This window comes from Physcomitrium patens, chromosome 12, assembly GCF_059467195.1.
Source record: "Physcomitrium patens ecotype Gransden chromosome 12, ASM5946719v1, whole genome shotgun sequence".
NCBI classification, from domain to species: Eukaryota; Viridiplantae; Streptophyta; class Bryopsida; order Funariales; family Funariaceae; genus Physcomitrium; species Physcomitrium patens.
The window spans coordinates 6,965,933-7,026,880 of NC_143421.1; the positions used below are offsets into that span (position 1 = coordinate 6,965,933).

The 60,948-nt window shown below is 32.0% G+C and overlaps 1 protein-coding gene and 3 long non-coding RNA genes across 4 annotated transcripts; 2 read left to right on the forward strand and 2 right to left on the reverse strand.

Annotated features, from left to right (window-relative positions):
- The first annotated feature begins 37,940 nt into the window (after positions 1-37,940).
- Positions 37,941-39,814, forward strand: LOC112289403 (uncharacterized). The gene is made up of 2 exons (XR_002971859.3): positions 37,941-38,534; positions 39,036-39,814. It is a non-coding gene; the product is annotated as an uncharacterized LOC112289403 (long non-coding RNA).
- A 107-nt stretch (positions 39,815-39,921) lies between these two features.
- LOC149988024 (uncharacterized) lies at positions 39,922-44,752 on the reverse strand. Its single transcript, XR_016505756.1, has 5 exons — positions 42,716-44,752; positions 42,127-42,362; positions 41,592-41,650; positions 40,819-41,325; positions 39,922-40,330 (listed from the first exon to the last, which is right to left on the reverse strand). It is a non-coding gene; the product is annotated as an uncharacterized LOC149988024 (long non-coding RNA).
- A 1,007-nt stretch (positions 44,753-45,759) lies between these two features.
- Positions 45,760-55,051, forward strand: LOC112289711 (structural maintenance of chromosomes protein 1). Its single transcript, XM_024535185.2, has 20 exons — positions 45,760-46,052; positions 47,028-47,602; positions 47,854-48,090; positions 48,284-48,517; positions 48,667-48,908; positions 49,058-49,205; positions 49,440-49,558; positions 49,768-50,038; positions 50,308-50,432; positions 50,606-50,715; positions 51,005-51,112; positions 51,418-51,557; positions 51,727-51,816; positions 52,136-52,344; positions 52,507-52,786; positions 52,945-53,112; positions 53,215-53,432; positions 53,789-54,040; positions 54,327-54,545; positions 54,686-55,051. Exons 2-20 carry the CDS (start codon positions 47,165-47,167, stop codon positions 54,732-54,734), a joined length of 3,657 nt encoding a protein of 1,218 aa, XP_024390953.1. The 5' UTR covers positions 45,760-46,052; positions 47,028-47,164; the 3' UTR covers positions 54,735-55,051.
- A 3,227-nt stretch (positions 55,052-58,278) lies between these two features.
- LOC112289283 (uncharacterized) lies at positions 58,279-60,418 on the reverse strand. The gene is made up of 2 exons (XR_002971823.2): positions 59,912-60,418; positions 58,279-59,054 (listed from the first exon to the last, which is right to left on the reverse strand). It is a non-coding gene; the product is annotated as an uncharacterized LOC112289283 (long non-coding RNA).
- Positions 60,419-60,948: the final 530 nt, after the last annotated feature.

Sequence of the window (60,948 nt, forward strand, 5' to 3'; positions counted from 1 at the left end):
GAATTTTTATAATTTTGTAGGATTAATATTATAAATATATACATCAATAAAAAAATTATATAACATTCATAAATATTATAAAATAATTACATTAACTATTGTAGGAATAATGAATTTTTTCATTGATATACAAATGCATGTTATTTTGATCAAATAATAGGTTTTTATAAATTAAAATACTAATTGTAATCATTTGATATTATATATATATATATATATATATATATTTAGATTTCTAATATAACATATCAATATCATGTATAACTATATATATATATATTTATATTATACCTTAATGAAACTTTTATTGTAATATAATAACTTAAATAAATTTATTTTAGAACTTTTATTATCTTAGATTAACTTTTATAAGTATATATATATATATATATATATATATATATATATATATATATTCATAAGTTTAAAAAATACATATAATCTCATGTTTGATTATATTTTTTATTAATATAATAAAAAATATTTTTATCGTAATAAAAAAAACTTGTGAAAAAGTTTTTGAACAACAAAGAATCTATTTAAATAGGTTTTCTTCTATAGTATTAAGTAGCTAGTGTTTAAGTATAGCTCTTTTATAGTCTTAGATGCTTAAGGCAAAAACAAAACAATAATGATTTGCAAAGCTTGGATCAGTTTTAATATGTGTCAAATGTATTTTTATTGTATTCTTTTAAATGATATATATCTAATGGCAATATATACTACTTGAGTAACTAGAAGTACATAAAGATATACTAGGTGAATAATATTATATATAAATAAAATCAAGAAGCTTCCTAAAATCCAATTAGATAATTAGGTGTCTTTAAATGCATCAAATGACTACAAAAAAAATCTCCAACAGGTTTTTTTACATGTAAAATATTACTATAAAAACAAATGAAAATGTCGATACTTGGTCCATAAGCTTTGTGATCCTTTGGAAGCTTCTAGACAGTCTTCTTATTGATTAATATATATATATATATGTATATAGAAGTAACATTGAAGTCATCCATACTCTTTATATTGTTTTGTTTTATTGTAGAAGTGTAATATAATTTCTATTTATAAAATAATGACGAATTATTGGTTACAGTATAGATATATGTCTATATACATAATTATAAATTTTTGATTAGTAGTCCAATTTTTTTTTATTTGAGTTGATATTTTAATATTTCATAAATTTTAAAAGATCAATATTATTTTACTAAAAAATTTGGTAAGAAGTTAACATCAAGATGATTATGTAAATGTTTTTAAAATAAGTTCAAGGATTGATGATAAATTGAGACAAGTAAATATTTCTTTATCACGTATTAAAAATATTAAGTAAGAAGAGGGAACAAACAAACCAAATTATGATGTAATTAATATTCTAAATATCATAACTTATATCTTAATATTTTTTTTCTTCTGTTTTGATAAACATAAAAATCTATAAATTCGTATTATATTTCTTTGATTTTTATTAACATACTATAGAGCATTTTAAATTTTGGTTAAAGAAAACTTTTGAAGAAAACCGGAGAAAAGTTTTTGGGAACCACACTCATCATGCCATGAGAAAAAGTAAATTTACATTCTCATTTCTTCTTGCAACTTTTTGGCTGATTTTCTTAAGTAAGAAACCAGATAGGAAACACTTCTCCATTTGAGTCAATGCCAGACTTTAAGAGTAGAGTATTTCTTTTAGTTTCTTATGCACAAGGACTCCTTCAGGTGCAACTCATAAACTTTTGGGCCACTCTTGATACCCTCAATTGGTACTCTCAAAAAATTGTACTCTATCTATCTGCTATCTCTGGAACAAATGATATTCTCCAACAGACTTTCCATTTTGACACTATCTCATTGGAATTTAAACTCTTTTTCAAACTCATTTCTTTATTTCTTTTTTTTTTTGACACAAGTTAAGAGAGTTTTTACTGCAGATAAAATAAGAATGCAGCCGAACTCGCCAGGTTCGGCCAGCCCCATTCACTCACAAAACTATGCTAAGACATATTAGATTATTTTCTTATTCAAACTTTCACTCTCCTTGCCACCTTCTAAACTTGTATGTACACAAAAGCATGCATGAATATATATATATATATATATATATATGTATATACACACTTTTTATCTTCATCTGCAGCAGCAAGGGTGATGTTCCAACACTGCGCTTTCAAGGAAAAGTGCTGCAACAGCAGTTCAGCTTTAAACCCAAGCAGTCCCGAAAGGCCGTAACAGTGACTACCTTAATGCCAGGGAGACAGTCCTGGAATATCTCAAGTTTTATGCTTCAGGACACTCAGTTTAGGACACTCGCTTTTGCCAGCTTTGGAGGTACCATGGAGTTGAAGACCTGTAGTTAGCAACACTGCAGGATTTGCGCTGAGAGAGGGAGTGGTGCTTATCAATCCCTGAGATAGGGGGATGCCCTGCCACATTACAAACGCATAATCACTCTCACTCTCGTCCTTTTGCAGTGCGGTTGGATTCGATGAGCAGAGAAGTGATGTCAGTGTGCACTTCTTCAGAAGTCACACAGTACCCACATCTATAGCCTTTCCAGGTAAGCAAAAAATCATCGGCGAAGCAAAGGAAGGGAATGTGCACATCCTCGTGTGTCGTTTATCCAACCTGGATATCTATTAGTAGCAAATAAACGCAGTCTTCCCTGGTCCTCCTGTGGCTCTAGATGACGGACAGACTGATCTGGTTTCTGCACCCGTGCTCACCCAGTCTCATATCATCGTTGCAACCTCATGCGCGCAAACACAATTTGGCTGTAGACGAGAATACTATCGGGATTGGTCCTACACTTGTTGTGACTGACTGATGGGCACTCCTGCGGTAAGCTCGCCAGGAGCTGGACTGCTTGTTTGTTTTTACATTGATGGCACGTTTCGAGATAACTGCAGCGACGATGGTTAGCAGGCGTCTTACAGTGCTACTAGAGGAGAATGTGATGTTGGGACAGTAGTGCAGGCTGTTCCTGCTCATCAAGGATTCCCTCACCTGGGAACTTGCTTAATGAGAGAAGCTGCACATCCCATTCCATGATAACTGCTATCGTAGATTTGCGTACGAAAAAAAGTTTCGGTAAAGTTGAGAAAAACAATGTAGATGTAGTGCTGCCAGATTCGACATGGACCTAATGGTGAAGTCGTAATGCATCCTCGTGTAATAAAGTTCGCGGAACAGGAACAAATCATGAGGCGACTGTATAGGCTCTGAGTGTGTCTTCATGTTTTTAATAATTAGGATGGAGCTGCACAGAAAAGTTTTATGTAACAAACGAGGGTAAAGAAATGTGGAATGACAAGAAAGTAAAACGTAGCTCACGTGTGCAAACTAATGTACGGTGAACTACATTTTTCCTCGCAAAGTATATTGTAAACTCATAATTGTCTCATCAATGGTCCGCCTGCCGGTAGCATTTAGCACCTGAGACCCCAGATGTAGGCCTCGTGCCACATTGTCGACTTCACACACTCAGCAGCTTGCAATGGAAAAGGGAATTATCAGAGGACGGTGGGAATGTAATAGAAAGTAAGGGTCTGCTGTTCCTGACCCCCAATAGCTCCTTCCCTCCCAGGCTGCAGCTCAAGCTGAGAGGGATGAAGCTAGTGAGAGGCAGGAAGAGGTTCACTTTTCTAGCACACTTCCACTTCGTTTCTTTCACCCTAATCAATCGCATACCCTAACAAAACAACACACGCACGCCTTATATATGTATATATATATATATACATATACATATATATGTGCGTGTGTGTGTGTACACATATGACATGCGTGCGTGTATGTGAGTGGAAATCAACATTGAGGAGGAAACATACAGCGCGATGTTTCACATCACTCAGAGGCGTATCACGCCACATTACACAATCAACGAAACCTGGATCAGCCAAAATCCCTCGCATATCAGGAAATCAGGCTACTCCTACACATCTCATTTTCAGCAGCTCAGAGTAATGCATCAACTCATCCCTGCAGAAAGCGAGAGAACATTTGGCACATTCCCAATACACTCTACAAAATCTCGCAAAAAAGCCTGCAACTGTCTCGACACAAGCTTCTCAAAGGGAAAAAATAAAAAATAAAAATAAAAAGCTCCATATGTATCCACGACGAAACTCAACCTACACTGACTGAGAGTCGGACAGCCCGGCCTCCAGTGAGCAAGTGGTGGCTCCGTGCGGGAGAACCCACAAAGGGACCGAGTCTCAAATGGAAGGCAAAGAGAGAGAGAGACACACACACAAATACACACCAAGTGTGGTGGGTGGAGTGGAGGGAGGAAGTGAAGCTGTGCGGCGACAAGGTGTCTTTTATAGCTATTTGCACTCTGCAGGCTTGTCACTCAGTCTAGTCTTCCTCCTTTTGTTTCTGCTTTTTCTTCACCAAATCACAGCTCACAGATCAGAGGGCTCGTGCTCGTGCTATGGCTCCCCCAAATTCCTGCGTGCCCTGCCCTGCCTTTGCCTTTGCCTGCACTACACTGCCATTGCTGCCACTACATCGTCGGCATTCCTACTCCAGAAACTGTGAGATTTCGGATGCAGCTTTTTCTTATTCTCCCTCATGTCAACCCCCTGAAGCATGAGATTTTTGGTAACTCAGATTAATGCAAAGTAAAAGTACAATTCCAACGTGCAATTGAGTTTTGTATTGAAGGGGTGTTATCCATAAGGTTTGACTGTTTGTGTGTTGCAGAGATCCGAACGACTGCTTGTTAGATTCTCCAATAGCTGACTGTTGTACTCTTATTCTATCAATCTGATTGTAACCCTCTCCCCCCTTCTATTTTTATTTATATTTTGTTTTTTGTTTTTTTTGAAACATACTAGCATGCCCCCTTCTGCACGGCTGAAAATTATTCTTTATTCAAAAGGTTTCAGTTTTTGAATAAAGAATAGTTGTATTGGTCGTTAACGCCTCTTTGCTTTGTGTTGTGAGAAGCTGTGTTGTCGTTTACGTGCCGATGTTGTTTGAATGTTGAGTAAATATCTAAATTCATTAATGAAATTTTGAAATCTAAAAGGTTTTGTAGTAGAAATAGCAGTGGATATATATTGATTTTTATTTTTTTTGAAGTAGAATAATAGTTTTTTGTGAATTTTCTAAAAATAAATGAAAGAAGAGAAAACTTTGAACATGTAACTTAGAGTAGAAAATTTTGTGTTGATATAACTGTACCAATCAACTATCAAAGATTGCAAAATTTTAAAAATGTTTTTTCAATGCATAAAATCTTTACTTGGAATTTTGTATAGGTATTATGATACATATTTGACTTCAATAAATTAAAATAACATTAGACCAATTGACTTATAATGTATTCATTCATCTTGTGCATTTTAATAATTATTATAAATTATTAATTTAATAGGTATATTGTACAAAGTTATGAGATCAAATGTTTTTGGTAATATTTTTTGTTATTTTCACATAAGCATTGTATATCTACTTCAAATAAAAAATAATTAAATTGTGATGAAATTTACTGAATTTTTGTAAAATGATATAGGTGCATTAATTTCAATTAAAAACTACCTTTTATGCATTTACAAATATGCCAAATTTATATGCCTGACATAATTTAGATTTTCTTATTTTTTTAATCAAAGATAAAAACAATTATAACTATATTAGTATTATAGATTATTAAAAATATAAATAAGATTGTTAAAGTATAAACCAAATAGAGTTTGAAGTAGATTTTATTTTTTTGATATACAAAATAATTTTTTATGATAATTTTGATAAAAAATTAGCTTAATATAAAGTTTAAAAAGATTTTACATCATGTATATATATTTTTCTAAAGTCTAAACAAGAATATAAATTTTATATATGCTTGGGATTTATTACTAGATACAATATATTATTTATGTTATTGCATACTTATTATTTTAAAAAATTTATTAAGAAGATATTTGTGAGAATTATTTGATATATACATTAATCATAATTTATAAGAAAAAGGTTTGAAGCCATGCAAAAAAAAAACCAAAAAAACCAAAAAATAAATAAAAAAATAAAAAAATAATATATATTTTTAAAAATATATTTTATACTTATAACATTAATTTTTTTAAATCAGAAACTTAAAGAAAATTAATAAAATCTTAGGTTTTTTTGTAAATAAAGAATAATCTTATTTTTTCTATGGCAACTTTATAAGAATTATTGAGTTGAATTATAACTACTAAATGAAAGAGTAAATGAAGACCAAAAAATATAAGACTTATTTGAGAGATTTTTACAAATTTCTTAAAAAATCATAGCTGATAGATAAGAAATTGTAATTTTTAAAAATTTATATGCATATAAATATATATATATATATATATATATATATATATATATAATCTTCTATTTACTTTATAAAGACATAAATAAGTGAAGATATAGTAGGACAAATATATAACGGTAAAAAAAAATTATTTAGGTGAAAATTAAAAGTAATTTGAGGTTACTAAAGATATTATTGTTTTTCAAAATTTACAAATTAGATTTAGCTAAATTAGTGGGTCAATTTTTGGCTCAATGTATAATGCTCACACCAAGTTTGAGCACACACCTTTGGTAAAAGAAAAGAAGATCTTGCTATTGGGATTTTGAAATCAAAGTTGAAAAAAGAAATTGCTTGATACTTGAAAAATATTTTGGTCTTTTTTTAATTTGAAATTTTAATTCTTTTAAAATTTTATAAACTTATTTCTGACTAGAAAATTAAAAGATATGCAAGTTTGTAGATTTAATTAAATCTTAGTAATATTTTATTTAAATTAAAATATTTTATATCAATTTTTATTAAATTAATTCAAAAATTAGAAATATATACACTTTTTTAGAAGCTAGTAATTTAATTAAGTTAATATAAGGTTTATTTTTTAAAAATATAAATTTTATTACTAGCCATAGTAGTTATAGATTTAAATTTTGATTTACTTTTTAAATGAAAAGTTAAAATGCAAATTTTTAACAAGAAGGTTTTGTTGCATTGTAAAACATAAATTATTTAATTAATTCTATTTAGATTGGATAGACATGTTAGGAGCATTGATTTTTTTTAAAGATGGTCTATTGCTTTTTAGTTAAAGCTGCCAATTAAAGATAAGATTTTGGAAGGCAAAATCAAGAAGACTAAAGCAACCTAAAAGCCTATCTTTTAGAATAAAGTTTCATCTAAAATTAGATTTTTAACAAGCTTGAGCTCACTAAATGACACTGAAGGATAAGACTATGGTGCTCAAATTATAAAAGGAGGTTTTTACCTTGTAAAATTAAAGCATTATCTTTGAAGAGATATTCAATCAAATTTTGAATGTAAAATTTAGAAAATAGATGTGACTTCAAATTGTGTTTTTAATGAAACTTATTTTATTTTATTAAAAAATTGTTACCTAAGTCAAAATATAACTTTGTAAAGAATAATGTAGCATTAGATTCAAGAATGCATAGCTCTTTTAATTCTTCATTTGGGTAATTTTGTAGATTCATTAGTTAGTATTTATAGATAAATTATAAATAAAATATTTCAAAGAATATAGTATTTTAATTTGGATAATAAATTAAATTATTAGATGAAAGTTATAAATGAATGTAATAATTGGATTGTCATGACATACAATAGAAGCATTTTTAATTTGGTCCTAAATATTCTTGATAGTTCTAAGAAAGTCTTTGTAGGTTTCAAGAGATTCTAGAAGATTCTTTGAAATCTTAGATTATCATAGAAGATTCTTAGAGGCTTGAATATTTAAAAAAATTGCTAAAGAAGAATCTTATGCTTGCTTCACCTCCAAGAATTAAGAAAAACCTCAAAGAGCTTTCTTGCACCTAGTATACATATAAATTAAAGCTTAAGAGTTCTCTAGTCTATAATCCTTATGGCTCAACTTGTGCATTTAAGTCTTCTTTTTGTATATTGTTGTAGCTCCTTCTTTTTTTATATAAAATTAATATCTTTTATTCTAACTCTTTGAACTTTTAAAATTTTATTCTACTTGATTGGTATATTTGTGATAACATGTCAAGAATAACATAGGACAATTTTGGAGCTTGAATTTTTACATAGAAAGTAAATTACTTATCTTTTTAGAACTACTATAGCACTTTAGATGTTGTGTATTATCTTCTTCTAGATCAATATTGTTCTTAATTTTTTTGTATATTTTACTTCTTATTTTATTTTTAAAATAAAAAGTAAAGAATTTAATATAGAAGATTCTATAGAAGATAAATTATATTTAATTATTATTATTCTTAAAGTATTTAGAGTAAAGATAAAAATCTTGTATAAAAAATAAAAAAAATTATGACCATATATAATAGTCAAAAATCAAAACCACCTTAACTACTATCATAAGTCATCTTAGGAAGTCTATGACTAAACTTTACTTCAAAAAAATATACATGTTTTCAAGGTAGTAATTCAATGTCAACAACACAAGAATCAAGAATTAATCTTTTAAAGAAGATTGATAAAATTTATTCAAAGTTTTGTGACTTTATATATCTAGTATAATTTATTAATTAAATCCAATATCATTGGTATTACATGGAATCATCTTGTCTTGGTTTATTATTATTTATATCAGATCTTTAAATTTTTAACAAAGCCATTAATGAAGCTATGAAGTGCAATAATATGTTATTTTAATGTTGGCAAGATATATATATTTATTTCTTGTACCACAACTTTATATAAATTATGCAACGTCTTCTACATCTCTCAACTTTAGCAAACATTTAGAATGAAAAGATATACATATTAATATGGTTTATTTCAAATCTCTTTTTGAGCAAAAAAAGAAGCATTAAAAAAAATATGACAAGTATTTTTATTATAAATAAATTAGATACAAGCCTAATAATAACCACAAAAAGTATCAATATACATATTGAATGAAGAATATGGTCAAATTACTAGATGCTTTATAAAAAAATGAGGGTGTTTAGCTACAATATGGACCATGTGGCTAAATTCTTTTAATCAATAAATCAAAAAGGTCATGTATTACTATTTAATTCTCACTTTTAATTTATTTTATTAGTATTTTTAGATGCTCAAAAATTCAATATTCTAACTTTGGTAGATTCAAAAGCCTTTATTTATTTTACTGACTTTGATTCTTTTTAAATCTATAAAATTCTTATAACCAAGAAGTCTAAGATTTTTCATATAGTAGTTATAAATAATCAATCCTTATCCTTTAGAGATATTAATTATATAACCAATCTATTAGAAATAATATTAAAAAATCATATTAGTAATATAATATTTATTATTATACATCTTTATAATTCCATAATTTTAGAAATTTCTTATTCTAAAAGATATAACTCTTGTATAAATTGGTTATCTTATAAAATAAAATTTCTTGAACTACAACAATATATTATCACTAAACTTGATAGAAAATACCATACACCTTATAGATCTACTATCATTAAGTCTTAATTTATTGGAATTAGAGCTTTTGTAAAAGCAACCATAGAAGGAGTTTTTTTCTTACTTATGGAGCTCTAATATCTATAACAACAAGTTTTTTAACAACTCTTTAAAAATGATACAAAGATTTTTAAGATGCTTTTGTAAAAGAAAATGCAAATACCTCACAAAAACATCATCTAAATGATTATATTTTTTTATCTTCAAGATGGCATACAACCACCTTTTAGTCTAATTTATAACTTATTATAAAATAATTTTATAACATTGGGAGAATATATTAATAAGAATTTAGCAAAGAACTATTTCTAGCATTCAAAATTTCTTGATAGTAGTTGAAAATATCTATAAGGTTGATAATAAAGCGTTTTTGATCTTGAAAAAATACCATATGACTATACAAAGTTTTTAATTACTTTCTACATTTGAAGCCACAAAAAAACTTTTAATATCAAGTCCAAATTCTTTTTATATTTAAAATATCATATAACTGAAAAATTATGATAAGCTTAAAGAGAACCTAATTGTATTTCATATTTTAGACCATAAGAGTCCTTCAAAATAAAGAATATTGTAATTGAATTTAAATTTTAATATATTATGAGATTTAGAAGAATTACTCTTATTATCATATAAAAGAGGAACTAAAGACATACTTGACTAAATTTGATTGCTTAAAGATGGAGTTTCTTAGGCTTCAAAAAAATTAATTGCTATTAATCAAATATTATGGATGATATAATTGGTAGAAGTAAGAATAAATTTATAATTATTATAAATTTTTACAAGCTTGTTGACAATTTTAGGGTGGAAATTTTACATATTATCAATTTCAACCTTAGAGGTACTATTCATATGCCTATGAAAGAAGGCAACAATAAGATCCAATCATTATGCCAAAAAATTATGCAATAAAAAGAAGTAGGTAGATCAACTTTACAATTGAATTTAAAAAATCTTGTTACCACAAGTATAAGAGATGTAAGGATTAGTATTTCAAAGAATTTTGATAGAATATAATCAAAATTTTAAGGATTTCTTTAATAAGTCAAAATCTATCTAAAGTTAGATTTTTATTAATATTTTTATAAAATTATTTAAATTAAATTTGTATAGATTTAGAAGTTTTTTTTATATTTTTAATTGAAAAATACTGAAAACTCATATATAATCAAAATTTATTCTTAGAAGTGTTTATAATTATATTTAAAGAAACTGATTAAAAAAGGATAGTAGAGACAAAATTCTTATCTTTATGTCAAGAATAAAAATTAGCTATTATGTGTGTTATTGAAAATGACGTGGATTAGAATGATGAAGCCTTTATAAATCAATTTTAATATGAATTAGAAATAATATTAAAGATTTATTATTAACAATGCTAAAAGAAAATTTATTGAAATAATTTATTGCTGAAGCTATTGCATATAATAATTAATTTTTTAAAACATTCTTAGAATAAAAATTTAAATAAAGAAGAAAAAATTAAGTCATGATAACAATTTCTAAGTTTTCAAAAACTTATTTATTCTTGATGAAATTCATGAAAATTAATATGATTAATTTTGAATTTCTCATTGAGCAAGAAAAGACTTGATGTTGTTAAAAAGGATTATGTTTATATTTTAAAAAACCTAAGCACATAACTTAATATTATTTTAAGAAGCAACATAATTACAAAATAAAAAAATATAATTACTTAAGAGAATGATGTATTGGAGAACAAAAATCTTCAGTTGCAATAGAAATGATGTAACTAGAATCTTATGCAATATCTAATAAGTTCTAACAAAAGGGATCTAGTAAGATTGCAAGTTAAGAGTAGAAATTTTGAAGGATCATAACTTGAAGTTTATAAGAGCTATAGTAATGAAACTTAGAACATAGTTGTATCGTTAAGTCAAAAATCTATTCACCAAATTTGAAGAAATTTTAACATTTGATTTAAGAGATATTCATAAAAGAATAACTACGAATAAGATTATAAGAAAAAAGGTAGTAATCAAAAAATTAGCTTAGATGATTTATTTATTATAGAGGATTTAATTCATCAATCACTTCAAAAATTAGAATTTAAAGATAGGATAAAATATATAATCTATTGATTTCAAAAAATTCCATTAATTTTATATTGAATTATACAAGTCCAAAATAAGGTAGGTCTAGTAATATTAAATATTATTAGATATTACATAAGATATCTAAATATCTAATAAGATATTTTCTTTAGCACTTTTTTTTCTTTGATCTAGTTATTTTTTTTTTCAAACTTTTCACAAAAGTAGAAACACGTATCTTAAAAAAAATCCAAAAGCTTACTCTAATAAAAGACTCCAATCAATTACAATAGAATTTTTTTCAAGTCTCAAAATCTACTTTCTTTATTAATCGAAATCAAAGATACAATAATCCTCAAAAAAATATTACATTGTGCTTCTCTTCCTTCTTTTAAGTCAACTTGATCTTCCAAAATATCTCAAGATGTCTTGAAGTACAATGTAATATTTTTTAGTCTACAAGTAGCAAATCACTAAGAAGTCTTTATGATGACAGTCTACCATTTGTGATTTATCTTCTTTTTTATCCTTATCTTTCAATCATTCCAATTACCAATCATATGTCTGATCCTCTACTAACAAATAAATAAGTACATGAATTAACATAAATATATAAATTAAAACAAAAAACCACTAATGACAATCTAATTGTATATTTAAAATAGATACAATGTACATGAATGCCTGTTAATTAATTATTAAATGATCCATATTATAATAACACTTGTCTTCTTCTTAATTTTATTTCAAGAATTTTTATTTTTTTTCTATTGAAATATTATATTATCTTCAAATGATTATTTTTTTTAAAATACAAGAGTATGTTAATTTTGTGATTATTTATAATTTATGTCTTAAAAGAAATAAATATTATATAAATAACAAAAGATGTTTCTTCTTTTGTAACATACATAAAATCTTTTGCACCTTTAAATAAGAATTTGATTATATTAAATGTATAGATATTTACTTAGTGACCAAAAATCTTAGTTATGCTATAGAAAATTTTAAGATTATAAGAAAATTAATCTATGTAACAATTATATTTTTTTAACTACAAAAAACCTAAAATGATTAAATTAGAAAGAGACCTAATTATATAAAAAACCACTAAGCTATTCTAATAATTTTTTATTACATCTAAAAGAATAATTTCATACATAAAATCTCTGAAAGATAAAAGATGACTATCTATGACTTCTACATGTATGAGCTTAGTTTTCTTTTAGTAAGAATATTTTATATCTTTTAATAAAGTCTTTATTTTAAAAAAAAGTTGAACCTCTTGAATTTAAGAAAGTAAAGGTTTGTAATTTTTAGATCTTAAAAAAATATCTATTGTAAAAAAAGATAAAGGTTTTTAAAAAAAAATAAGACCTTCCTTAGGTATTGTATAAGATTTTAAGTCCATTGTCTTTATTGTATCTAAATAAATTCATTTTTTGAAAAATTTAATTTTTAATAATCACATTTTTTATTTTATTATTGAATTTCTTTTTTAGATAATATTAAGTAGTGAACTTAAGTTCTCCATAATATAAGTATAATATTTTTTGATAATGTCTCATCTATTCTTACTTATTGAAATATTTGAAATTTATTGCATTGATTTTCATGTCTTCTATATTCAAATATATGTATTCAAAAGACATTAGTATTGCCATTAAATTGTAAAGTTGTTGAGGCACATTTGAATGATGTTGTATGGTAGTACAACTATATGATAAAAGATAAAAGTATGGATTTTATTATAGAAGAGTCTAATAAAAAGAAAAGGTAGCAAAACATGGATAAATAATAAAAAGGTAGTAAAATTTTTTAGTATTAATATTGCCTTTTATTAAAAAAAAAAAAAAAAAAAAACTTCTACTAATTTTGTAAGTCCATAAATAAATCAAAATTAAATAGATTAAGAAATTAAATCATATATGTACCATTAAAAGAAAATTGTGAATATATTTTAGCAAAATTTATCTTAAAATATCAAGAATTAATACTTAAAGAAGGCTGATTGTGAATCATGGTTAAAATCAAACTCTGAGGCACAAAACCATGCACCTATGGCAATTTTAGAGTTTTTTGATTGATTAAAGAATAAGATTTGACAATAGGAAGTAAGAAATTTTTTAAAGATTGATTTCATATGATTTGGAGGCATATTAAGTTTTTAAGGGCTTTTCAAAGTGAGAAATGTACTTAGTACTTATAAATAAAAAGAAATTTAAAGTTTTGAGGATTTTTTAAGTATTATAGCACATTTATAAATGAAATTTTATAAGTTTGTCATGGTATATGTCTTAAATATATTTTAAAAAAATATGTTGATTAGAAAATTATATTAGAAAATATGAGAGTTTTATTGGATTAAGATCTCAGATATTTGAAATTTAGGATTAGTGAGGATTTTTGCAATCTTACAAAATCTGCTAGTTCAATTGAAGCAAAAATAAGAAAAAAATTTGGACTTAAAAATCAATATACCAACTAATTTTTGAAGCAATTGTATAATTCAACAAGAGAGAATCTTTGCTGAAAGATCAATATCTAGGTTAGAGAAGAATTTTAAAGAAATCCTAAAAGAATCATTAGATATATCATAAAAATCATCAAAGAATCATAAAGAATATTTATAAAAAATCTCAAAAAAAATTAAAAAAATAAATAAATCATAAAGCAATCATAAAAAAACTTGAAAAAAAAACATAATAAAATCATTAAAAAAATATTTTTAAATTCTAAAAAAATCCAAAAGAAATTATAAAGAAATCAGAAATAAATCTTAAATAAATTATAAAAATACTATGATCAAACCTTAAAAATCCTTAAAAAAATTTAATTAGATCTTAATAATTTTAAAAAAATCTTAAAAAAATTCTAAAATTTTTTAAGTAAATCCTAATTGAATCTTAATAAATTCTAATAAAAGCCTTATAAAATCCTAATAAATCCTAAGATAGTCTTAAAATCTTAATATTTATTGAATAAATTGATGATATTACTTAAAATTTTGCAGAAATTGCAATCTAATGGTCAACAACAACCTTAATAATTTCCAAGAGAATCCGATTTTACTTATTGCAAGAAAAATTTCCTTAATTTCTTGGATGTTGGCCATCTTCTTTTTTAATCTTAATATTCATCTTTAAATAGTAATAACTCTTTTTTTTATTATTTACTTGCACTTAAAATTTAAAAAATTATCAAAAACTAAGTTTATAAATTACTCATAGATTTGTTTCAATCAAATTAATAACTTATTCAAGATATAAGAAATCCTTATTAATCCATAAAATCTAAATTTTGAGGTTTTAATTTGGTCAAAATTTAATAATATTTTATTTAATTTTTATATTAAATTAAAATTTATAGAAATAATTAAAATAATTTGATGAACAATTCTAAAAAAATTTATTTATTAATACGCTATAATGCTCAAGAAATTTTCAAATATTTAAATTCATCTTTATTTTTTAAAAATCCATACCACTTAAAACACCTCTTATTTTGAAAAGCTCTTAGAAATTCAAAATTAATTCAAATCACTTAAAATCAATACTCAAATTAATTCTAATAAGTTTTTTTATTAATCCTTCTCTTTGATTAACAAAAGAATCTCAAATTTATTATAGGAGTATAATTTTGTATCTCAAGGTTTGATTTTGATGCAAGTTCATAATTGATCCTCTTTTAATAGAAATATTTAATTTTTTAAAGTAAATTTAAATAAAAAATATTATTTATTTCTATCTTTTGATGCCTATAATACTAATTTTGTTAATACATCTTATTTTGTCTTGTTTGTAGCTCTATATGGTAACTAAATGTTTATTTTATGAAAAATAATATTATCACTTATTAATCTTTTTACCTCTTTGACTATCATCTTGTAGAATATGTAAATAAATTTTGTGGTAAGTTATTAGTTGGTTATTGATAACCTTGAGAATTAGACTTATGGTTAGGTAGTTTAGTTGGTAATAGTAGGTTGTTAGTGAAACAAATGGTTAAGAACTCAAAGGTTCATAACCTTTGGAATCTGCTGGCCGACGGTCCATCTTTTGGTAAGATAAAGAGGTTGAAAAAAGGGAGATTGGGGCCAGACTGTGAGAGTCGCAAGCCGGGGTAAGCTTGGTGCCACCTCTTTGTTTTCTTTGCTTTTATTATTTGCTTATGAAGAATTGTGATTGAGAGAAGTATTGTTAAAACTGTGATTAGAATATTGTGAAATGACTTTGGACTTACCGTTTTGGAGAAAATCTGTAACCTTGAGAATTGAGATTATCGAATTGTGTTGTGTTAAGTGAAGATATTGAATTTTGTGTGATAAATTAAAAAACTGAATATAATAAGTAAGTTGAAGATCAGTAATTGAATATATATACAAACCGCAAAGATAGTAAGTGGAAAATGAACTGATAAGAATATGGAAGTATTATTGAATTGATATTTGTAGAATGGATTATGTGTTGTATTAAGATGAAAGTAATAAGCCTTGGTATTTTGTAGTTTGATAATTGATTTCAGATAGCTAGAGTACAGTCAATTCTGACACTAACAGACTCAATTTATATAACCAGTCTTTCTCCATGTTCGAACCCACCTCTATTAGTTCAAATGCTTTGGTATATTGAAGCTTGAACACAATGAGAACAACACATCTATATTTTTTAAATTATTTTCAGTTAGATTTTGAATTAACATCTTCTATAATATAATATTTTCTTTGTTCTTTTATTTATTAATTATGTTACAATACTAGAATCCATATAGAAAGTTGAAGTTGAAACAAAATAAAGACATGCTCTAATGATCTTCATAATAATTTAAAATATAAATCAATATAAAATACTCAAGATTTTTGTAATATATATATATATAGTGATTGGATGTGAAAAGCCTTCAAATAAATGACACTTTTTGTAAACAAAATCTACAATGGCAAGAAGTTTCTTATTTAAGAATTTTTTGGAATAAAATGTAATTAGAAGAAATTTTTTTTTATCCAAATTATAATAAAATTATTTTTAATAAAAAATCCAAGGCATGAATTTCCATAAAAATTAACTTAGAATAGTTTAGGTGAATTAAAACAATGATTTTGATAAATATTATCTTTAAACATTCAAAGGCTTTTTTAGATTTTATTCTCTATTTGAACTTATCTTTAAATATTAATGGTTTAAGTTGACAAGCTATTGTCACAGAAATATATATTTACTTAAATAAGAAGTGTTAGATAGAAGATAAATGTAGATAGATTTAATACTATCTTAAGGCAAAGCTTCTTAGAAGCTTTATAGAAGCATATTTGAATTTATGAATGTTTGTAGTTCATATCACGGATATAATCTAGTAATTACATATACAAATAGGTAAAAGTAAGTTAATTCTATAGTATTTAATATGGAAGCTTTCTAGAAGCTTCATAGACACTGCTTTGACTTCATAGGTATCTTTAATTGACTTTTTGGATTAGAAACGTGGTCAATAAGTTGGCTATGTGCCACACATGTTATTAGCTTGAAGATCAAGCTAACTATGTGGCCCACACGTAGAAGAACTTGTCTTGTAAGTCAAGGCATGTGTCCTATAAAGTCAACACATATTGCAAGTCTTACAGAACGTCGCCACGTAGCCCCTAGTTAGAAAGTATATATAGAGACAAGAATGAAAGCTTCTTCACTCTTGTCAACTCCTTTCTTGCTTCCAGTCTAGTTTCAAGGGTCTTTAGTTTTCTTGTCTTTTGGCAATAGCCATTCCAGTTTTTCTTTCAATATACATACTTGTTTATTTATATTTTGTTAGCTTTCTTTGAGTGAAGGCTCACTTGTCTGAATTATTTTTTCATTGAGTTCTTATCCTTGATAGATTGACAAGAGTACACCTACAATATCAGAGCTTTGTCTAATCTTGATTAAGAGTGGATTACCCCTTTTTCTTGATAAGATATAAGCATATTAGAAGTTGTAGATTAACGTCTCCTAAACTGATATTGTCCTTAGTATTTTCTTTGTTCTCAAGTCCTCTCTTCTATTTGTCTTGAGCGATATTAGACATCTTCTCTCTTCTAAGTATTATTATGGCAGAACTTCTTGAAATGAAGAGTGCAATGGCACAAATGCAAGAGTAATTGAGGGAGTTAATGCTTGTGATGCATCAACTCAATTTACCACCACAAGGAGCAACAAGATTGGTAAGAAGTGAAGACATAGAAATGGTTGGAGCTGCTTCAACATCTGTACCAAACCATGTCCTTTCTCCTATGGTGGAACGTCCTACAAATGTTAGAGAACCAAGAATTGTCCTACCCAAGAAGTTTGATGGCACCAGATCCAAGTTTCGAGGATTTATCAATCAAGTGTAGCTTGTGATTGAACTTCAACCCCAAAGCTATCCAACTCTAGGATCGCAAGTTAGATTCATTGGTATGCTTCTTTCAGGTTCAGCACTATCGTAGTTTTCATCTTTTCTTGAACGACGAGATCCAATATTGGATAATCTAGAGGCTTTTTTGACGGAGTTTCGATCCATGTATGGAGAACATGATGCAATTCGTGTTGCAACCAATAAGATCCGTATTTTACGACAAGGCAATCGATCAATAACGTTATATGCTTCACAATTTTGACAACTTACAATTAATATCAAGTGGGATGAGGCTACACTTATTAGCCAATTTCTCTACGGATTACAATATGAGGTAAAAAAATTAATGCTCAACTTACCTTATCCTCAAACATTGAGTCAAGCAATTGACTTTGCTGTGAAGTGCGACAATCGCCTTTTTGAATTTCGATCTGAGAACCGTACAAGTGGACCTCAATGTTACTATAATTCAATGGCAACACCAACACCTCTTCAACACATACATTTGGAAGTAGAGGATATGCAAATTGATGTAGTATGTTTCAAACCTCTTACTAAGCAAGAAAAGACTTGTCGTCGTCAAGAATGATTATATTTATATTGTGGAGAACCAAAGCTTACTGCTCAACATTCTCCAAAGAAATGATGCAATCACAAAATGAGGAGTATGGCTATGAAAGAAGACAATATGTTGGAAAATGAGTTTGTCCAGCTATAATAGGAACCACGCGGCTGGAACCTTGCACAACATCTAGTAAAGGTCCTATTCTCTCCTTAGAGCCCTCTTCTTGTTTTACATTAAATGTTATTTTAGGACCTAAACATTACAAAGTCTCTGCCTTGTTAGATTCAAGAGCCTTAGTGTGTTTTTTAGATGAAGAATTTACTAAAAGACATAGCATATCTTTAGTAAAGAAAACTAAACCTGTTCATGTAGAAGTCATAGATGGTCGTCCATTGTCTTCTGGAGATATTACTCATGAAACCCTTCCTATAGAAGTAATAATCAATGGTCATAATAGTTTTGTAGTATTTAATATCATTAGATCTCTCTCTAATCCAGTCATTTTAGGTTTATCGTGGATAGAAAAATACAACCCTCAAATAGATTGGATTTCCCGAACTCTTACTTTCTCTAAAAGTATAACTAATAGTGTTGTTAATCAAGTAGAGAGTCATAAGTCCAGTGCAATTAAATCCGTATTTATAGGTGCAAAAGCTTTCTTGCATGCTGCGATGAAAGAATCACCATATATTATTTATGCCACACCCGTTTCTACTGGTGAAAAGACTTCAAGTGGCATTCCAAGCCAATATCAAGAATTTCAAGATGTATTTGAAAAAAAGAATGTGGATACACTCCCGGAACATCGTCCCTATGATTGCTCAATTGACCTTTAAGAAGGAGCACAACCGCCATTCGGACCAATCTACAGTTTATCACAAAATGAGTTGGCTAAATTCAAGGAGTATATTGAAGAAAATCTAGCCAAGAATTTCATACGCCATTCTAAATCTCCGGCAGGAGCTCCAATTCTATTTGTGAAGGAAAAAAATGGATCATTGCGGATGTGTGTTGATTATCGAGGACTCAACAAGATTACCATCAAGAACAGGTATCCACTACCTTTAATATCTGGACTTCTTGATCAGCTGAATCAAGCTAAGATCTATACAAAAATAGATCTTCGAGGAGCATACAATCTAGTACGCATCAAAGAAGGAGATGAATAGAAGACTGCATTTCGAACTAGGTATGGATATTTTGAATACAATGTCATGCCTTTTGGACTTATAAATGCACCAGCAGCTTTTCAACATCTAATGAATGATATTTTTGAGAGTTTTTGGACGATTTTGTGGTGTGTTATCTAGACGACATCTTGATCTATTCTAAGAATCCAGAAGAACATGAACTTCATGTTCGTCGTGTCTTACAAAAATTAAGAGATGCAGGACTCTATGCCAAGATAGAAAAGTGTGTGTTCCACACTACTCAAGTCGATTTCTTAGGTTACATTATTTCAAATGATGGACTTATGATAGATCCTAAGAAAGTTCAAACTATTATAGACTGGAAGATCCCAAAAACGGTAAGAGATGTCCAATGTTTTTTGGGATTTGCCAACTACTATCGGATCTTCATCAAAGACTTCTCTCGAGTTGCAGCTCCACTAACACGTTTGGCTTGTAAAGACAAACTCCAATGGAATCAAGAAGCGGAAGTTGCTTTTGAATCTTTAAAGACAGCGTTTGTTTTCGCACCAATCTTGTATCGTGTTGATTTTTCCAAAGCATTCTTTATGGAAATAGATACATCGAACTTTGCTCTGGATGCGGTTTAATCACAAATGGGAACAAATGACAAACTTCATCCTATAGCCTTTCATTCAAGAAAATTCTCAGCAGCACAAATCAATTATGAGATCCATGATAAAGAACTTCTTGCAATTATGGATTCTTTTCAAGAATGGCATCATTATCTAGAAGGTGCTTCTAGTCCAATCATCATGTATATGGATCACAAGAACCTCGAATATTTTATGTCAGTATGCATATTAAATTGTCACCAAGCTCGTTGGAGCATGTCTTTATCAAGATTCGAGTTCATCATCACTTATCCGCCAGGAAAACAACAAGGTTTGTCTGATGCCTTGTCTAGACGTTCTTATCTTACACCAAAAGAAGGAAATGCAATTTTTGAGCAACAAAGAACGGTTCTCTTGAAGCCGGAGCAATTTCATCTTCGAGCAATAAAATCAACATTGACTGTTGATTTAACTTTTCTTAAGCAAGTCCAGTTAAGTATGTCTTCAGACCCTCTTGTTCATGATATCAAGAATAATTCTTCTAAATCTCATGATCCCTCTAAATTTGAATTCAAGAACAACCTACTCTATTTCGAAAGACGCCTATATGTTCCAGAAGGAGAAGCACGTTTACGTGTTCTTCAAGCTCGTCACGACTTTCTAGCAGAAGGACATTTTGGATATAATAAGACTTTAGAGCTGATATCTAGGGATTTTTAGTGGCCTGAAATGTGGAAGGCAGTTAAAGATTTTGTAAAATCATGTGATGTTTGCTCAAGATCATAAATTCCTGGTCATCGATCTTTTGGACTTCTTCAGCCATTACCCATTCTAGAACAACCATGGTCTTTTGTTTCTATGGACTTCATCGTGGATCTTCCAATCTCAGGTTTTTATGACTCCATATTCGTGATAGTAGATCGTTTTACCAAGATGGCACATTTTGTACCATGTACAAAATCTATCACAGGTGAAGTAACAGCTAAGCTCTTTCTTGATAATATCTATCGCTATCATGGATTACTCAAGGATATTATATCAGATAGCGGAACTTAATTTGTATCAAGATTTTGGTGGACTCTTTTCAAGATTCTTAAAATGGATATAAAACTATCTTCGGCATTCCATCCTCAAACTGATGGACAAACAAAGCGTGTTAATCAAGTTTTGGAGTAATATTTAAGATGTACTATTAATTATCAACAAGATGATTGGATAACTCTTTTGCCATTGGCAGAGTTTGCTTATAATAACACGGTACATTCTTCTACAAAACAAACACCTTTCTTTGCTAATTATGGTTATCATCTATGACTTAATACTTTTGACTTTTCAAAAGTTAATAATCCTGCTGTGAAAGATTTGGCAATTCATTTATCAGAGCTACATGCAATGATGAAGGCGCAGTTAAAAGAGGCTCAAGAACAACAAAAGGTCAATGCGGATGTCTATCGAAAGGAACAACCATCATTTATCTTGGGTAATAAGATATGGCTACTTCGTCGCAATATGAAGACCACTCGTCCTTATGACAAGTTGGACTATCGAAGGTTGGGACCATTTTCTATTTCTGCACAAATCAATCTAGTTGCATATCATTTACATCTATCGGAGTCAATGAAAATCCATCCAATATTCCACGTGTCTCTACTTGAACCATACAAGACAGTAGACATACCAAGAAGACGACAAGCTCCACCTCCTCTTATAGAAGTGGACAATCATAAAGAGTTTGAAGTAGAAGAAGTCTTAGATTCAAGGCGGCGCCGAAATAAATTGGAATATCTTGTCCATTGGTGCGAATATGGTATTAGTGAATGCACATGGGAGCCAATAAAGAATCTTGCAAATGCAGCAAAGGTGGTGGAGGCTTTTCATCGACGATATCCATCAAAATCAAGATGAAAACTTTTTTTATAAAAGAAACAACATCTAGGCAAGATAACATTCTACTTTCAATTCTTGTTCGTAGCTTCTTTGTAGTAGTGATGCTCAGGAGATGGAGAACCAAGAACTAGCGGATTCGACTCAAGAACCTTCATTTGCTGACTTGCCGGACCAGACATTACGATTATCACAACCTTCAAGACGATGCAATCGAGATGAAGATCTTCAAGAACGACATGTTCTTCCTCGAATAGATGGCGAGATACAACACATTTGGTATCACAATTTGAGAAGGGACTCTCGATGTTTGGTGATTGTGCTAGAGGTAGGAACAACTCCTGATGGTGTTCCAAATATTCTATTCAAAGGAAGTTATGAAGGCCTCAACAATGATCAAATAACTAGGTGGTCTTCCCGCCTTAGTATGGGACACTACCGATGGTTGAGAAGCCCTATCAATCATCTTCGAAGAGAACAAAGATCAAAGTATGTGGCGAATATAATTCGTCGCATCATAGATTTTCTCAACATATGATGACTACTCCTCGTGGAACTCGTCCCTAGAAGGGGGGGGTAATGTCATAGACATAATCTAGTAATTACATATACAAATAGGTAGAAATAAGTAAAATTAGGTAAAAGTAAGTTAATTCTATAGTATTTAATATGGAAGCTTTCTAGAAGCTTCATAGACGCTGCTTTGACTTTATAGGTGTCTTTAATTGACTTTTTGGATTAGAAACGTGGTCAACAAGTTGGCCATGTGCCACACATATTGTTAGCTTGAAGATCAAGCTAACTATGTGGCCCACATGTAGAAGAACTTGCCTTGTAAGTCAAGGTATGTGTCCTACAAAGTCAACACATATTGAAGGTCCTATAGAACGTCGCCACATAGCCCCTAGTTAGATAGTATATATAGAGACAAGAGTGAAGGCTTCTTCACTCTTGTCAACTCCTTTCTTGCTTCCAGTCTAGTTTCAAGGGTCTTTAGTTTTCTTGTCTTTTGGCAATAGCCATTCCAGTTTTTCTTTCAATATACATACTTGTTTATTTATATTTTGTTAGCTTTCTTTGAGTGAAGGCTTACTTGTCTGAATTATTTTTTCATCGAGTTCTTGTCCTTGAAAATTCATTGGTAAGTTAGAAACTTAGCCAACAAGTTAACTACATATTGCACGTATTGATAGCTTATAATATAAGCTTATAATATGGAATATATATAGAAAAATTTATCTAATGTGTTAAGACATGTGTCTTATAAATTGGACATGTGTTGGAGGTCCTATTGAATGTTGCCACGTAGCTCCTAGTTAAATAGTATATATTGTGATAAGAATGAAGTCTTTTTTATTCTTATAAATATATATTTTATTATTAATCTTATTATAAGAGATTTTAATTTTTTGCCTTTGATAATAGCTATTAAATTTAATATTATATCTTTTTTAAGTAATTTTTTAGTCTTTTTAAGTGACACAAGAATGTATTGATTTTTTGATTCTTTGAAATTCATATCTTTGATAGTTTTGACAAGAGTACTAACTTGATATTCTTATTTTGTTTTAGAAGTAAATAAATTATTTCACTTCTATTATTATATTTTAAAGATTATAAATTATCTATCTTAAAACAAATAGTTTAGTTTTTTAACATTGATTCTTTTTTTTAAAGAAAGTAGACAATTATGTCATAAACATATGCATATAAGCCAGTAATTATCTGTATAAATAAGTAGAAGTAAGTAGAAGTAGGTAAAAATAAGTTAATTCTATAATATCTTCTATGGAAGCTTTTTAGAAGCTTCATAGATGCTACTTTGACTTTATAGGTGTCTTTAATTGACTTTTTGGTTTAGAAATGTGGTCAACAAGTTGGCCATGTGCCACATATATTATTAGCTTGAAGATCAAGCTAACTATGTGGTCCATACATAGAAAAACTTGCCTTCTAAGTCAAGTCATGTATCCTATAAAGTCAACACATATTGGAGGTTCTGTAGAATATCACCAAGTAGTCCCTAGTTAGATAGTATATATAAAGATAAAAATAAAGCCTTCTTCATTTTTGTCAACTCCTTTCTTGCTTCAAGTCTAGTTTCAAGAGTCTCAAGTTTTCTTGTTTTTTGGCAATAAGCCTTTCAAATTTCTTTTAATATATGTACTTCTTTATTTCTATTTTATCACTCTTTCTTTGACACAGATTTCATTGATTTTTATATCATCTTTTAGTTCATGTCCTTAACAGATTGATAAGAGTATACTTATAGTATCAGGGCTTTGTCTTGTCTTGATTAAGAGTGGATTATCCCTTTTCCATGATAAGACATAAGTATATTAGAAGTTATGGGTTACCCTCTTCTAAATTGATATTTTTCTTAGTATTTTTTTCTACTTATCTTGAGTGGTATTAGATATTTTTTTGAATATTATTATAGCAAAGCTTATTAAAATGAAGAGTGCTATGGTACAAATGCAAGAGCAATTGAGAGAGTTGATACTTACGATGCATCAACTTAGCTTACTACTACAAGGATCAACAAGAATGGTAGGAAGTGAAGATATAGAGATGATTAGAACTACTTCAACATCTGCAGCAAATCATGTCCGTCCATCCACGGTGGAACATCCTTCAAGTGCTAGAGAACCAAGAGCTGCCTTGTCCAAGAAGTTTGATGGTAAAAGATCCAAATTTTGAGAATTTATCAATTAAGTACAACTTGTGATTGAACTTCAACCTCAAAGCTATCCAACTCTAGGATCACAATTGAATTCATTCGCATACTTTTTTCAAGTTCAACATTGTCGTAGTTTTTATCTTTTTTTAAACAATGAGATTCAATATTGGATAATCTAGAGGCATTTTTGGCAAAATTTTGGGCCATATATGGAGAACATGATGTAATTTATGTTGCAACCAACAAGATCCATATTTTATAACAAGGCAATCGATCTGTAATGTTATATGCTTCATAATTTTGATAACTTGTAACTGATATCAAGTGGGATGATGTTGCACTTATTAGCCAATTTTTCTATAGATTATAATATGAAGTAAAGAAATTGATGTTCAACTTACTTGATTCTCAAACATTGAGTCAAGCAATTGACTTTGCTATAAAATGCGGCAATCAACTTTTTGAATTTCAATCTAAAAGTCATATAAATGGGCTTGAATGTTACTACAATTCGATGGCAACACCAATAACTCTTCAACACATACATTCAGAAGCAAAGGATATGCAAATTGATGCAGTAGATTTTAAACCTCTTATCAAGCAAGAAAAGACTCGTCGCCATGAAGAAGGATTGTGCTTATATTGTAGAGAACTTAAATACACTACTCAACGTTATCCAAAGAAGCGACAAAATCACAAGATGAAGAGCACATTTATCAAAGAAGATAATGTGTCAGAATAAATTTATCTAGCTATAATAGGGATTGTGTGGCTAGAATTTTATACAATTTCTAATGAAGGTCATATCCTCTCTTCAGAACCCTCTCCTTGTTTTATAATAGATGTGCATTTAGGACCTAATAATTATAAAGCCTTTGCCTTAATAGATTTAGGAGCCTCAGGTAGTTTTTTAGATGTAGAATTTGTTAAAAGTCATAAAATATTATTAGTACAAAAAATCAAACATGTTCATGTAGAAGTCATAGATAGTCATCCGTTGTCTTTTAGAGATGATATTCATGAAATACTTCCTATAGATGTAGCAATAAATAGTCATAGTAGTTGCATAATCTTTAATATAATTAGATCTTCTTCTAATCTTGTCATTTTAGATTTATCATGGTTAGAAAAATATAATCCTTTCATAGGTTGGATTTTTTGTACCCTTGTCTTTTCTAAAAGAATAATTAAGAGTAAAATTAATCCAATAGAAAATCATAAGTCTAGTACAATTAAACCTATGTTTGTAGGTGCAAGAGCTTTTTTGTTTGCTGCAAAAGAAGGATCAACTTATGTCATTTACACCATATATATTTCTAATTATGCAAAGACTTTAAGTGGCATTCCTAGCCAATATCAGAATTTCAAGGTGTATTAGAGAAAAAGAATGCAGATACTTTGTCAAAACATTGTTCCTATGATTGCTCAGTTGACCTTCAAGAAGGAGCACAACTGCCATTTGGACCAATCTATAGTTTATCACAAAATGAATTAGCTAAATTCAAGGAATATATTGAAGAGAATCTAGCCAAAAATTTCATACTCTATTCCAAATCACCAACAAAAGCTCCAATCTTATTTATCAAGAAGAAAGATGGATCATTGTGGATGTGTGTTGATTATCGAGGACTCAATAAGATCACCATCAAGAATAGGTACCCTCTACCTTTGATATCTAGACTTCTCGATTAACTAAATCAAGTTAAGGTCTATACAAAAATAGATCTATAAGGAACATACAATCTAGTACGTATAAAAAAAAAAAGATAAATGGAAGACTACATTTTGAACTAGGTATAGGCATTTTGAATGTAATGTCATGCCTTTTGGACTTACAAATATACTAGCAGCTTTTCAACATCTAATGAATGATGTTTTTTGAGAATTTTTAGACAATTTTATTATTTCTTATCTGTGTGATATCTTAATCTATTTTAAGAATACAAATGAATATAAACTTCATGTTCATTGTATGTTAGAAAAATTAAGAGATGCGAGACTCTATGCCAAGATTAAAAAAAAAAAAAAAAAAAAAAAAAAATGTATATTCCATATTACTCAAGTTGACTTTTTAGGATACATGATTTCAAATGATGGACTTATGATGGATCCTAAGAAAGTTCAAACAATTATAGATTCAAAGATTTCAAAAATGGTAAGAGATATCTAATGCTTTTTGGGCTTTGCCAATTATTATCGGATCTTCATCAAAGACTTCTCTCAAGTTGTACCTCTACTTACATGTTTGACTTGCAAAGACAAACTTGAGTGGAGTAAAGAAGCTGAAGTATCTTTTGAAACTTTGAAGTCAATCTTTATTTTTGTATCAATCTTATATCATGTCAATTTTTTTAAGGCATTTTTTATGAAAACAGACACATTAGACTTTGCTTTAAATGTTGTATTATTACAAATAGGAACAGATGATAAACTTCACCTAGTAGCTTTTCATTCTAAAAAATTTACAGTAGCCAAGATTAACTATAAAATCTATGACAAAGAGCTTCTTACAATTATGGATTCATTTCAAAGAATGACATCATTATCTAAAAAGTACTTCTAATCTAGTCATTATATGTATGGATCACAAGAATCTTGAGTACTTCATGTCAGCACGTATTTTAAATCGTCACTAAACTCATTAGAGCATGTCATTATCAAGATGTGATTTCAAGATCACATATCAACTCAAAAAATAATAAGGTTTGTCAAACAACCTTTCTAGACATTCTTATCTTGTACCAAAAGAAAGAAATGCATCTTTCAATCAGCAAAGAACAACTCTCTTGAAGCCAGAGTATTTTCATCTTTGAGTAATGAAATCAACATTGACTATTGATTTGATTCTTGTAAAACAAATCCAATCAAGCATGTTTTCTAATCCTCTTATTCATAATATCAAGAATCATTCTTTTAAGTCCCAAGATACTTCTAAGTTTGAATTCAAAAATAACCTATTCTATTTTGAAGGTCGATTATATGTTCCAAAAAGAAAAGCATGATAATGTGTTCTTCAAGCACGTCACTACTTTCTAGCAGTAGGACATTTTGGATACAACAAGACTTTAGAGCTTATATCCAAAGATTTTTGGTGGCTACAAATGTGGAAAGGTGTGAAAGACTTTGTTCAATCATGTGACATTTGTTTAAGATCAAAAATTCCTCATCATTGACTTTATGGACTTCTTCAATCATTATCTTTTCTAAAACAACCATGGTCTTCTATTTCTATGGATTTCATTATGGATCTTCCAATCTCAGCTTCTTATGACTCTATATTCATGATAGTAGATCATTTTACCAAGATGGCATATTTTGTACTATGTACAAAATTTATTGTAGGTGAAGAAACAATTAAGTTCTTTTTTGACAACATCTATCACTATCATAGATTATCCAATGATATTATATCAAAAAGAGGAACTCAATTTGTATCAAGATTTTGGCAGACTCTTTTCAAGATTCTAAAAGTAGATAAAAAACTATCTTTGGCATTCCATCCTAAAACTGATGGACAAATAGAGTATGTTAATCAAGTTTTGGAGTAGTATTTAAGATGTACCATCAACTATCAATAAGATGATTGGACAATTCTTTTGCCATTAGTAAAATTTGCTTATAATAAAACGGTACATTCTTCTACAAAACAAACACCTTTCTTTGTCAATTATGGTTATTATCCACGTCTTGATACTTTTGACTTTTCAAAAGCTAATAATCTTGTGGCAAAAGATTTAACAAATCATTTATTAGAGCTATATTCAACAAAGAAGGTGCAATTAAAAGAAGCTCAAGAACAACAAAAACTCATTGCAGATGTCTATCAATAGGAACAACCACTATTCCACACAAGTGACAAGGTATAGTTACTTTATTGTAATATCAAGACCACTCGTCCTTGTGACAAGTTGGACTATTGTAGACTTGGACCATTTTCTATTTTTACACAAATCAATTCAATTCCATATCGTTTATACCTACCGAAGTCAATGAGAATTCATCAAGTATTCCATGTATCTCTTTTTGAACCATACAAGACAGTGGACATGCCAAAAAGAAGACAAGCTCTACTTCATCTTATAGAAGTAGACAATAATGAAGAATTTGAAGTGGAAGAAATTCTAGATTCAAGGCGGTGCCAAAATAAATTAGATATCTTGTCTATTGGCATGAATATGATATTAGAGAATGCACATAGGAACTAGTAAAGAATCTTATAAATGCAACAAAGGTGGTGGAGGCTTTTCATTGACAACATCCATCAAAATCAAGATGAAAACCTTCCTTATAAAAGAAATAAAATCTAGAGAAGATATCATTCTACTTTCAAACTTTCTTTGTAGCTTCTCTATAGTTGTGACGGTGAAGAGATAGAGAACTAATAATCAACAAATTTGATTGAAGAGCCTTGATTTGCTGACCTATCAGATGAAACATTGTGATTGTCACAACCTTCAAGACGACGTAATCAAGTTGAAGATCCTCAAGAACGACATATTTTTTCTTAAATAGATAGTGAGATATAACGTGTTTGATATTACAACCTTGGAAGAGACTCCCAATGTTTGATAATTTTATTAGAGGTAGGAACAACTCTTGACAATATTCTAAATATTTTATCTGAAAGAAGTTATGAAGGCCTCAACAACAATCAGATAATAGGGTGGTCTTCTCTCTTTTATATAAGACACTATCGATGGTTGAAAAGCCCTATCAACCATCTTCAAAGAGAATAAAGATCAGAGTATGTGGCAAATACAATTCGTTACATCATAGATTTCTTCAACATATGATGACCATTCTTCGTAGAACTCATCTCTAGAAGGAAAAGTAATGTTATGGATATATGCATGTAAGCTAGTAATTACCTGTATAAATAGGTAGAAGTAAGTAGAAGTAAGTAAAAGTAAGTTAATTCTATAATATCTTCTATGAAAGCTTCTTAGAAGCTTCATAAATACTGCTTTAACTTTATAGGTGTCTTTAATTGACTTTTTGGTTTAGAAACGTGGTCAACAAGTTGGCCATGTGCCACACATGTTAACTGCTTGAAGATCAAGTTAACTATGTGGTCCATACATAGAAAAGCTTTCTTTGTAAGTCAATGCATGTGACTTGCAAAGTCAACACATATTGGAGGTCCTATAGAACATTGCCACGTAGCCTCTAATTAGATAGTATATATAGAAACAAGAGTGAAGCCCTCTTCACTCTTGTCAATTCCTTTCTTGCTTCTAGTCTAGTTTCAAGAGTCTCAAATTTTCTTATCTTTTGGCAATAAGTCTTTCTATTTTCTTTTAATATACGTACTTTTTTATTTTTATTTTGTCATTCTTTCTTTGACATGGATTTCATTGGTTTATCTTTCATCTTTTAGTTCATGTCCTTGACAAACTATTTTTTGTAGAAATTTTTATTTAGTATTAGAGATTATAAATTATCCTCCTCTAAATTGACTTATAGATTTGTTTGAATTATCTATAGAAGAAAAAGTTATGGATACTACTCTCAATAGAAGTGAAAATAGATTTGTAACTATTACAAATCTCCACAAATTCATCAATATTTTTAAGATAGAAATTTTACATATCTCTAATATCAACCATAGAAGTACTATTCTAATGCCTATAGAACAAATCAACAATGAAGTTTAAAGTCTATTCTAAAAAGTTATGCAATTAAAAATAATAATTAGATTAAGATTATAATTAAATTCAAGAAATTTTGCTACTACAAGTATTTAGGATGCAAGAATAAATATGCTAGAAAAGTTCAATGAAAAAATATCAAAGTTTTGACGATTTTTATAACTAATAAAATTCTATCTAAAGTTGCATCTTTCTCAATACCTTGATGGATTTACTCAAGTGGGATTCATAGATGTACTTCTTTCTAAGAGTACTTTCTTTTGGTTTACACCTCTGATAGAAACAAAATCACATCTTTTTCATGATTTAAATTCATTTTAAAAGTATTTATGGTCGCTTTTAGAAAAAATAATCAAAAAAAGATAATAGAGATCAAATTTATATCTTTATGATAAGAAACATGTTTAGCTACTATATATACTACTAAATTCCAAAAGCTTATTTATAATATGAATTAAAATGATAAAGGCCTTATCATTCAATTTTGATATAGATAAAAGATAACATCAAAGATTCATTATTGATAATAGCAAGATTTGATTCATTAGAGCAATTTATTGAAGTTATTACATGCAACAATTAATTCTGTGAAAGATACAAAGAACAATGATGTAATTGATGAGATACAAGTTAAGACATGACAACACCTTTTAAGTTCACAAAAGCTTATTCATCAAGAATGAAACCTATGTAAATTAATTCAATACATTTTAAGCCTCTTATTGAACAAAAAAAATGTTAATAATGTTAAGAAGGTTTATGCTTATATAATGGAGAACCTAAGCACATTGCTCAATATTATCTAAAGAAGCAATGCAACCACAAAATAAAGAGCATATGTGCCAAAAAATGATGATGTGTAAAAAAACGAGTTTCTTGAACTACAACATGATCGAGCAGCTAGAATCTTGTGCAACATCTAATAGAGGTCTTATTCTCTCTTTAGATCTTTTATTTTTTTTATTATAGAAGTTTATTTATAATCAAAAAATCAAAAAACCTTTGATTTATTAGATTTATAAGTCTTAGCTTATTTTAAAATATATATATATATATATATATATATATATATATATATATATATATATATATATATATTTTGTGAAAAAATTAAAAAATATCTTTAATTAAAAAAATCAAATCCATGCATATAGAAGTTATAGATTATTGTTTATTGTCTTTTGAAGATGTTATCTATAAAATTATTCTTTTAGATATAGCAACTAATAATGATAATAGTTTAATAATATTTAACATGATTAAATTTTCTTCTAATCTAGTTATTTTATGATTGTTCTGGCTCAAAAAATATAATCCTTATATAAACTAGATTTCTTGTAACCTTGATTTTTTCTATAATTTATTCCAAGATTTTATTAATAAAGAAGAAATCTATGAGTCTAACACAACCAAACTCTTATTAATAGGTATAAGAGCTTTTATTCATGTTGAAAAAGAAAGGTCACCTTTTGTTATTTATGCCACATCCATTTTTGATAGTAAAAATATTAAAACTAGCATTCCAAGTTAATACCAAGATTATCAAGATATTTTGGAGAAAAAAATGTAAATATCTTTCTAAAGTATTGTCTGTATGATTGTTTAATTGATCTTCACGAAAGAGCTAAACTACCATTTGGACCAATCTATAGCTTATTGTAAAATAAATTGGATGCACTAAAGAAGTACATTGATAAAAACTTGGTTGAGAACTTCATACGCTATTTAAAATCTTTAGCACATGCTTTTGTCTTATTTGTGCACAAGAAGATGAGATCATTACAAATGTGTATGGACTATCAAGGATTCAATAAGATCACCATCAAAAATAAATATCTTTTATCTTTGATTTCAAGATTTTTTGATCAATTTAATTAAAAAAATATCTATATAAAAATAGATTTATATAGAATATTTAATTTAATACATATTTTTAAAAAATAAATAAAAGAATATATTATGAACTAAATATTGATATATTAAATATAATATCATAACTTTTAGACTCATGAATGTACTACCTAATTTTCAACATCTAATGAATGATGTTTTTTGAGAATTTATTAATGATTTTATCATTTATTATTTAAAAAACATTCTAATATATTCTAAAAATATAAAAGAGTATAAATTTTATATTCATTCAGTATTACAAAAAATTAGAGATACACAACTATATGTCAAGTTGAAAAAATGTATATTTTATACTATTCAAGTTGACTTCTTAGAATACACCATTTCAAATGATGGTCTTATGATGGATCTCCTTAGAGATGTGCAAGATTTTTTGAAATTTGTCAATTACTATCAGATCTTCATCAAGAAATTTCCTTAAGTTGTAGCTCTTTTTACACATCTTGCATGTAAAGACTGGAAAAAAGAAGTTGAGGCATCTTTTGAAGCTTTGAAGTCAATATTTATTTTTGTAACAATCTTATATTATATTGAATTTTCCAAGGTATTTTTCATGGAAATAGATGCATCAATATTTGCTTTAAAAGTAGTATCATTACAAATGGAAATAGATGACAAATTCCATCTAATATCTTTTCATTCCAAAAAAAATTCAGTAATTGAGATCAACTATGAGATCCATAACAAAAAGCTTCTTGCAATTTTAGATTCATTTTAAGAATAGTATCAATATTTAAAAGACACTTTTAGTCTAGTTACTATACATACAGATCACAAGAACCTCAAATATTTTATATCAATATGTATTTAAAATCCTCACCAAACCCATTAGAGCATGTTTTTATTAAGATTTGATTTTAAGATCACTTATTGATGAGAAAAGCAACAAGGTTTGTCACATGTCCTATCTAAATATTCTTTTCTTGTATCAATATATATATATATATATATATATATATAAGACTTTTAATCAATAAAAAATAATTTTCTTGAAGTTGGAGCATTTTTATTTTCAAGCAACAAATTCAATACTAACTGTTGATTCAATATTTTTAAAGCAAGTTCAATTGAATATGTCTTTCTATTGTTTTTTATGATATTAAAAATAATTCTTCTAAATCTTATGATATATCCAAGATTAAATTTAAAAATATTCTATTCTATTTTTAGAATTACTTATATATTTCAAAAGTTAAAGTATGATTACATGTTTTTTCAAGCTTATCATGACTTTCTAATAGCTAGATATTTTGGATACAATAAGACTTTAGAAATAATATCTATAGATTTTTAGTAGCATCAAATGTTGAAGATAGTCAAGACTTTGTGCAATTATGTGACATTTGTTTAAAATCAAAAACTCCTTGTTATTGACCTTATGGACTTCTTTAGCCATTATCTATTTGAAAACAATCATAATCTTTTGTTTCTATGAATTTTATCACAAATCTTTTAGTTTCAGATTTTTATGATATATATTTATAATAATAGATCATTTTTCTAAAATAGTATATTTTTTACTATATACAAAATGTATCACAAGTAAAAAAATAACTAAGATTTTTCTTAATAATATCTATCACGACCATGGATTATCTAAAAATATCATAATAAATAAGGAAATTAAATTTCTATTAAGATTTTAGAGAATTTTTTTCAAGATTTTAAAGTAAACATAAAAATAACTTTGAATTTACATCCTTAAATTGATGGTCAAATGAAAGAAATGAATCAAGTTTTGGAGTAATATTTGAGGTGTACTATCAACTACCAACAAGATGATTGAATAATTTTTTTGCCATTGATAGAATTTATTTATAATAATATGATACATTCTTTTATTTAATAAATACTTTTTTTTGCCAATTATGGTTATCATCTATAACTTGATACTTTTGATTTTTCAAAAGGTGATAATCTTAAGCTAGAAGATTTGAAAAATTATTTATTCAAGCTACATGCAATAATAAAGACAAAAAAAAAAAAAAAAAAAAAAAAAAAAAAAAAAACTCATGAATGACAAAAGATCAATGTAGATGCCTATCACAAAGAACAATCTCAATTCCATATTGGCAACAAGGTATAGTTACTTTTTTGTAATATCAAGAATATTTACTCTTGTAATAACTTGAATTTTTGTAGATTGAGATCATTTCTTATTTGTGAAGAGGTCAATATAGTTGCTTATTAATTGTACCTATTGGAATTTATAAAGATCCATCTTATATTCCATGTCTCTCTTTTTGAACTATATAAAATAATATATATACTAGAAAGATGACAAATGACACTTTTTCATATTCTACTTTCTATCTTTGTTTGTAATTTTTATATATCTCTAGCACTTAAAAAATGAAAAACCAATGGCTTTCACATTTAATTCATTCCTATTTGTTGACTTTTCAAACAAGATATTATAATTGTGACAACCTTCAAAATGATGCAATAGAAACAAAGATCTTTAAGAACGACATGTTCTTTTTTAAATAGATAGTAAAATATATTGCATTTGATATAACAATCTTAGAAGAGACTTCTAATGTTTAATAATTTTATTAGAAGTAGGAATGATTTTTTATAATATTACTAATATTTTATTTGAAAGGAGTTACAAAAGCCTCAATAATAATCAAATAACATAGTAGTCTTCATGCTTTGATATAGGATACTATTAGTAACTGAGAGGATCTATCAATCAACTTCAAAAAAAATAAAGATCAAAATATGTAGCAAACACAATTTGCCACATCTTCGATTTCTTCAATATATGTTTGTTTCCACTTATGAAACTTATTTCTAGAGGAAAAAGTAATATCATAGACATATATATTTATTTAAATAAGAAGTATTAGATAGAAGATAAATATAGATAAATTTAATATTATCTTATGATAAAGATTTTTAGAAGCTTTATAGATGCATATTTGACTTTATACATGTTTGTAGTTGATTAATAGGTTAGAAACTTGGCTAACAAATTAACCACATGTTACATGTGTTGATAGCTTGTAGTATAATCTAAAGATATGGCATACATATAGCAAAACTTATCTTGCAAATTAAGAGAAGTGTCTTATAAATTATATATGTGTTGGAGGTTCTATGGAATTTTTCCACATAGCTCTTAATTAGATAGTATATATGGAGGCAATAGTGAAGTCTTCTTTATTCTTGTCAGTGCTTTTTTTTTATTTTTGATCTTGTTTGAAGATACTTTAGTTTTCTTGTCTTAAGCAATAGCTATTTTAATTCAATATTATATCCTCTTTCAGTGATTTTTTAGTCTTTTTAAGTGACCCAAGAATGCATTGATTTTTTAATTCTTTAAGATTCATGTCCTTCACAATTATTTGAATATAATTATTGATAAAGATCCTATAAAGCATTCTATATCATATACCAATTTTAAAATTGTATAATTGCAAATGGTCTTAAATTACTTTGAATCTATCATTAAGTCTTTATTTGAAATGATATAGCTAAAGAATTCTATTTGGAATTCTAAACATATATATTTCTTTAATTTTACATATAATCATGTATCTCATAAAAATTATAAGAAAAGATAAATATATTTTTAATATTTTTTTATATTATAATATTCAAGAATAGATATTGATGTGGCCTTACCTTATCCAATTATGTGAAGCCATATAATCTATATGAATAAAATTTAATAATTAATAAAATTTAATAGAAATAAATTAATTATTAAAAATCAAAGTTTATTTATTATGCATCATGAATGGAGTTTGTTCTTAAAATTTTAACCATTAAATCTTTTGTAAAATATTTTTTAATATTATTAAAAAAATAAAATTATAAAATAAAATTAAAAATTTTAAATATTTACAACTTTGAATTTTTAAAATAATAATATTTATAACTTTAAATTTTTAAACTAATAATATTTATAATTTTGAAGTAAAAAAGTAATAAATTAATATATTTAAGACTTTTTAAATTGCTAGGACATTAATTCTTTTTAAATAAATAAGAAAATTTTATAATTTTAAAAAATCATTTAAAATTGCAATGCAAGACAACCATATTTATAATCAATCTTTAAGACTCAACAATATTTGGAGTCAAATTTTAAGAAAAATCTATACATTTATAATAATCATATTATATAGATATATAGCCACAAGATATTTTCTTCAGTTACTCCCATAGTCTTGCAAAAGTACTTGGTAATAAAAGTCTTGTCTTGCATCTCAATGTTCATTGAACTAATTTTACTTTGACAATTTCAAAGGTGTTCTTGATTTGTATAAGTCACATTTTAAAAAAATTAAATAACTAATAGAAATGCATTTTGAAAACTCATGTAGAGATATTTTTTAATATAAAAAGAACATGGATGTCCAGAATGTGATTCAACAATCGCTATTTGACAATGAAATCTTTATTTATTAAAAGTCAAGATAGAAATATTACTTCAAGTGATTAAAATATAAAATATTTATATTTTTTTTCTTGTAAATAAGTAAAAAAAAAAAAAAATCATTCATTTCTAAATCTTATGCAATTCAATTAAGATGATTCGTTATTAGCAAGAAAAAATAAAAAATAAAAAAAAATAAGCTTGAAATAACAAGATTTTTATTTTTCATGAATATTATCATGCATAAGTAGCAAAAAGATTTTTGTCAGGTTCTACAAATGCCAGAGCAAGAATTTCAATAGTTTCTTTGAAATTTATAATTACAAAATTATATATTTTTAAAATTATTTTAAGTCCAAATTTTCCAGTTTATAACATACAATTTATTGATTTTATCATAGTATTAAAAACTAATGTAATATCCAAAAATAATTCTTAGTAATAAATTTTAGCATATGAAATTTTAAATCAGCGACATTCTTTCACGCTACCTATTATTTGGTAATAATAAAAATAATTAAGTTAATCACTTCAAGTAACAATATATTTTTAATAATTTTTCCTGATTTTTCAAGAATTTTTTGAAATATACTTACATGGTTCAGAAGTTGAAGACGAATATAAAAAAGTCACGACAAGTTTCATCGTTCAATAATAATAATAATAATAATAATAATAACATGATTAACTTTAATTTTGTGCACTATATCCTTTCTGAAGATTTTTTTTAAAAAAAAACCTAGTTTTCAGATTTTCTGTAGAAGCATACATAAGTCCAGAAAAGAAAGAAAATCAATGAATAAAATTTTAAAAATTAAATTAAAAATGAATCCATTGTGTAAAGACAAAGGATCCAACACATTTTATGAGCAGGTTCAAAGGTGAAAAACGTCAGCAGGAAGAAGAAGAAGAAGAAGCACGAAGATGGAGGAGCAGGAGCCATGCCTGGCCTGGGCTGGCCTGGCCGTGCCTATCACGCCCTGCTGCTGCTGGCTGATGCTCGCTGCCCTTTCCCCCGCTCTCAGCTCACATGATCCTTGGCACCCAGTTTCCACATATCATGCATCCCCCACTACCCCTGGCTGCAGCATGCACTCACACACTCTCTCACACAAACACAGAGAGTGAGAGACTATGAGGGTGGTGCAGGATGGTGTGAACAAAGCCTGACAATGTGACGCTGATTCATGGACAATGTACTTGTTTACATATACAACAGGAAAACCCTTTAGACCGGAATAGCATACTGCGTGGCTAGAAATCACAGATCCTGTACTTTTTTTTTTTATCAGACAAAGGATATATATATATATATATATATATAGATACGTCTGTGTGTATGGCTAAAGTACTTTATGGATCAGATACGTGATCTATATGTGGGTTATAATAAGGCTGGAGACTTTCAATTCTAGATTATGAGCTGTGTCTCAGGAGAAATATAGATAAAAGAAGATTATAGGAAAGGTTTTTCGTTTCTGAACTTATCCAGGGTTGGATTGGAAGGTGAATTAGTTGAAGGCTGGCCAGCTTGCAACTGGTAGAGAAAAATGGGCAACAATGAAGCTGAAAAGTGAGCTATTCTAATTGCAGAGAAGTGCAAGTTTAATGGAGTGGAGGACTGACGAGACAGAGGCGACTGCGGCGGCGGCTGCATGGCTTGCCTTGCCTTGCTTGCCAGAGCTGGCCACATTTTTCACGTCTTGAGTGTTTTGTCGTTTTTTTCGTTTTGCTTTTGTATAAATACTTAGTGTGAGATGTGGATGCCATTTTCATTTATCGCTGTTGCTCCCCCCTTGACTAGCTTCTGAGACTTGAAGTTCGGATTCCAGGTCAGCCTTCGATTACCATCTCAATGATTCCCCAAATGCTGTTGTTGATTCTTCCACAGCGTGTTGAATGATTCTTCCCCCCTCTGTTTTTGTGCGGTTGTGTCTAGATCTTGGTGCTGAAGATGGCGCTGCGTTTTTCATTTTTTTAATTGTGTCCGTCTGTCGGTCTGTTTGTTCACTTTTTCACCATCTTGTAGTGTAGTTTATCTGTAGTATTTTCGACAATGATGCAGCTCGTTAGTAGTTTCAAAGGTTGTCATCACGTCAGTCCTCTCTGTACCGTAATCTACGAAGTGACCTTTACTTATTGGTTTCCAATTCGAAGGGAGGGAGTTACGTGAAGTCTAATGTAGACACTTACGCTGGATTTCATTCTGCTATTGTCTAAAAGTTGAGGTTCCTCTACATCAAATCAGATATAACTCCCGCTTGATATATTCTAGTGGTATTGTTCCTAATTGCGTCCATTACACTTCGTAGTGAACAGAATCGCATGCTCAGTGTCTGTTGCAGGATTATGTCAAGACTACAGTTTCAAGAGTATGTTGGGGTCGCAAGGCGTTGTGAGACTGGCTGATTTTCACTTATCACAAAGCTATAAAAAAAAAAAAAAAAAAAAAAAAAAAAAACCCCGAAGTTCTCCACAGACGGTGTCATTTGCAGTCATGAAGTAAATTCAAGTTCATGACTTCATTATAGCGTTCATTATAGCTGTGGGAGGTCAAACCCCACTTTGCATCGATCCAAAAATAGTAGCTGCAACAGTAGAAGACACTCGACTACGAAGCACAAGGATGCAATGGAATTTGAAGTGGAAAGTTCGGGACTACGCAAGTCAATCACAATGGCTCCTTCAAGTGATCGGATAGGGAAGAATGGTTGATAGAGCTACTGACGCTAACCTTCCTGAGCTAAGGAAACGGCAGGGGTCTGGAAAGGGGACTGACCAAGGTACGATGAATACTTCAGCGAGGAGCTCATCTGTGCTCGACCACGTACCCTTGAGACAAGATCCGCTTGCTAATGCACAAGGGCGGCGCACCGCTGTGATTGCCTTTGTTAAGTGGTCTATCACTCTTGAGCTATTCGAACCTTGTTCTTCGTGAGGCTATATGGACCTCACAAAGCGTATTCGGCGGGTAGAGAAAAATTCTTTCTCATTCTTGTTGGGCACCAAGGCAGCTGTACATGCGATAGTGAACTTAGGATTTGAGAAGTAACATGGTTGATGATCATGTGCAACTGTGACCTCTATTCAAAAAGTATACACATCCTTCAAATCCAGCGTGTTGAACTTTGTTACTGCTATTTGAACTTCTGTGTTAAAACTGTCGGTACTGAAAACTGGAAAACACTCGCATAAATTCTATACAATCTGCAAAAAACATGCATTCTGTTGTAATTTTATATTGCTGTCGATTTTATGACCTCTTTACAAAATCTAACTGAAATAACTGTTATACATAATAATACATCAAACTCAGCAAGTTTTCAATGTGTTCCCTGCCTTGTCTCGAAACAGTCCCGGTGCCTACGCCATCTGTACTGATAACATCCATTCGGGCCTGCACCTCAAACTAGCACCTTGTCTTGAGGGGTTACTCAATACCTGAGAACTAACCCTGTCTACGACGATTGGAACAGGAACAGAAGGGCAGAGCCACTATCTATCATCAGAGAGAGCTGACGCTTGAAACTTGGACCGATCGACTTGCATATCGGATGTCGAGTACTGAGAGTGTGAACATCACATTGTCATCCTCAACATGCACTATGAGTGCAATCCAATTCGTTCACTGCAAAAAGATAACAAGAATCATTAGGACGAGAGAGAAATTGGGTCCAAGTGTTAATACCTGTTTGTCCTCAGCTTTACAAGCGCTCTGTTTCGCCATGGCAACGGCTGTAGTAAAGCCACCAAGAGCACCAACCAAGCCGCACTCTAAGGCAGCTTTACCAGTCCATGCGCAACTTCCTCCATTTTCTCAATATGATATATAACATGAAGGCAAGGACAACTACGTTAAAAGTTCACGAGAGTTAAACTGTCTCAAAATCGCGGGTATGATTCTTGAACCTAGAAAGAAGAGAGCTAGCAACTACGAGCTTATCGCTATTTCCCTTGGCTTAGCAGTATTATTTCGGAAAGACATGGGTAAATACACTGATGATCCTCTGAAAAGATCCTCTTCTTCAGGCCTACAAATTGTTCAGTATGAAACACCGAGATGAGTAAGATAACACACGAACACCTTCGCAATGTACGAGATAAGTAAAAGCTTACGTTAACAACATACTTGAAAGGACGTTGATCCGCATCAAGCTCAGTAAACATTCCATTTGAGATAATTTCCTTCGCGAAACCCACTCGCTCATATAAATTTGCAAAATAGAATTTAGGTGCCACAAAAACGACAAGAACTGCATATTATGCCTGATGATAGATCATTGTGACATGCTCAAAAAAGAAAGAAGAAACAGCATTGTGATAATCAAGACTAGTCGGACTACTGTCACAAAACCAACATCTCAAAATGTACATCAGAAAATATGCACAAAGAAAGTTCGACATATTCTCACACAACTGTCACAACCCCGATCGAACCAGTCAGAGTAAATGCCTCAAGCTAAACAACTCTTGCTGTCATTGCTTCTAATACACATAGAGAGAGAGAGAGAGAGAGAGAGAGAGAGACTTACTGTAGTTAGCCGCATACCTTGCATAAATTGGATGCTCTCAATAAAGAATCACTGGTTATGCCATCACGAGAATATCCAGGTACTTCACCACCTACATTACATAATACACTTCCTTCCACTCCTCAGACAGCAATTGGATTGCCTCCTTCGGACAGGCCGAGTGTCCACATTTATACCCTTGCTTGTTTACTTAATATTATGGAGGGAAGACTTGATAATAAAGGCAAAATATTTGGCCCCATGATTTTACATGTATATTGTACAATAAACAACCAATGAAAGCACGAACTAATCCTTAGATCAGAAGAACAAGCTCACATGAAAAAGAACTCTTAATTGAAAGGAACGTCTGTATACCTGTACTGTACTGTCTGCAAAGGTTTATCCATTGCAGCATTGAACCACTCCTTAAGCACCTGCTCAATATGTTACCCACAAGAGCCAGTGGTTAAGAATACGACCTTCTACATTTCCTCTCCAAGCCCTACTGATGGATAGGAGATTTCATATAATCATGTCGTTTACAAAGAAAAATAGTATAGTTTGTGCCATTGCACATGTACTTTTAACCACGTCGGTCCTTGAATGAAAGTATCGATGTGCCCTTAATCCTTCTTAGAAGACCTCGAAGATACCAAAAACACCTCTAAATATAAATGCAATTAGGATATTTGACAACGATGACAACAAGAATCAGAATACTGGAAAATAAAATCAAACGTTGACATAAAATGCTTCTTTCAAACAGGATGAGGTGAAAGTTTCGTAGTACAAATAACTACATAATTATCGGCAACACAGACAATAATCCTAAATGTTGATCACATATCAGACCAATATCTCAAACTTAGAAATTACTATCATCTTCTAGAAGAAAGTTAATCAGACTCACTCAATGTAGAAGATAAGCGAGTACGAAAAAATCCATTGAAAGATGCTGCACACCGGACTGCTTGTAATATTCCACGTGCCGTCTAATTTCATCAAGCTTCCTCCGGCCAGGTCCTAGGCCTCAACGAACGAAAAGAGGCCAGCTACTCAAGGATCCTGTGCTGCTTTGATCAAATTTTCACATATCTGTGGCAGCAATGGACCTTGCAAGAACGGACCTTAGTATTGCTCAGAAATCTGAATCAAAGCACATTTACATAATCAGCACACAAAAAAATTGAAAGCAAGATTTACGGGTCATGAAATAGAAAAAACTAAACTTCAAACTAATTGATGCTAAAATTTTATCAAGGCAATAATCTTAGCAACAAGCAGTGCACTTTACAGTAACCGAATCAGATACTGACTCGCACTACAGAGCATCGCAACGCATGACAAATCACTCTACACATGAACTAAGATCATACGTGCCGAATATCCACCATAGGGGTGAATTACAGAAACGAGATTTTTAAGTGCATAGTTAAAGGTCTCTTTAAAAACCTAGAGCAGCAGCATCAAACTAATAAATATGTAGCATTTTAACTCACCTCGCCAGAAAGCTCGATGTTCAGCACACTCCCTTCTTTCACAAGCTACAGTGGCAATGCAAAAAGAATTCGCAACTTGACAAAAGAAAACATTCCCAACGACTTTCTTTTAAACGAGATTACCAGAAGGATAATCTTGTGTCCTACTTAAACCTTTATCTATTACAATAGCTTTGCAATATAGTTTAATTTTCGTATTGTCCCATGTTTTTCCTTCCAAACCCTCATCCACAGCACCATCTACATTCTCAGATTACTTTTATCCTGTCTCGTTCACTTCCAAACCTATATCGGTAGTAGCATCTGCTTCCACATCACTTGGATCAGATGATATCTCACTAGACTCACTTGTACCCGTGGTATCAGTTAAGTTGCTATCCGTACAACTTAATTTCGGTATAATTTGCTTCACCTCAAACTCACTGAAGCACATGAGGTATTAATAAACAAGTTTCTGCAGCGTTTACAAAGGAAAGTTAAACACAGCTTACAGTTCTACTGTAAATCCCGTCATAAATTTTACAGATGCAAAACATGTTAACTCCAAAGGTGAGTTGCCATAATAGTCGCCATATCTACGAACAACCAGTGCTTTGTAATGTCGGTCAACAGGAGTCAAACGATTTTGGCATTTGAGCAGTGCAAGGATTTCAATCCACAAAAAAGTGCAAAAAAGCTCATGTCACAAGGAAATTCAAGAAATGAACACATTAAGGTTGGATTAAACTGACGATTAAAGGGAACTCTTCAAGCCTTACGTGCAGATGTTGACACCAGCATACAAAATCCTAGTTCCAAACATTGCACAGAACACTGACAAATGACCACTGCGTAACTTCTGCATAGCTCACAAGATACTTGAGTTGGATGTAAGGCATAAACCTAGTATGAAAGAACTTTTCTATATAAAACTGCTCAGATTCTGGACTGCGTTGCTGAGACGAAGCATAGGAAAGTTATATTGATCGCTTCTTACTCCACTTTACCCATGTATTCCATAAGGACTTCACGCCATCAAATATAGAAGAACGACGATTGAATCACCAAGACAAAATTCAAGCACGGACATACACATCGGCCAATAATCCGTAACGACTTTACATTGTCCTGCGCAACTCCTCCCGAATCCGCACAATTCGAAGAGCCTCCGAAAAATCAAGCTCCACCATCACAACCTTCACCAGCTGCTCGCTCAGGACCTATTGGCAGAGCCGCCGTCCCATGACCTCTTTCCATCGGCGAGGCGAGCTTATACATCTGCGCTTTGCCGAGAGTGCACTGTTGCTATGATATTGATTGCAAAGCTCAACGCAGTGTCCATCCTTCCTGAGCAAAACCGCATCTCGATCCTCCGAGAACTGTCAATAGCTCATTCCCAAAATAAGCAGGACTCACTCATCAGATCCTTTTCCATGAGATTCGGTCCATGCATAAGCAACAGCTTCGGAGGAAATCCCGTCTTGTTTCAATGTCGGTAAGTAAAGCTCGATGCTAATCCAGACCACCAGCAATCGTGAGAATGGAAACGAATCCACTCCTATTTTGGTGTTGCCATTACTGCCACTTTGTCCGTTTTTGGAAAGCTCAGGCTTCAGCTGCTTAACGTCCTTATTTGGATGAATGAATAATGGCCCAGCAGATACTTTATCATCGACGATGTGACTGGTTTTCTTCATCGTGCATGGACCTTCACGAGAGAATAGCATCAATAACGTTGTTGTTTTTCATTTATCAATCATAAAATTTCTAAGCAAACAAGAAACAAATCATCCATTTTTTTATTGGTTGGTTCAGATAATGCTTGAGAGTGTGTATTAAAGAAAACGCACACCAATAATAACGCAGAATTGTATGATGTATATAACGATGATTTAATGTTATAATTTCTTTTTTAAAAAATGCTCATTATATATTATTATTTTTATTTCATTGTGTATAATTAATATTATTCATTTGGCTACTTATTATTGAGTTAAGATTTCAAACTCGTCTTGAAGCACATTCATTTTTATTTTTTAGTAGAACAATTAATACTTTGCTTACGTAAAAAATAAAAAATAAAAAAATAAAAAAAATCAATTTTTACTGTAAACATGAAAGAATTGAAATATGCCATAAATATGAACCATGAGATTAATGTAATTGTATTGAACACATCTTTTGTACTACATTTTACAATTATGTGCATTATTATTATTATTATTATTACTATTATTATTATTATTATTTTCTCCTTATTTTTGTGTTGTTAATCAAATATATTTTATATTTATATGATTATTTGTCACATTATCACTGTTGTAATGTTTCATTATATTTACATACTATTACTCATATTAAATACTTGCTTAGACATGATGCCTTCAAATCGAGGCAAGAGCTTCCAATGACAGCATTATATAAGTATTCTATTTCAAAATATGAGATGAATTCTTATTTAATATAAAGTTGCATATGTGTGTCCATGTGCATGATAAAATTAATATAATTGATTATTTGAAAAAAATTAGTTTTAAATGTTATAAACATTAAAATAAATTTACAATATATTCTCAATTGAAATATTAAAATTGAAGATAATATTCTTTTCAATTTAAATTATTGTATTTCTTCATGTATATATGTTTGTATGTGTACGTATACGTATACATACATAGATAGGTACATAGACATATATATTTATTAACAAAGTCGTCTATAAATAATTTAATTAGAATAATTGCGCGGGAAAGGGAACGCGGGAGGAGGGAGACACATCAACCCGCAACAACGTACCCGGCCCGTTGCAGGACACAGCCAAAGGAGGGAAAGGTAGCCATGCACCAATCAGGCTTGCAGAAGAGCGCGGGCCCGCCAGAGAAAACGGCGGGAGCGAGGGCGGGGGGGTGGAGGGGGGGGATCACAATGAAGTGGGGAGGGATACTTATTTATGAGTACGGCCCCCCCTGTGAGGAGCCACGTCAGCATGAGATAGCTACTCGCGTGGAACTTGCCAGAAGCGGCGCTGTCGAGCCTTCCCTTTCCATCGCGCGCCCACGGCCCCAGTCTCCCGCGCAGCGACGACGAGGAAGGAGGAGGTAGGAGGATCTCCGTCTGGCTGCTCCGCCCATGGGACAGGGCACGTGATGCGTCCTTGTGCTTCATATCGCCAGAGGAGTGTCGGAGCGTGATGCTGCTGGAGCAATGCTGTGCGCAGATTGCTAACGACGCTGCCTTGTTTTGACTCTGCCCTCACCGTACAGTTTTTCGCCGTGGAAATCTATTTTTTCTGGCTCGTTCTATAGTTTTGTTTCGGGGTGAGGAAAGGTTGAGGTCGAAGGTGGTTAAGTGATGCGAGGTAATGTGCGCTCTGCTGCCTAGTATTCAGTTTTGCTTGTCTGGTGCGTTTTTCTTTCGTATTATAGTCGTACCTGGTGCTCCCATTGATGCTGTCTGATGAATGGAATCATGACGGACTAGTTTGAGTTTCCTTCGGACGAACGGTCTTGTTGACCGAGGGCCGTGGTTTGGTACGAGTGGTGCGATTGCTAGGTTCTCGTTGCGTGAAGGTTTAGGGATTATTTTATGTCTTTCTCAACCGTGGGTGTGATTCTCCTTCACGAGTTTGCGACTTTCAGCGGAAGTAACATTATTTTCCCGCCCGACTGGGGTTCTGAGGCTGTACATTGCGTCTCTGATTTTTCTGTGGTATTAGCGGGAAGGTTCCTGCTGCATTTTTGGTTTTATGTTCGCTCCGTCACGAACTTCCATGTCCATTTCAGCTTCTTTGAGGTTTGGTAGAATTTGGTAGCTTTGCGGCGGGGACTGAGTTGTGGGTTTATAATAAGCGTTCGTTTGTAGTGTGTGTGAAAGTTTAACTTATGCCATAACCTTCAATGGCCACTGATAGCTTGGTTTTTTTATTTTTTTATTTATTTTTTTTCATGTAAGAATTCCTTCCTCCATGATGGACGGAAGCAGATAATTGTGATATCTTCCTTTATAACGTAGTCTTGGTTTTGAAGGACAACTAGGGCTGCGTATGCTTTTCCCTGTCACAATCATGACATTAATTTCTTTTTTTTTAAATTTTTTTTCGGAGTTTCCGGGGGTAGGGTTTGGTAAGCCTACATGTCATGAAAGTAATTTTTTCACTCATCGTATTATTAATCGCATATTTTCCTTGTCTCCGGTGCACTCAAACCTTGGCATCATAATGTCAGCATGCTTCACTTTTAGCGGCGATGATTTTGTTAGAAAATTCATTTCTCCTGTTGATTGAGGGTTTTAGTCTATCATGCTCATTGTCAGTATTGTTTGTTTTCACTTCTAGGAACTCGGAGGCGCATTGGTAGCCGATGATTACTGACAATCCTTCATTGAGAACACAATCGCCACCAAGAGACAAGCAAGACACACACTAAGGACCTCTACATTAGTGCACTCTAGTCGCAAGCGTAGGCTTACACGATGCCCGCTCCGGTAAATCCAGGTAGGATTGAAAGGCTTGAAATAGAAAATTTCAAGTCTTATAAGGGTCATCAAATCGTCGGCCCATTCAAGAATTTTACAGCCATTATCGGGCCAAATGGAGCTGGAAAGTCCAACCTCATGGATGCCATTAGTTTTGTCCTTGGAGTTCGCTCCATGCAGCTACGAGGTGCGCAGCTTAAAGATTTGCTGTACGCATATGACGATAAAGACAGGGAACAAAAGGGGAGGAAAGCTTTTGTGAAGCTAGTTTTTATTACAGGAAGTGGGGAGGAAATGGAATTTACAAGAACGATCACGAGCAGTGGTTCCAGCGAATACCGCATCAATAACAAAACTGTTGCATGGGACGTCTACAACAGCACGATGAAGACTCTTGGAATCCTTGTGAAGGCCCGAAACTTTCTTGTTTTCCAGGTAACGTTTCTAACGCGTTGTTCATCATTTGTCTTTTTCATTGAGTGAACAATTTTCCAACTAAACATTTCTCTTTGAGACGGATCGTTCAATAATCATTGCAGCGTTAACCGAGAGGATGTTTTATTATTTGTTTTGTTTTGTTTGTTCGTTCGTTTGTTTGTTTGTTTTTTTGTTTTGTTTTTTTTTTTTTTTTTTGGCTTCAGTGATATTTGTGCTGTAACTTGATTCGTTGCTGAATTGTTGTACAGGGAGATGTTGAATCTATCGCATCCAAGAATCCTAAGGAGTTGACAGCGCTCTTTGAGCAGATTTCTGGCTCAGAAGAGTTGAAGAAGGACTATGAAGAGTTGGAGGTCCAAAAGGCACGTGCAGAAGAGACAACAGTCTTTATGTATCAGAAAAGAAAGACTGTGGCTGCTGAGAGAAAGCAGAAGAAAGAACAAAAAGAGGAAGCTGAAAAGCACCTTCGACTCCAGGGGGAGCTGGTATGTTTTCACTCTCTGGTTAAACGATGTCTCTAGAAATGATCTATTTGCTGCTAGTTTCAAGGCGTGCGTTGCTACTATATGTGTGGTAGGGGTCAATATTGATGAAATCTCAATTTGCCATGTTATACAAATTTCCCTAGAGGCACGGTGGTATTTTGTCTCCTGATTGGTTTACCTGATTCCATTACAGAAAGAGCTGAAGACTGAGTACTGCCTGTGGCAACTGTTCAACATTGAGAAAGATGTGGCGAGCACCTTGGCACAGCTTCAAAGGGAGAGAGCAACTCTGCAGGAGCTCTATCATGAGCAAGAACAGCTTGAAGCAGAAATCAAAGCTAAGAAGATGGATCAGGCAGTGCTTATTAAGGAATCCCTTTTGCTCGACAAGAAAAGTTCTAAAAAGAAAATGGAATTAGATAAGAAGGTTAGTTGTTTCTGTTCTGCGTTCCAGCTGCTTATTTTAACTTCAATTGTACAATGTCTCGTTTCTCGTCAGTTCAGGTCTTATTTATGGAGATCTCTTGCAGTTGTATCTGACATTACTCATGCACTTTTATTTTCCTGTCTTTGTAGAGCCCAGAGCTACTCAAGTTAAAAGAAGAGATCACTCGGTTGTCACAAAAGATCAGGAATTGTGAAAAAGACTTGGAAAAGAAAAAAGAAGACAAGCGAAAGCAGGGGAGTCAAATTGAAAATCTGCAGCGTAGCCTACGGGATGTTACGCAGGCCATGAACGAGCTCATCGCACAACAAGACCGAGAAGGTGGAGAGCGTTTGCATCTTGCGGAGAGCCAAATGTTAGAGTACCACCGAATGTAAGTACACAAAGTTTATCACTAACGTCTGCTTTATGAGCTTGATAGAGAAGTTAGCTATGTTTGTTTCGAATGTTTCATAGTCGATTTAAAGGAAAGTCCAAGCAATGGATTACATCACCCTCATATATTTTCCTGTGCGTTCGTAGCAAGGAGGAAGCAGGCACAAGAACCGCGAAGCTGAGGCAAGAGAAGGAAGTCCAAGATCGGCACCTTCAAGCTGATGTAGAAGCTCTAAAAAATCTCGAGGAGAACCTCCGGCAACTAACAGAACGAGATCAGCAGCTTCAATCTCAGGTAAAGCTGTTTTGAAGCATGGTTGCTTGTATTTTATCATGCTTGTAATTGTTGTGCGTTTACAGTTTATTATTTAGGTTTTGAAATTCTAAGTGGTGTATTTCAGAACCTACGTCTTAAATTAGCAACCTGCTTTCCATGTGTCTATCAGAAGGTTGACGAGGTTCTTCAGCAAACTAGGGTTCTTTTATAAATTTGCTCAATAATGTGAGATTGCTATTTTGTCATTTCCAGGAGGAGCAAACGCTGTCTCGCTTGAGCAGGTGCAATGAGGCATTCACCAAACATGATGAGGAGCTTCGTGTGGCTCAGAAAGAACTTGCGGACATGCAGGACAGACATCGGAAGTCCAGGTACAGTAGACCAAACTTGACTCAAATTTATTGAAATTTGGTCTACAAAAGTTAGAGCATGTATGTGTTTTCTCATGTCTGATGTTTGTTAGGTTTCATGTCTGTTAAATTTGTTCTCAATTTTCAGTCCGTGGGCTTAGATCTCGTGACTTGGAGCCTCTTCTTATTACCATGTTCTAAACGTATTATTTTATGTGGCTGGTTTGTAGGACTCGCTCTGAAAGCTTGAGAGCTAAATTGGATGAGATTGACAATCAACTTCGAGAGCTGAAGGCTGATAAGAGAGAGAATGAGAGAGACAAGAGGATTGCAGAGGCCGTTGCTAGTCTGAAGCGCTTGTTTCCTGGTGTACATGGGCGCATGACGGATCTTTGCAGGCCCACACAGAAAAAATACAATCTGGCTGTCACTGTGGCTATGGGCAGGTACATGGATGCGGTTGTAGTTGAGGATGACAGTACTGGAAAGGAGTGTATCAAGGTAATTTATCTTATTGATGCTGTTGTTTGATATTAGTTTTTTATTTTTATTTTCAATTAACAGATTTATTCCTACGATGAATTGTGAAGTGATGTTGGATTGTTGAATACATTTATTGAGCATAGACCTAATCCTAAGGATGAATTTTCCAGTTTCTGGATTGCATTAGAGATTGGAAGATATCATGTCTCAGTTCACGTGCATTTTTAAAGTTGTGTACATGTGATGTGAAGCCAAAGTCATAATACTTTTCTTTTTGGTGTGATTAGTATCTGAAGGAGCATCGGTTACAACCACAAACTTTCATTCCTTTGCAGTCAGTTAGAGTTAAGCCTGTCCATGAAAAGCTGCGAGCCCTTGGTGGGTCGGCAAAGCTGGTGTACGATGTGATACAATATCCTTTCAACTGTTGCCTAAGTTTCGTGTCGCATGTTTTCTTTCTGCTACATTCTTGTTAATCGTCCTAGGGGCCCTCTATTGGTTATGGGTCTGATTAGTCTATTATTTTGAAGTAAATGTTCTTACTTCGATGTTCTTCCTTCGATTACCTTCCTTCACTCGTCTTATATTTGATCCGGCTTTAGAGAGAGCAGTTCTTTACGCAGTCGGAAATACTTTGGTATGCGATCAGCTGGATGAAGCTAAGAGACTTGCTTGGGGCAGTGAGCGGCACAAAGGTTACCTACTCATGTTCTTGCTCTGAAAATACTACGTATGAGTAGCTCACGATCTGAGTTTCAAGCCTTTATTTTCTGGATAGTGTAGTGAGTGAGTTGTATGTTTTGAAGTTCTGTTCTGTGAGCTGTTATTGCACTTTCGGAATGCTTTTTTGCTGTGAAATTGCAATTTAAGTTTTAGGTCTCCAAATGCGAACAGTTGAATTACTTACGCTTGCAAGAATCCGACTAGAGCTATGATGTTGATTGTGCTAATTGTGCATTTTGATATTTTGATGTTGGTTCGCAGTTGTTACGCACGACGGTATCCTTCTAGCGAAGTCGGGCACAATGACTGGAGGTGTTAGTGGAGGCATGGAATCAAGATCCCAGAAATGGGATAACCAAGCAGTCGAAGGTGTGGTCGCTGGTGATTCTCACTGTTGAAGCGTTTATTTTCCAGTTTGTTGTGGGGAAGGAAATAACGTAGTGCGGTGGAGGATTAAATAAAGTTGCATACGTACTAGGATTGTGATGATGTTTCCACTGACTTGTGCGGAGCAAGTCCTTGCAAGCGTGTTTTAGTATTTCATTAAAGTGAACTTTGCAATTGTTACTAACTTGCTTAGAGCACTTTTGACTTTTTTTGGTTCCTGCAGGTGATCATGTCCCTTAATTGGAATATCTGACTTAAGTGTTTTTGTTGGTTGGGCACCACGACAGCGCTCAAGAGGAGTAAGGAACGCTTTGAGAATGAGATGGCAGAGCTTGGATCAGCTAGGGATCAGTCAGGGAGGGAGTCTGAAGCAGCTGGTAGGATTAGTGGTCTGGAAAGAAAGATTCACTATGCCAGTAGTGAGAAGGTATGCTGATTGTATTGTTCGTAATATTCGTAAACGTTAGCTCTCTAACAGATATTGCGCGCAGAATTACAACAATATATTTCAAATGCAGTTGTGAGTCTGAAAACGGTAATTCAATGTTCAACAACCTATGTTTTTCTCATGCCCATCTTTGACGTGATTATGCCAGAAATCTATTGAAGAGAAGCTGACAAGGCTTGCGCAAGAGCGTGCCACTAACAGGGCTCATATAGAGGAACAAAGGCCTGAGATAATTCAGGTAGAACTCTAGGTTTCAACTTGCTTCATCTTACATCGAATGCATGCATGAGTACCGAGGTTCATGCCTTGTATAATTTCAGCAGCCTGAGGTTAGAGTTGATGTTGATCATGGTTTAATGGAAGCACAAGAACAGTGTATGGATATGTTCTAGAAGTCGTGGGTTATCTCAAGTCAAGGATTGAACAATATGTTTATTACTGACTTTTCAGCTTCTATCTTCTAGTTAGTGGTTTCTCTCATCTCAGCTTCCTACACCTTAGCGGAAAGTTCCTTCTGATGTAACTTGTGAACCTTCTGTTGATGGTTGGTTCTACAGCTTCAGAATGCTATAGCCAACAAGAGCAGAGAGGTTGCCGAACTTGAAAATCACATCAACAACATTATCGATCGAATCTACAAAGATTTCAGTGCGTCAGTAGGCGTTGCAAATATACGAGAATATGAAGAAAACCAGCTCCGTGCTGCCCAAGAGACTGCTGAGCGAAAAATGAGTCTTACCAGTCAGATTTCAAAACTCAGGAACCAGTAAGTTTAATACTTAGCTTCTTTCAACTGTGCTGTCACTTCTTTTATTTGGGGGATTAAGGCACTTAGAATTGTTTGGTTTCTTTGATTGAACTGACCAGTATAACATTTCACACGTATCATTTTTCTTTTAGTTCACTGAATGTTGGCGATTGAACACAGGTTGGAGTACGAACAGAGGAAAGATTACGATGGACCAATAAGGAAGATGTCGGACACTTTGAATGCTTTGCGAGATGAGCTCGTGAAAGTTGAAAATAGAGAAACGCAAGTCAAAGCAGAAATGGAGGAGCTTTCTGAACAAATTGAGAAATTCAGAGAAGATACATTAGACCTCAGAAGTAGAGCAGACGCTATTGAAGAGGAGATTCAGGATCTGAAAAAGCGAGGAAGCGACGATACCACCAGTCTTGGAAATGTTAAGCGGCAATTGACAGCCAAGGTAGGAACAAGTAACTTCTTACGTCTTGCCCAGAAAGTATACCAGAAGGCAATGCTGCTGGAATGGTAGAGGTTTGATATGCTGTTCAAATATCAAGCACAACTCGAACACAAGTGCTTACCGATCTGCTTTGTTTTGAACTGTCCTGAACCAACCAGGAAACCCATATTGAGCAATTGAATGCGAGGAAACAAGAAATCGTTGAGAGCTGTGAGCTTGATCAGATCAAGCTACCTACAATTGGCATTGATTCTTCTGGACCTACTCAACAGACACCGACAAATGTAACTTTTGATTTTTCCAAGCTCAGCAGGATACACCAACAGGTAGCATTTCTCTCCTACTTTGAATTTGAGTTGCCGCATTCTAGTATTTTTTTCATGCAGAATCTCTTCATATGATGTTTAATACGTGTTAAGTAATTCCAGGACTTGAGACCGTCAGAGAAAGAAAGGATGGAATTAGAATTTAAGGGTAAGTTGGAAACTCTATCAATGGAAATTGTGAGAACAGCTCCAAACCTGAAGGCGTTAGATCAATACGAAAGTCTACGTGAGAAGGAGAGATGGTTCAATGAAGAATTTGATGCTGCACGAAGGGCTGGGAAGGAGGTTGCAGACAAATACAACGCGGTGAAGCAACAGAGGTGATCGATCTGTTAAGCATTGGTTTCAAGTGCTTGAGCATCGTGTCATCTTTAGACTTTTGCTGGATGAGTTCCTGTGTTGATAAGGTCTGAGTGGCTAATTAATAGTGAGCTTGAAATCTTTTGATTTGAAAGACGATCACTTGAGCAAAGTTCTAGAATTTTGATATGATACTAAAATGTACAAAGGTAGGGTTCTTAGTTCACTTTAATGTCAGGAATACTTGCCTAATGGTACCGAGCGTTTATGACTAGCTCTCATTATAACTCGTCGTTCACTTATTAGTTAAGTTAAGTTGGTACATATAGATTCATTTTTAATCTTCTAACATTTGGTATCTGTATTCCTTGTGCAGATATGATAAGTTCATGGATGCGTTCAACCACATCTCCGTAAACATTAATGCAATATACAAACAGCTGACTCAAAGCACCACTCATCCATTGGGTGGAACAGCGTACTTGAGTTTAGAGAGTGAGGATGAGCCTTATCTGCATGGGATTAAGTACACAGCCATGCCTCCCACTAAGCGTTTTCGGGATATGGAACAACTTTCCGGAGGAGAGAAAACTGTGGCTGCCCTTGCCCTCCTCTTCGCTATTCACAGGTATTGCTGTACAGTTTCTATCTGTTGGCCATACATGGCTCTGCTTTTGTGTTATGACTCCCCTTGATTGTTTTGAGTCATCTTTGTGAACGGTTATTTGTATATATTTTCCAAAATCAGTCGATTTGTATATTTACCTTGCAAGCTAAAGAACATATTTGAATGCATTTGCGAGTCCTGTGAGGTTGATGTTGCCATGCCAGCTCCTTGAGCAGATATTGAGTCCTGTACAAAGAACTTATTTCAGGTTTTAGCTAATCCTGTGAGGTTGATGTTATCATGCCAGCTTCCGGCCATCCCCCTTCTTTGTTCTTGACGAGGTTGATGCTGCTTTAGACAATCTAAATGTAGCCAAAGTTGCAGCCTACATACGTGCCAAATCACGTCCAGAGGTCAAGGACGGTGATGGCGGGAAAGGAATAGGCTTTCAAAGTGTGGTTATTTCACTAAAAGACACATTCTATGATAAAGCCGATGCTTTAATTGGTGTTTATCGAGATCAAAGGTACGTGTTTTTCATGCATTTCTTTCTTAGTAGTTCACATCCCAACCCTTGTTTTTGTGGTTAACTGGTTCATACATTCAAGTTTGATTGGTTATGTCCGAGTTTGCTCGCTGACCCTCGCTGTCGTCTCTGATGTGTAGTTGTTCCAAAACGCTGACGTTCGACTTAGGAAAATACGGCGGTTTATAAAAAGGATGCAACTCTTGGTCCTTTCGCATGCTTTGTAAAATACCATTGTGGTGTACTTTGGTTCTTGGTGTACATGATAAAAAAACTGTGATTTGAAGTAGTGGGTAGCATTATTACCAGATCTACCATGGGGCCTAGGCTCATAGGAGGAACGGATTCTTGCCTTACACCGGTCTTGGGACCGATTCTTACTTTTTTGTGTTCAAAGTGCTGCTCTGTATGTGAAGACATTTAAACCATGTGCAAACTGGAATGTAGGCAGCCCTTTTGGTGTACAATCCTTCATAATGACTATTAGTCTCTTTTCCTTTCCTCAAGGCTGTCGCACATAGTTTACCCATTTATCCATGTCTTCTGTTTTTGGCTACATTCTTTTCTACGCAGGCGTGCATAGATAGTCCTTATTGCATTTCAGAAATGAAGGAATGGATAATCTTATTTTCATGAAAACTTTTGATGTTGTTGGTGATTGTCATTGTTGTTATTATGAATGATAGTTTATATGTACTTGGTAAAAATGATTACTTGAAAAATGTATTTATGATTGCCTAATTTTTGTTTTAAATTTTATTCAAAATAAGGAGTGTTAGAGAAGTAGAATGGATACACTTCATACCTGTATAGGATATGCTTTACTTCTAGACTAAAGAACATCAATTCTGTAGTTGAGTGTATACATGTATGCACTTTCACGTAGTTACTAAATAGTTTGAGTTGTACATTGGCTTATTCTATATCTTTCATTTTGGAGAATTGTCATGTGCCCTAAAAAGAAATCTAATGCGTTCACAGTGGACTGATTTACATTTAAATTTAAAACATGTTTGCTTAGCTTATTCTCTTTATTTATTTGTAATATAATATGTTAATCGAAATTTAACTTTAAAGTTTTCACAATAATGTTAGTCTTTTAGAAAATCTATTAAGTTTGTAAATAATATGACAGCCTTCACAGATTTCCAACATTGTAAAGTAATTTGAGATTAAATATTGAATATGTATACATTGTTGGAAAAATCACGTAGTAAATTTTTGATTAATGATTTCTAATATATCCATGCTATGACATATTAAATGAAAAATATTGTTATTAGTTTGAAATCTTGGTATTTCAGTTATATTGTTTGTAATAATCTTTTTGCAGAAGATGTAAATACAGCAAGTGTCTTCAACTACACTACCAACTTGTGGCAATTCTGGAAAATAGATAATGGTTTTTCTTTTTGAACTTTCTACATCTGTTTGTCATTTATGCATGTTTTCAGACATAGATGATGGATAGCTTTTTTAGATTTTGTGAGAAGTTCATTGATGTGTAATCAATTGTTGGAAGTCCTTGCAATATTGGTAGGAGTGGTGCAGGGTTTGGGGCTTTTTTTTAAGTAAATAAATAATATATATGTTTAGGGTTAATTAAAATGTTTTGGTGCAAGAATTTATTTGGGATTTGCTATTCATCTAGTACCATGTACCAGTTAGATACCTATGCTGCTGTGTCCAACTTGTAGAGTGTCTGTAGTACATACAATTATATTGTTTTTTTGTGAATATATATATTTATATATGTAATATTAAAATATATAGTTGTATTTTTTAAAATATTTAATAGTAGTAAGTATGCATGTATTTATTATTACTTTAATGGTTGACATCAGATTAGATGATATATTAGTTAATTGTTAGATGTAATAATAATAATAATAATAATAATATTTAAAATTACATTTCTAATTAAATTAAAAATTAAAAACACATTTATCAACTAATATTAGATTGATTGGATATCTTACTTTAAAAAAATAATTTTATGATTTATAAAATAAAATTTTAAAAATATTTTTATTTTAAAAATCTATGTGTTTTAAAATTGAACAAGTTATAAGATTTGCAACTGACAAAATTACATTAAAAGAAAACAAAAAAGTTGTAAAACCTTTAAAAGAAAATCAAAAACAAAAATTCATCAAAATAACTGTAAAATGATAAATATAAAACAAGAAAAAAGCAAAGTAAAAATACAAACACAAAAATGCCGATCAATACATTTGAAGACAGCCAATCTTTGTTTTAAATTAGAAATACGGTCTGGTTTTCTTGAATAATATATATAAAAAAAAAAAAATTGGTCTCATGTAAGTTCAAAACAGTATGATCATGTTTATTTTTTATTAACTTTGTTTTCATAACTATAATATTCCAGAATAATTATCTATTTCAAAGTAAGTAATTCTGCAACAAATTTCCAAAATATATTACTATATATATATATATATATATATAGTTGTATCCATGAACAATATTAGTAATAATAAATTTTTCAATAAATGACCAAAATAACATCATTAAAAAATGGTTAATTTAAAGATTATTTTGTTGATAAAAAGTTAATGGTGGTACAAACATCAACATTTAGATGGTTTTGAATTGTGTTGTAATTTCTTAAAACCTTATGAAAAAATTCATGATTTTTTTTGTGATTTCTTTTTGAGAAGCTTCTACTCATAGCTTGTGTAATAAGTCATAAGAGTCTTAAGTACGTTTGTTACCTTCCAAGTAGTATAAATGAAAACATTGCTTCAATTATTTAATCTTCTTCACTCTTCATAAAATTTAGCATGTTTATAGATTGAAAACCTTCTTGTGTGTCAGTTTGATTGTTGTTTATTTTAATTTTTTAAAAGTAAAACCTAGTTTGTTGTTGTTGTTTTTGTTAATTCAGGATTTTTCACAAAATTAATTATTCCGTACTCCAAATACCAAGTTGTATTTTTATTTTTATTTTTTGATAGTTTAAATAGTTAGTTAAAAATATTTATTTATTTCAATTGTAACAACAATTTTTGAAAAATTTGGGATTTTCAGAATGTAAATATGTACGCATATTATTTGTTTTAGTTTGGAATGAATAAATTTTTAAGCTCATATGTTAATAGGAGTAATAAGAGTAATACTAATAATGCTATATGGTATTCTGAAATTTTTGAGATGATTGAATCTCTCAAACTATCAATTTGAAGACGGGCAATTACAGACAAATGATTAGTTACACTATGAAAAAGAAGACATTCGAAGACAACTTTGCTATTTTCCTGCCCAATAAGAAATTTCTGCTCTGGTTTCAAACAGAAACATACAGAAATGACGGCACAGACTCCAACAAGCAAGTGCGTCCCAAAAGTAACCCTCCGTCACATCGAACCCATGCTTTTGATATGTCTCTCTTACAGAATTAGACAATTTTGTCATACAAAGTTGCACTCTCCAGGTATGATCTACTTTAACAGCTGTGCAGAATCTGACAAAACAGAACTGGTATCGTCTCTGTCACGATCCTTTGCAACATAACAGCTTTAGCCCTCCAGGAACATACATTTCAAACAATCATGTCAGTTCTAGCTTTCGGTGCTTTCATGCCCTGAAGTTGCTTACAGTACCAAAGAAGCATACGAAGTAATGGGCCTCCAATGACAGCTTCAGTTCACACAATAAGTTGATATCACTTCCTCCATGAACTTCAAGCGAGACAAATTCCTAAGTACAGGAATTAGAAGAAACAAAAATCTTTTTCATTACCATCCAAATCTGGACTTCCTACGTGGAAGAGGAGGATTTAATTGAGTTCGGGAGTGCTAGCATCCCTGTAAAAACTTAGTTCTTAAAGAATCAATGAAATCTAAACAACGCTTGATGTGCATAAGCTGCTGAGATTGATCTAATAGGATCGCAGAGTATGCGAAAGATAGGGAGACAATCATGTGTACTTTTTGCATTCAGAAGGTGCCGACTGGGAACTTTATTGCGCCTATGCTGCCGATTTCTGTACAACCAATATCTTGACTGTGAAGCCTACCTCCTAAGAATGAAGACTTGTGTGTAATCCCCGATCATGGGCAAGCCTCCCGGGCGTCTTCAGGAGGTAGCAGAAACATTCGGACAAAAAATTGTAGAGGGAAGCAGGGGTTGAAGACGAGGCCCCGAATTTTGATTACTCTTTGGTCACTGCGATGACTTCTTTCGAGTTTTCTCCTTAATCCATTTCATTCCGGCAGTCGTGCCGGCTTTCAGCTTCTGAGCACCGATGGTAGCAACAACTTTCGTCTTCTGCATTCCAACTATCGCAGCAGCTTTAGTTTTTCTCATTCCAACACTTGCAGCTGCCTTTGCCTTCGCCATCTTCTCCTTGCTAGAGGACTTGGAAGCATCCTGATTTTTGGTAGCAGGGGCATCATCCTGAATTGGATCCCACTGATCCGCCCAATCTAGACCTTTGCTGCTTTTCGACATCCTGCTTACCTTAAGTGCCTGGACTAAAATGTAATCCTGCAGATAGATGGCAAGAGAAGTGAGCTGCATGATTGAGGTTTGAAAAATGCAACGAAGTGTCTGGGACCACTTGATCCATGAAACAATACGGATAGAGAAAATTAATAAAAAAAAGAAAAAAAACAGAAAAAAGGCCATGAAACGGATAAGGCAAGGCAGGGTAAGGAAAGGAAATTCACAATGCGTCAGGTGGAGAGCGACAACCAACCTACTGCACATCTCTGTGTGAAGATAAAAAAAACAGTCAGAAGTAAAAATTTCAGACAAACGTCATTCAGTTGAAATTCTCGGATTGATATATTCAGAGTGCATTTTGAGTGTGAGAACAAAGCTAGCAACAACAAAATCAGATAAAGGCTGGGTTCGAGAAAAAGTGAAAAAATGCAGCTGATCCGTAGAAACAAGATATTAACTGCAGCAGGATCCAGCGAAAAACAAAAGAAATCGCTAACCAATTACTTCCAACGGAACTGGACGAGAGACAGATGCCAAATCAAAGGCTCTTCAATCACAAAACACGTTGCGAGCTTAAACACGTTAACAAGAGAAAAATACAACCCCAGACTACACCATCTTCTTCGCATTATTCGCAAACCATACGTACAAACACGGGAGAACGGTTCAAGCACCTGCAGCCGACGAACACGAACGAAAACCACACCAAAATTCTCCCATAACCAATACCCTCTCTCTCGCTCTCAGTCCCCATCCAAACATCAACAAATACGAAACCACCTTCCTCCGACACTTCCCCCATAAAAAACTACAGCACCCCAGTGACAAGATCCCAACAATACCGACTCAACATTTTCAAACAAAACTCCCCTCAAAGAGATTGGGAAAAGCGATGATACCTGACACACAAATCCACGAACAACAACAACAACAACAACAACAGGGAACACGAATCTCCCAGCGAGATCGGCACCACCACGCCCCTGCTGCTGCACTAGTAGTACTACTTCAATACCTCTCTCCCTCCCTCCCTCCTCGTCCTCCTCCTCGTCGTAATCCCTGACCAAGGCCCCCCTCCCTGCAGACTCTCTCCCCTCCCTTAAAATGCCACAATGCGAGACAAATGAGAGACCGCGAGAGAGAGAGACCCAAGTTGCGGGAAGCGCGAGAATGGGGAATGGAATGAGTCTACAGACTCAGCGATGAAGGGAAAGGAGAAGAAGAGGAAGGAGGAAGAGGGATCTACTACTACGAGGGAGAGCGAGAGAATGGAATTTGGGATCTCTGTCTCTTCTTCTCTTTCTGTAGCGCCACGCGAGCTTCTCGCAAATCGTGCCGACAACGCCGAAGTCCGAGGAAGTATTAGAAGACGAAGAAGAAGATCCGAGAAGATGAACCCAAAAAAGAAACACTCACACAAAACAAAGTCGAAGCCAAAGCCTAAGCAAAGCGCGGTAACGGGGGTGCATGAGGGACTTGGTTTCCGGTAACCGTTTCCGGTACCTACTACCGAACCTCGATGGTCATGGGAGCCGGTCTTCTCCGCGTACTACGCCCCATTACCGTGGCCCTATTGCAAGGTTGGCTCGTAATGCACGCCTCTCGTGCGCGCGCTGGATGGATGAACGACATTGGTGATAATTCATCCATCGTATGTTGCGACTTTCATCCGAAACTTGCGTTCGTCTTCCTTTTACGGACTTTTAAAAGTAACAGCAAATTGGATATCAAGACTCAAGGTTTTAAAAAAAGAATTAACTAAAGAGTTTGGGTTATTTGGAATTTGAGTTGAAAAGCAGTTAAAGTGGTTGGTTTTTGGATATAGTAAACTGCTTTTTTCTTTTTAAAGCTTTAATTGAATATTTTATTTATTTATAATTTTTTTGTACTTTTGTGTAAATAAAATCATATAAAAGATGAATATGATTTATGTCAT

What these genes read in the sequence shown, in the direction of transcription:
- LOC112289711 (XM_024535185.2), top strand. Translation starts at nt 47,165, where the DNA reads ATGCCCGCTCCGGTAAATCCAGGTAGGATTGAAAGGCTTGAAATAGAA. An exon ending in GAAACTTTCTTGTTTTCCAG is followed by an intron (nt 47,603 to 47,853) that starts GTAACGTTTCTA and finishes ATTGTTGTACAG; the next exon opens with GGAGATGTTGAATCTATCGC. An exon ending in ATGTTAGAGTACCACCGAAT is followed by an intron (nt 48,909 to 49,057) that starts GTAAGTACACAA and finishes GTGCGTTCGTAG; the next exon opens with CAAGGAGGAAGCAGGCACAA.